The following is a 72,089-nucleotide window of genomic DNA, read 5'->3' on the forward strand; positions in this document are numbered from 1 at the left end:
CTTATATGCCAAAGTGATGATGTTTTGTAGTATGTGATTTGAAATGGTTATAGATGAATATGAACTAAGAAACATGTATTATTGAGTAAGTAGAAGATAGAAAGGGGTTTAAATGGGAGGTTCATTTGATTTATTTTGTCCTTGTATGAAAAGTGGTTCTTGGTTATGGCCGAATGAGTCATCCTAGATTAGTTGAAAAGAATGTTCATGTTATGAGGTAATTTGAATAATTGACCGAAACATGAAAGGAATAATGAAAGTTGTATTAAGTTTAATGTGCATACTTTAGTCTAAGTATTGAGGAGTATTCGGCTAAGATAGTTGAATGTGGGTGTTGCCGATTTTTAAATGTAGATTATGGGAGTGGCTATAATGGGCATTAAGATGTTGAACTTAAGAAATTAGAAGTAAATGAACTTGATAGTATTTAAGAGATAGAGGTGATAGATTAATGTTGTACATTCGGCTATGGTTAGGCATGTTGATGATCTTATCTTGATTTAGATAATTAGGCATAAAAGGGTGGTAAAGGGGATGGAATTGTCGAATGATTGGTTGGGTAACAAAAGAAGCATTCGGCCATCTCTTGAGAGCTTGTGTGATGTTGGGTTTAAAATTAGCAAAGGTAACTTACCTAATGCATGTGCATGTGTGATTAGATTTTTGATGATATGGTAGTTGCATGAGGTTATTAGCCGAATATACTAACATACATATACATGTGAAATTGGATTGTACATATTTAGCAAGGTGGTTAAACTAGTTAAATTATTGATTTAGCTCAAGGAGTTAAAGGAGGTGAATCGAGCAAAGGCAAAGAAAAGGTTATCGAGTAGCCGAGTTGGAACCGTCTTACCCAACACGAGGTAAGTCATTAAGCATGTAGTTGGTATTATTTCAAATGGTCATAATGTGTATGTATTGATGCTGAATGGAATGAATAAATATACATATATATATATGCATGTACGTATGTGATGATGAAATTGTTGAATGAAAGAAAAGAGGTAAGATGTACTGAGTTGTTGATCTCGGCACTAAACGTGCGGGATAACCATTTATGACCATGAGACTGGTGCTAAGTGCGCGGGATTAAATTGTACAGCACTAAGTGTGCGATTCGACTATGTTGCACTAAGTGTGCGAAATGAATATGATGCACTAAGTGTGCGAATTGACCATGCGGCACTAAGTGTGCGAGTCTGACTATGTAGCACTAAGTGTGCGATTTGATTACGTAGCACTAAGTGTGCGAGTTGATTATGTAGCACTGAGTGTGCGGGCTCAATATACATTCGTGAATCATTATGGACACTATGTGTGCGACACTATTGAGTCGATCGCGGACAGCGGATCGGGTAAGTGTCTTGAGTACATGGCTAATATGTGCTATGTTTATACTTGGTGTTGAGCTCGGTAAGTTGAACCTATGTGACAACTATACTTGAAGTCACGTACATAAAAATTTATCGTAGGATGGGTGAAAGGCCGTTTTGTTGTTTGATTGTAACGAAAATAAATTGATTTATGAAAATGCTTCAATGTCCTATTGATGAGTATATGGATTGTGAATGCATGAATTGATATGAAATTGAATCGATAGGTTGGAGGAACTATGGCATGGTTCGGTATGGATGGAGTAAATTGTCTCATTCCATTTTGTTTCCTCTTGTGATAATGTTATTGATGTATAGTAGTGCATTGCTTATGACTTACTGAGTTATAAACTCACCCGGTGTTTCCTTGTCACCCATCATAGGTTGCTTGGACTCATCTATTTTTGCGGGGTCGGGCCGTCATCGAAGTCATCACACCGGATAGCAAGTTTTGGTACTTTCTTCTTAGGGTGCTTAGAAGATCATTTTGGCATGTATAAGCTAGTACGTTGTGTTTGAATTATGGCATGTAAACTTTAAGCCATGCGAAAATGGCACGAATGTTCGATTGAGTTGGATCAAGGGTAGGCATGAAATGGACCTAGTTACTTTCGTAACAGATGCTGGCAGCAGCAGTGTCATGAGATTGAAAAATCACTAAAAATAGTAGGAGTGGAATTAATTGATGAATAAATTATGTAATCGAAGCTCGATGAGTCTGCTTTCATGAGGAAGTAACGAAAAGATCATATGGGCAGTATATTAAGAGATAATCAGATTTTTGTGGGACAGGGCCAGAACGGTTTCTGGATTCCCTGCTCCGACTTTGGAAATTCATTATAAATTAACCAGAGATAATTAGGGGTTGTACCATATATGTACAGATTCCTCTCTGAGTCTAGTTTTCATAGAAACAAACGACATCAGTATTGAAGCCCCGTGCAGGGAGATATCCAAGTCGTAATGGGCAAAGGTCAGTGTAGTCGACCCCTGCAACTTGGGAGACTTTGACTAATAAACTGTACTAATTGGCCCAACCAAAAATTCTAGAAAAAAATACATAGATGGGCACATGAGTCTAGTTTCTGGGAAAAATTACGAAACTGATTTTCGAGTTACGAAACTCAAGATATGATTTTTAAAACGACTAGTACACAGATTGGGCATTGTCTGGAAAATAAATTTTGTAAGGGGTTAAAGTCAGTTAACACCTCGTGTTCGACTCCGGTGTCGGTTTCGGGTTCGGGGTGTTACATTTTATTGGTATCAGAGCTATGGTTTAGTCGGTTCTAGGACTACCATAGCACGTATGAGTCTAGCTATACATGCCTTAATGTTAATGTTTAAAAGGGTGATGACTTCTGACGGTTGAAATGTTTTTGTTTTGATTAGTAAATGGATCCCGGTGAAGAAAGAACCCTAGCGGATGACGTTGAGAGCGTAGCGGCTGCTCCTGCACAAGGGACGCCGCCTGTTGAACCTCAGTCATCTGCGAATAATCAAGGTGAGGGGGCTAAACAAGCCTTCTTTACCATGATGAATGAGTGGGTCGCGCAATATGCCCGAACCAACCCGGCTGTCCAACAATTCCCAAATTTGAATAATCCACCCCAAGAGCCTGTAAGGCCATCAGTCGCTGATCCTGTGAGGCTGAGTAAGCCACCTGTAGACTTGATTAGGAAGCGTGGGGCCGAGGAGTTCAAGGCCATAGCAACTGATGATGCCGAAAGGGCCGAGTTCTGGCTTGATAACACCATTCGGGTGTTCGATGAATTGTCATGCACACCCGATGAATGTCTAAAATGTGCTGTATCTTTGTTGCGAGACTCAGCCTACTATTGGTGGAGGACCTTGATTTCCATAGTCCCGAACGAGCGAGTAACTTGGGACTTCTTTCAAACGGAATTCCGGAAGAAATTTATTAGTCAACGGTTCATTGACCAGAAGCGTAAGGAGTTCTTGGAACTCAAGCAAGGCCGTATGACTGTATCTGAATACGAACATGAATTCGTAAGACTTAGTAGGTATGCCCGGGAGTGTGTAGCTGATGAGGTTGCTATGTGCAAAAGATTCGAGGAAGGATTGAATGAAGATTTAAAGCTACTAATGGGTATTTTGGAAATAAAAGAATTCGTAACACTAGTCGAACGAGCCTGCAAGGCGGAAGAACTTGGAAAGGAGAAGAGGAAGGCTGAATTTGAAGCTAGAGATTATCGTAAAAGATCGACGGGTAAAGCTCCGTTCTCAGCTGTAAAGAAGTTCAGGGAGGACATTAATAAGTCGAGGGCGACTGCGGGAATTTCCATCAGGGCAAGACCATCGATGGGCTCCCGAGCTACTTCGATAGCTAGTGTGGGCAATAATCGTCACGAGAAACCTGAATGTCCCCAATGTGGAAGACGACACCTAGGTGAATGTTGGGGCAAGTCTACTAGCAGGGCCTGTTACGGATGCGGTTCGAAGGACCACCTCATTAGAGATTGCACGGAGCTGGATGAGAAGAATAAGATTCAAGGTGCAAGACCTAGTGGAGTGACATCTAGAGGTAGACCACCGAGAATTTTTGGAGGCAGGGGTGGTAGTCAGAGGGGGGCTTCTGATACGGCCGATCGCGCCGAGAACCGTGCTCCTGCTAGAGCATATGCCATTCGTGCACGAGAGGAGGCATCCTCCCCCGACGTCATCACTGGTACCTTCACTCTCTTTGATACTAATGTGATTGCATTGATTGACCCTGGTTCTACTCATTCATATGTATGCGAAACCTTAGCAACCAGTAAGACTCTACCTGTTGAGTCTACTGAGCTCGTAATTCGAGTATCAAACCCTTTGGGCCAATGCGTACTTGTTGATAAAGTGTGTAAGAGATGCCCTCTAATAATCCGAGAATCCTGTTTTCCGGCCGATTTGATGCTTTTGCCGTTCGACGAGTTTGATGTTATTCTTGGTTTGGATTGGTTAACCGCGCATGATGCGGTTGTGAATTGCAAAAGCAAGACTATCGATTTGAGGTGCGCAAATAACGAAATAATCCGAGTTGAGTCTGCGGACTTAAGGGGGTTGCCAGCTGTAATATCAGTAATGTTGGCCCAGAAATATGTAAGGAAAGGGTGCGAAGCATACCTCGCGTATGTACTTGATGACAAGGAGTTAGAAAAGAAACCCGAATCGGTGCCGGTGGTCTGTGAATACCCGGATGTTTTTCCTGAAGAGTTACCGGGTTTGCCACCTGTTCGGGAGGTAGAGTTTGGTATTGAGCTTGTACCTGGAACTACGCCTATTTCAATCGCTCCGTATCGTATCGCACTAACCGAGTTAAAAGAGTTGAAAGCTCAGTTGCAAGAATTGACGGATAGAGGTTTCGCTCGACCGAGTTTCTCACCTTGGGGTGCCCCAGTATTGTTCGTGAAAAAGAAGGACGGAACCATGAGGTTGTGCATTGATTATCGTCAACTGAATAAAGTGACGATAAAGAATAAGTATCCGTTACCGCGTATTGATGATCTGTTCGATCAATTAAAGGGAGAATCGGTGTTTTCAAAGATAGATTTGAGATCGGGTTATTATCAGTTGCGGATTCGAGATTCGGACGTACCCAAAACTGCTTTCAGAACGAGGTACGGTCACTACGAGTTCTTAGTGATGCCGTTTGGGCTCACTAATGCCCCTGCGGTGTTTATGGATTTGATGAATCGGATCTTCAGGCCGTATTTGGATCGGTTCGTAGTTGTGTTTATTGATGACATCTTGGTCTATTCAAGAGATGAGACCGAACATGCTGAGCATCTGAGGCAAGTGTTGCAAATTTTGCGGGATAAGTAGTTATATGCTAAGTTCAGTAAGTGTGAGTTCTGGTTAAGAGAGGTTAGCTTCTTGGGTCATGTGGTATCCGCATTGGGTATTCGAGTTGACCCGAGCAAAATTTCAGCCATACTTAACTGGAAGCCTCCGAGAAATGTTACCGAAGTCCGGAGCTTTCTAGGGCTCGCCGGTTATTACCGACGATTTGTCAAAGGTTTCTCGATGATAGCCACACCAATGACGAAGCTACTTCAGAAGGATGTTAAGTTCGAATGGACGGAGAAATGTCAGAAAAGCTTCGATCAACTGAAAACTCATCTGACTGAAGCTCCAATTTTGGTGCAACCCGAATCGGGTAAAGAGATTGTCGTTTATAGTGACGCATCCCTACTTGTGTTGGGTTGCGTATTGATGCAGGAAGGTCGAGTTGTGGCCTATGCATCGAGACAATTGAAGCCACACGAGAGAAATTATCCGACCCATGATCTCGAACTAGCCGCCATTGTGTTTGCATTGAAAATATGGCGACATTATTTGTTTGGTGAGAAGTGCCATGTGTTTTCGGATCACAAAAGTCTCAAATATTTGATGACTCAACGAGACTTGAATCTGCGACAAAGACGTTGGCTTGAGTTGTTGAAAGATTACGAGCTTGTCATTGATTACCACCCGGGAAAGGCTAATGTGGTTGCGGACGCCTTAAGCTGGAAATCACTGTTTGCTTTGCGAGCGATGAATGTACACATGTCTGTTCTACCTGACAATGTGTTAGTAGCTGAATTAAAAGCCAAACCAATATTGACTCATCAAATTCGTGAAGCTCAGAAAGTCGATGATGAATTGGTTGCAAAACGAGCTGAGTGTGTTCCGAACAAGGAATCAGAGTTTCAGATTGATGATGATGGTTGTTTGAGGTTTAGAAGTTGTTTGTGTGTTCCAAGGAATTCAGAACTCATTCCGATGATTCTGAACGAAGCCCATTGTAGCCGAATGTCAATTCACCCGGGGAGTACGAAAATGTACAACGACTTGAAACGTCGGTTTTGGTGGCATGGTATGAAACGAGACATCTCCGACTTTGTTTCGAGATGTTTAATATGTCAACAAGTGAAAGCGGAACATCAAGTGCCTTCAGGGTTACTTCAGCCGATCATGATACCCGAGTGGAAATGGGACCGAGTCACAATGGACTTTGTGTCCGGACTGCCATTGTCCTCAAGTAAGAAGGATGCGATTTGGGTTGTTGTTGATAGGCTGACTAAGTCGGCTCACTTTATCCCCGTGCGTACGGATTTTTCATTGGATAAACTAGCCGAATTGTATGTTACTCAGATTGTGAGATTACATGGAGTACCTATTTCTATCGTGTCGGATAGAGATCCGAGATTCACCTCGCGATTTTGGAAGAAATTGCAAGAAGCTTTGGGTACCAAGCTGCATTTTAGCACCGCTTTTCATCCCCAAACCGATGGTCAATCCGAGCGGATAATTCAGATACTCGAGGATATGCTGAGATGCTGCATCCTTGAGTTTAGTGGTTCATGGGAACGGTATGTACCTTTGATTGAATTCGCTTACAACAATAGTTTTCAATCAAGTATTAAGATGGCACCTTACGAGGCTTTGTACGGTCGTAAATGCCGTACACCATTGTTTTGGATCGAGCTCGGTGAAAGTAAAATTTTCGGAGTTGATTTGATTAAAGATGCCGAACAGAAAGTAAAAGTAATCCGTGAAAGTCTGAAGGCAGCCACAGATCGTCAGAAATCGTATGCGGATCTGAAACGGAAGGACATTGAATATCAGGTGGGAGATAAAGTGTTCCTTAAAGTTTCGCCTTGGAAAAAGGTACTTAGGTTTGGCCGTAAGGGCAAGTTGAGCCCGAGATTCATTGGGCCGTACGAAATCTCCGAACGAGTGGGGCCAGTTGCGTATAGATTGATTTTGCCCCCTGAGCTTGAAAAGATTCACGATGTCTTTCATGTTTCGATGCTTCGACGCTATCGATCTGATCCGTCGCATATAATTAGCCCATCAGAGGTTGAAATTCAAGCCGATATGAGTTATGAAGAAGAACCGATACGTATCCTAGCTCGTGAGGTGAAGGAGTTGCGAAACAAAAGGGTTCCGTTAGTGAAGGTGTTATGGCTCAAACATGGGATCGAGGAAGCTACTTGGGAAACCGAGAGTTCGATGAAAGAACGATACCCAAACCTATTTATTGGTAAGCTTTTCGAGGACGAAAATTTCTTAAGTGGGGGAGAGTTGTGACAGCCCTAATGTGACCCTAGTCGGAAAGTGGTTTCGGGACCACAAGACCGAGTCGTAAAAAAATAATTAATTGCTATATTCTGTGCTTATTATGTGTGAACATGAGTATGTGGAAGTTTCATTCCCTAATTTTACCAATTGCATGAGAAAATTGTTAATAGGGATCGATTTGAGACATGGAGAAAATATGATAGTCCAATTTAAAATGGTCTATTAGTGCATGTACCAAAAAGAGTGGACTTGCATGTCAAATAGACCATTTTTGAATGTGAATGGCCGGCCAACACAAGCATGCATTATGGTGTTCCCTTGTCTCCATTTTTTTATATTTGGTGGGAATTATGTATAATAAATTTATATTAGTAAGTGGTGATAAAAACAAAGTTCCTTCATCTTTTCTATCATCTTGCCGAAACCATAAGGAAAAGAAAAGAAAAAAACATGGAAGCTAGGACATTCGGCCAAGTGAGTTTATAGATTAAGGTATGATATCATGTGGTTCTTTTGGCATTTTTTTTGTGAAGTTGAGTTGTTTTGATGCTCATAACATGACCCATGTGTTGATTTTTGAGTTGTGTTGCAAGAAACCTTTGGTTATGTTCTTATATGCCAAAGTGATGATGTTTTGTAGTATGTGATTTGAAATGGTTATAGATGAATATGAACTAAGAAACATGTATTATTGAGTAAGTAGAAGATAGAAAGGGGTTTAAATGGGAGGTTCATTTGATTTATTTTGTCCTTGTATGAAAAGTGGTTCTTGGTTATGGCCGAATGAGTCATCCTAGATTAGTTGAAAAGAATGTTCATGTTATGAGGTAATTTGAATAATTGACCGAAACATGAAAGGAATAATGAAAGTTGTATTAAGTTTAATGTGCATACTTTAGTCTAAGTATTGAGGAGTATTCGGCTAAGATAGTTGAATGTGGGTGTTGCCGATTTTTAAATGTAGATTATGGGAGTGGCTATAATGGGCATTAAGATGTTGAACTTAAGAAATTAGAAGTAAATGAACTTGATAGTATTTAAGAGACAGAGGTGATAGATTAATGTTGTACATTCGGCTATGGTTAGGCATGTTGATGATCTTATCTTGATTTAGATAATTAGGCATAAAAGGGTGGTAAAGGGGATGGAATTGTCGAATGATTGGTTGGGTAACAAAAGAAGCATTCGGCCATCTCTTGAGAGCTTGTGTGATGTTGGGTTTAAAATTAGCAAAGGTAACTTACCTAATGCATGTGCATGTGTGATTAGATTTTTGATGATATGGTAGTTGCATGAGGTTATTAGCCGAATATACTAACATACATATACATGTGAAATTGGATTGTACATATTTAGCAAGGTGGTTAAACTAGTTAAATTATTGATTTAGCTCAAGGAGTTAAAGGAGGTGAATCGAGCAAAGGCAAAGAAAAGGTTATCGAGTAGCCGAGTTGGAATCGTCTTACCCAACACGAGGTAAGTCATTAAGCATGTAGTTGGTATTATTTCAAATGGTCATAATGTGTATGTATTGATGCTGAATGGAATGAATAAATATACATATATATATATGCATGTACGTATGTGATGATGAAATTGTTGAATGAAAGAAAAGAGGTAAGATGTACTGAGTTGTTGATCTCGGCACTAAACGTGCGGGATAACCATTTATGACCATGAGACTGGCGCTAAGTGCGCGGGATTAAATTGTACAGCACTAAGTGTGCGATTCGACTATGTTGCACTAAGTGTGCGAATTGACCATGCGGCACTAAGTGTGCGAGTCTGACTATGTAGCACTAAGTGTGCGATTTGATTACGTAGCACTAAGTGTGCGAGTTGATTATATAGCACTGAGTGTGCGGGCTCAATATACATTCGTGAATCATTATGGACACTATGTGTGCGACACTATTGAGTCGATCGCGGACAGCGGATCGGGTAAGTGTCTTGAGTACATGGCTAATATGTGCTATGTTTATACTTGGTGTTGAGCTCGGTAAGTTGAACCTATGTGACAACTATACTTGAAGTCACGTACATAAAAATTTATCGTAGGATGGGTGAAAGGCCGTTTTGTTGTTTGATTGTAACGAAAATAAATTGATTTATGAAAATGCTTCAATGTCCTATTGATGAGTATATGGATTGTGAATGCATGAATTGATATGAAATTGAATCGATAGGTTGGAGGAACTATGGCATGGTTCGGTATGGATGGAGTAAATTGTCTCATTCCATTTTGTTTCCTCTTGTGATAATGTTATTGATGTATAGTAGTGCATTGCTTATGACTTACTGAGTTATAAACTCACCCGGTGTTTCCTTGTCACCCATCATAGGTTGCTTGGACTCATCTATTTTTGCGGGGTCGGGCCGTCATCGAAGTCATCACACCGGATAGCAAGTTTTGGTACTTTCTTCTTAGGGTGCTTAGAAGATCATTTTGGCATGTATAAGCTAGTACGTTGTGTTTGAATTATGGCATGTAAACTTTAAGCCATGCGAAAATGGCACGAATGTTCGATTGAGTTGGATCAAGGGTAGGCATGAAATGGACCTAGTTACTTTCGTAACAGATGCTGGCAGCAGCAGTGTCATGAGATTGAAAAATCACTAAAAATAGTAGGAGTGGAATTAATTGATGAATAAATTATGTAATCGAAGCTCGATGAGTCTGCTTTCATGAGGAAGTAACGAAAAGATCATATGGGCAGTATATTAAGAGATAATCAGATTTTTGTGGGACAGGGCCAGAACGGTTTCTGGATTCCCTGCTCCGACTTTGGAAATTCATTATAAATTAACCAGAGATAATTAGGGGTTGTACCATATATGTACAGATTCCTCTCTGAGTCTAGTTTTCATAGAAACAAACGGCATCAGTATTGAAGCCCCGTGCAGGGAGATATCCAAGTCGTAATGGGCAAAGGTCAGTGTAGTCGACCCCTGCAACTTGGGAGACTTTGACTAATAAACTGTACTAATTGGCCCAACCAAAAATTCTAGAAAAAAATACATAGATGGGTACATGAGTCTAGTTTCTGGGAAAAATTACGAAACTGATTTTCGAGTTACGAAACTCAAGATATGATTTTTAAAACGACTAGTACACAGATTGGGCATTGTCTGGAAAATAAATTTTGTAAGGGGTTAAAGTCAGTTAACACCTCGTGTTCGACTCCGGTGTCGGTTTCGGGTTCGGGGTGTTACAATGGATTCGGCCATAACGTCTAGGCTAGGTTTGGGGTGTTACATTTAGTGGTATCAAAGCCAGGTTGCAAAACTCAAGTTGTGAATTTTGGGTTCCAAAATTGAGTTTCAAAAAAGAATTGGTTTTCAAATCATTTGGATAATTTGAGAAAGTATGTGGTACACCGAGTCTCTGGCGTCAATCTTGTAAGTATTTCCGAACTTAGATTGAATATTTTGAAAACTTGTAGTTAGTACTTTCTGAAACTGTACTGAGTTAGTTTGAGACTAAAACCTCTGAAAACATTTCTGAACTTCTAATAATTTGTGCATAAAATATCTGCTAATAAATACTGGAACTGATAAATAAAATTTTATAATGTAGACAAATTTGAATTTACGATGAGCGCTCGTGGAACTTGCAGTTGTGGTATCCATGGGCGCGGCAGAGGCCGCAAAGGGACTCGAGTTGAGTCTTCCTCTTTAGGCAGTATGCCAAACTTAGACACGAGTGAGACACTGGTTTCACCTGCTACTGAGACTGGGTCTTAAAGCCGCTCGACTGGGGATGATGCACTATCTCAGGCCATGCTAAGGGTGTTGGAAAGGGTCGTTGGACCCATTCTAGATCTAGGGGCCGTGGGTTGGTAACTGAATGACTACGGTCCAATGGTACTGAGCTGTTTAGGGGTGTCACTGGAGTCAGCGCTACTATGGTCGAGTATTGGTTGGAGGCTACTGAGAGGATCATAAATGACATCGACTGTACTCCTAAGCATAAACTGAAGGGTGTAGTCTCTTTGCTTCGCGACGAGGCATATCAGTGGTGATTATCGGTTGAAGAGGGTACCCAGCCTGATCGTCTGAACTGGGACTTCTTCAAGACTACTTTTTAGGGAAAGTATGTGGGTGCGAGCTATGTAGATGCTCGTAGGCGTGAGTTCATGAATCTCAGGCAAGTTGATAGATTAGTGGCCGAGTATGAGGCTGAGTTTTTGAGGTTGAGCCGCGACGCTCGAGGCATGGTGGAGTCTGAGTATGAGAAGTGCGTCCGTTTTGAGAATGGCTTGAGGGATAATCAGAGGGTATTGATTACTCCACAGAGGGAGCGAGAGTTTGCAATTCTAGTGGATAAGGAAAAGATCGTTGAAGAGGTTAAGCGCGTGGAGCGCTAAAATAGGGACTGAGAGAGAGGGAAGAATAAAAAGGACTCGGAGCCCTCTAGTTCTATTCAGAGGCCTAAGAAACGGGCTAGACTTGATGGGCCTGTTAAAATGGGGGTTCCTGTTGCTCCTACTGGGATTCAGCCATGTGGGGATTGTGGTAGGTGTCATTCGGATGAGTGTTGGAGGAGGTTAGGGGCCTGTCTGAGGTGTGGGTCTTTGGAGCATCGAAATCAAGAGTGTCCTCAATAGGCTGATCAGATGTAAGCTTCAGGATCAGGTTTCGTACAGCATTAGAGGGTAGTTCAACAAGTATCTAGGGGCTGTGGACCAACTAGGGGTGGTAATGGTATAGGCCAAGGATAGAGAGCACCGGGTAGAGGTGCTAATCAGATTGAGGCGAGGCAGCATACACTGGTTTATACTGCTCGACGTCATGAGGATAAAGATGCTCCTAATGTTATCTTGGGTACGTTCTTTATTTTTTATGTACCTTATACCGCTCTGATAGACATAGGTTCTACACACTCCTATGTAGCTAGTACTATTTTTGAAAACTTGGGGATTTCTGTTGAGAGTACCTCTAGTGAGATTACCATATTGAGTCCGTTAGGGAAATCTGTCCGGGTTAATAGACTTTATAGGAGTGTTCCGTTAGAAGTGCAAGAGGTTGTGTTTCTGGCGAATTTTATGGAGCTACCATTTGGGGAGTTCGACTTAATTCTGGGTATGGACTGGTTCATTGAGCACCTAGTTAGCTTGGATTGCGCAACTAAGAGGGTTGTTTTAAGGACCAAGGATGATAAGGAGGTGGTTGTGATTGGTGAGCGTCGAGATTATCTGTCTAATGTGATCTCCGCTCTTGTGGCTGAGAAATTGGTTCGAAAAGGGTGTGAGGCTTATATGGCCTTCGTCAGTGTTTCAATTTCTAGGGACTCTTCTGTCAGGGATATCAGAACAGTTATGGATTATCCAGATGTCTTTCCTGATGACTTATCGATTTTACCTCTAAATTGAGAGGTTGAGTTTGGCATTGAGCTTCTACCGGGTACAGCTCTAGTGTCCATCGCTCCATACCGTATGGCATCGAAGGAGCTTACAGAGCTTCTCAACTTCAAGAGCTTCTGGATCATGGTTTTATCCGTCCAAGTGTGTCTCCGTGGGGGCACCGGTTCTGTTTGTAAAGAAGAAGGATGGTACCATGAGGATGTGCATTGATTATCGGCAGTTGAATAAACCGACTGTAAAGAATAAGTATCCACTTTTGAGGAACGAGAATTTGTTTGATCAGTTTCGAGGAGATTTTGTGTTCTCGAAAATAGATCTCCATTCTGGGTATCATCAGTTTAGAGTCAAGGAAGTGGATGTTCATAAGACTGCATTTAGGACTCGCCATGGGCATTATGAGTTCCTAGTTATGCCCTTTGGTCTGACGAATGCTCTGGCTGCATTCATGGATTTGATGAACCGAGTGTTTCAGCCGTATCAAGATCAGTTTGTCGTGGTCTTCATGGATGATATTCTGGTTTACTCTAAGACTTAGGATGAGCATGACGAGCATCTTAGAGTAGTGCTTCAGATACTCTACGAGAAACAGCTCTACGCTAACTGGAGCAAGTGTGAGTTTTGGTTGCAGGAGGTAACCTTTTCTGGGGCACGTGGTTTCTGCTAAGGGGATTCGAGTTGATCCTAGAAAGATTGAGGCGGTGCTTGATTGGAAACATCCTAAGAATGTATCTAAGATTCGTAGTTTTTTGGGTTTTGCAGGATACTATCGGCATTTTGTTAAGGGGCTCTCTTTAATTATAGCTCCTTTAACTAAGCTTCTACGTAAAGGTGTTCCTTTTGTCTGGACTGATGTGCAATAGTCGAGCTTCGAGTTGCACCATCACTGGCTTTATAGCTTTAGGCATTAGGCCTACTGGTCCAAAAACTCCACGAATTTGAGTTACGTCTTTCTATTTTGACCAATTTATTCTACATCTATATTTCTTAATAGATTTATTCAAGATCTTTCTTTTATTTCATTATTTAAATAATAATATTGCATGCAAAATCATAGTCGACCACTTTTATTATTCAGTTTCACATTTTCTCGAATTGACATAACTTATCGAGATCTATTATTTTCACTATTTTAATCTTCAATTTTAGGTAACTGAATCTCTTCTAGAGTTTTGCTTATTAGTTATGTCTTGGGTCTCTTCTAGAGCACCCACCTCCACTATATGACCATCTAGAAGAATTTTCATCTTCAGAACTGATCAATCTATTATTTATTCTGACTGATTGTCCTACTGGGACTTTGAGTCAAATTAAAATATTAACTTCGTTATTCTCGTTAAGTTTGTAAATACATCTGACATTTAGCTTGTAATGAGTTTTCCTTGTTGAACTTTTGGTTCAAATTATTCTCCCCCTAACTCATTACAAGTTATTATTTCTCTCCCCCTAACGTCGGGAAAACTATCGAATCAAAATTGTAATTACAAAAAAAACTTGTAATTAATACAAAGAAACTTGTAATTAATATATATATTCTCAATTTTCTTTCAGGATTCACTCATCTTTGTGCATTGTGGTTGAGCAATTCGAACATATACGCACATACAGAAATTCAAAGATGAGAAATATTTAGCTCTTAATCAAAAACCAATTGTAATGGGGAGTTTTTATAACTTATTGGTTTGATGCGTACAACACGCAAACCAGCATAATCTCATGTTGAAATAGGAAGTTTAGTTCTCATAAGTAATGGTTCAGACATTAATCAGAGGTGTTCAATAAATACTTTCTCTAAACCATTATGTGCATAAAAAGCAAACTTTTACAAAAAACTTTTACAAAAGTTTTTCAGACTCAATCAGTAAAAGACTGAGATATAAAATCGTCAATATTAGCAAGATGAATTGTCTTAATTGCATGATCTGAAATTAATTATTTAAACAAGAAATCTTGCAAACAACAAGTTGCTAGTTGATAACACATATGTGATTATTTTGTAGATGCATCTACCAAAATCATATAATATCAAAACCATCCAAATGGTGGACGAATGGGCCCATATTCATTTTAGAAATGCAAGACATTAAATCTTAATTTTAGCTAGTGAGTTTCTACTAATCAATTTTCATTGAGAACAAACAACACATGATAATTCTTTTAAATTAAAGAATCTTTTGGTTCTTTAATGAAAATCCGTATAAATTCTCGATTCATTTTTGCATCATATATGATATAGGATGGCCAAACCAGTCATGTCAAGTAGTAAAAGTATGTGGTTATACAAACTTCTGGTTTGTAGTACCATGTGCTTCAATTCACTAATATATAGATATTCAATACTTTTCATTTGTAGTCTCAATATGATATCCATTATAGCGAATATCATAGTAAAAAATTTTCATCTTTTGTCGAAAAATTATCCTGCATAAGTTAGCCAAAGTAATTGTTTCCCTTCTTTTTTTAATGGATGCTTTGATAAAGTTTGTAACACCCCAAACCCGACCTAGACGTTATGGTCGAATATGGCATGTCACATTAAAGTTTCTTTCGAAAATTTAAATTATTGGAAGAACATTAGTTTCTAAGTTTTAAAAACCTCTTCATTATTATTTAACAATCATCTAGCTAAAACATTTGCCTTGTTGTCTGCTTTTGTTATAATAAGTTGATCTAAAATCGCGGAAGCTTTTAAAATTCTGTTGTTTAAAACTCGTGTCTTTGAAAACAATAATTATTTTAAAAATTCATCTTCTCCTAAACTAGCAGTTTAAAATAAGTAAGCAAAAGCCCAATTAAAAATTTAAACAAACTTAAAGCTCTTATTACAAAAACAAACCCAACATATAATTTAAATTTAAATAAAAGCAAGTATAGATCAGTTGCAGTTGTGTGGCCACCTCCGAGTCCCTCGCAGCACCAAATCACCTAAGGCTAAGGATTACCTGCACGGTTCAAAGGAAAGAGTGAGTTTACGAAACTCAGTGTGTAATTCCCTATCAGTCAATTAGTAAACAACAAGCAGTGACAGTCTGGGCCCGAGCCCTATTCAGTAACAGTACAGTGTGGGCCTTAGCCCAAAATAGTATCAATACCATGCAATGATGCAACCCATCCCAATCCAGCCAGCACACCACTCCGTACCACCAGCACACCATGTGGGATAAAATTGACCCACCCAGCCAACACACCAATATCATAGCAAAGCTGCCAGTAATAGTATTATAGCGAAGCTGCCAGTAACAGTAAATGCGACAAAGCCACCAGTACAGTATACTTCCTCTATATCAGTATCCCAACCCCATGCAATATGTCATGTCATAAATCATACGTGTATGCAGAATGTCATACTCAATCATAGTCATACATATCATAGAGCAAATCAGTCATACATAATGCCATAACAGTCATTTCATCTCTTAAGGGTATAATAGTCATTTTACCCTATGGGGGTATTTCGGTCATTTTACCTTATGAGGGTTTTCGGTCATTTCACCCTATGGAGGTATTTCGGTCATTTTACCATATAGGGGTATTTGATCATTTTATCCTAAGAGGGTATTTCGATCATTTATTGACCTCTCGAAAGGTCCACAGTCACCTCGAGCGACTCAGGTAACCTAAATGATCATAACAGCGTAATGGGGCCAAGGCCCAATATTCGGCCCAAGTGGACCCACACGTTTGTGCGGGCCGTTTAGCCCAGATTTCACCTCAACTATGAGATCTACATAGCCCAGTCCAGTATCTACCACAAATTGTTGATTTCATCCATGTGGAGCCCATGAGCCCATTGGCCCACTCAGCCCATCTCGGCCCAACATGGCCCATTACAGCCCAGGCCCATGAAAATGCTCATGGAGGTCTCTACTGTCCATCACCCATGATTTGTAGATTCGGCTTACCACACGAGCGATCGCACGCTTGTGTGGTCTCAAACGCCAAATTTTTGGCTTTTCAGCTTTTTGCCGTTCTATCGTTGCAATGGGGTGATTACAGACTTGATTGTGAGAATGCACAAAGATCCACGAGCACCAAAACCTACATTCGTACAAAACTTCCCATTAGTCGCTAAACAATAGGGTTAATCTCCCCTTTTTACACCCTTAACCAAAACACTTACCTCGATCGTCAAAAGTGGCTTAGCCCACTTATACCACTGATGAATGTTGACTACAATCCCTTTGACGAATATTTGCATCACAAACGGATTTTTACTAAACAGGATCGTATAATCATGTGGTTTAAATCCACACATGGCAACTTACGGACCCATAGAAAGAACTCAGCCTTCACTTCAGAATACTAGACTACATACTTACCTTTGATTGAGTAATGGGAGAAAGGTTTCGACGACTTTAATACCACTTGTTACTCCTTCACTCCTCGAGAAATTTGAACCGTCAGAGAATTGTTGTCAAGCTGAAAACAAACTTGAAGAGATGAAAAGGGAGAAAAGGGCAATATTCGATAAATAGTTTATCAAAAGGAGTAGAGGAAGAAGAGCAATTCGGACAGAGCATGCAATACAAAGCTACTTCAGCTCTGTTCGGTCAAGGTTTGGAAAAGTAGAGAAACGATAAGAAGCAACCAAGAGAAGAAGAGAAAAAAAAAGAGAATTCGGCAGAGGCTAACACCAAAATGCTATTCAGCCAAACAAAATGAATAGAAGGAAAAGGCAGCAAAAGAAAAACCCGATAGGTACTCGAACTCTTAGTAAAATTTGGCACCAAAAAGGATAAAAAAAAACACTACACAAAATAAAATGAAAAGTATACTAGAATGAGCAGTAACCCCTCTGGCCAAATTTTTCCTGAGTATCAAAGTCCACTTTCGGCACACTTCTCCTCTCCCTTCACTTCCCTTGATTTTCTCCTAAAATCTCTTCCCTTATCCCTCCTGAATCACTCCACCTATTTCTCCTCAACTCCCCCAACAACTCCATTCAAATTCCATTCAAACTCCCCCTTAGCTGTGTTTCAGTCCAACTCCACTACCTACACAGCTCAAGCAGCAAAATAAATGCTCCATTGCACAACCCAGGACTTGAACCTCAGACCTCACAGTTACACAACACGCCACCCTGCCACTTGACCACAAGCTCTTTTTGTTTCATAAAACAAGAACTATTATTTATAAGGCCTATACGCCAGTGTCCAGATTCATTTAAGAGCAAAACTAAAAATTCTACAGAAGCCAAGACTTGAATCCAGGCTTCTCAAACACTCCCATACACACCCAAATCACCTAGCTATTAAAGCAAACAAGCAATTTGTGTCATATCATGCAAAAATTAAAGACTTAAATTTTTGGGGCGTTACGAAGTTTTACTAAGTGCTTAAACATATGACAGATACATGACCAATGCATTTTCATACCACATTAGTACCATGAATTGTCAATAACCTTCAAATATTTTTACCACAATTTTTCTTGTTTTTTATTATTATTCTTTTTCTAGTGGTTAGAAGTACCACTATTATAACTACCTTGATAACGGTTATTAGTACGTCTCCAACTACATCCTCAATTATAACAACAACCATGATCTCTATATTTTCATTTTTCATAATTTTATGTACTGCTACATTCACTTCAGGGAATGAAGCAAAACTAGTGGGAAGAATTTCATAGTGTTTCATTAGTAACTTATTACTTTTCCTAGCCACTAAAAGGTATGATATCGTTCGAAAATACTTTTAAAGTCATTTTCACAATATTGCTACTACAAGAGCACATTAGATATTTCAATCATATAGTGTGATGTATTCTTTCGGGGAATATATATAATTCAAATATATGAGTATCTCATGTTATTTCTATAATACAAATATATATAACACATGAAGGTTTTATTCAACATATATTTTCTTGATCTGAAAAACAATATTATATTTTACAAAATTTTGCATCACAATGAGGTAAAATATTAGCTCTTAAAGAGATTTTTATAGTTTGATGCAATATTAGCTCTTCAGGAGCATATAATCATTTTATTAAATAACCTTATTGAATGCTTAATTTATTTTAAATAATATACAGTTTGCAATTCCTTTTAACATGAATGATAAAAAAAAATTTGATCTTCTAAAATTTTATTTATTCATATAAAAATAAAATGAATAGGTATAAATAAAACATATATTAAATATAACAAATAATAAATTCATGTTACTAATAAATCATTGTGGTTAGATAATACTTTTTATATATATCATAACACAACAAAATAGAAAATATTATAATGTCAAATTAAAATAACTTTACAGCTATAAAGGTTTACATAAACATTTTCTAACCTCCACCTCTTATGGGTTAATTTCATTTCAAATTTTACAGAAATTATTACAAACAATGTGAATATCTCAAAGTTTATGACAAGTAAGTATTTTTACTCACATTCCGCAATAATCATATATCTTAATCAAAATCAAAATTATACCAGTCAATTCTATTAAAAATGGAAAAAAGTATATTTATCTTCACATAAAAATCCCAATAACTAAATGTGTGAAGGGTTTTATAAATCCATAGATATGCGAATAGTGAATTATAAAGTTAACTTTTTAATAGAAATCAAATCAAATTTCAAAAGAAGTTGATTAGATTGACTTACATGGATGAGAAGTAGTGATTATAAACATCCTTTGTAATGAAGAGAAAGAGATCATCCCGAAGCAAATATCAAAAAGGAAACTTTGAGAGTGGATCGTATTTCTTGATTTCATATAGATAACGATATCAAATCTTTCACCATCCTTAAGAACAAAAAGTAAAATAAGTTAATCAAAACAATAATAATGTATAGTGAAAGAAGAATGAAAAATAATAATAAGATATGAAACGTTAAATAAAAGAAACTTCTTGTAAAAATTTTGCATCTTGCCGTCAAAGACATTGGAAATCATGAAGGATAAATTTGATCGTCAATAAAAGGAACTATCACTTTTGAGCAAGATCATGCTGATAACGTGTTATAAAATATGGGAGAGCAAAGAAAGATAGCGTATTTTATTGATCAATCAGAATATGATGATTGTCTATATTTATAGCATAAGAAGTATAAATGAAGTAGAGATCTTCTTCTAATCACTATTAGAATTTAAAGTACATCAAAACTTATCTTGATATTGATGGACATCCAATTAATAAGATATTTATAATAAAATCAAAAAATATTTTAAAATTTTTAAATGATAATGGGGATTGTTTTAGAAAAGAAAAGTGGAATTATAAATTTTTTAGGGTAATTTACTATTAGTCATTAAATTATGAATAAATTTTTGTTTTAGTCACTTAATTAAAAAGTTACAATTTGATTATTAAACTATTCAAAAATTTTCATTTAAGTCATTGGACTATTAAAATCAATGTTATATGACTTTTTTCTATTTCACTGCTTACACCAATCAAAAACTTTGGATATCATGAATCTATGAACCAAAATTCAAACAACTTTTTTTCTATCCTTGGCACTAACAGTTAGATTGACTTGGATCTAAGGTATGTTATGTCAATTGGTACTGATCCATTGTATTTGTAACACCCTAAACTCGACCTAGACATTATGGTCGAATTCGGGAGTGTTACGATGAAGGGTTTTGAAATGCATCTTTCATGTTAAAACTTCTCGTTTTATTGGTTACTAAAAGAGTTCACATTTCTGGAAAAACTTATCATCACATTCTTTAATGAAAATGTCATATATCATCCTTTAAAGTAAAACATAAGTTTGTAGCGGAAGTTTGTAAGTCGTTACCTTTTGAAAGCCCAGTTCGTATTTAAAAAAAATATTATTTGTGTGAAACCGTGATTTTGTCAAACATTGCAATATAAAAGTCAAAAACACATCCAAAAAAATTAAAACAAACAGTCCAGAGAGACCTAAAATTACAAAACTCTCAAAAATAACCTAGAATTTAAATAAAAAATCATTAAGCAAAACGGTTCGCAAACTAGTGGTCACCGCTGAGACACCATAGCATCGACCCGCCTATGTCTGAGGATTACTTGAACAGAACAGACAAACAGATGTGAGTTTTCATAAACTCAATGTGTAACCTAATAGAGATAGACATACATATTTACACAGAAATTTCATACGCAGAGCAGATACAGATACAAACACAAGTCCTTAACAGAATCATTCAAAATCAAATAATCAGAACAGATATACAGAATCCTACCCCATATAGGGTATAAAACACCCACCCATCCCTACACACACCATAGTGTCTATACGACACATAACAAAATAGTATGCAGCCAAGCTGCCAGAACATAGGCGAAAAGTCGCCAAACAGAACACTTCCTCCACATGTACAAAACCCACCCCAAATATAGATACAGAATACAGATTACAGATTTAACAGAATTAACATGTCTCGCATGCTCATATACAGATATCATACATGCTTATACAAAATAATCAGACATACAAATCAGTTTTCCTGACTCAGATCAATCTATCAGAATAAGAGATCTCCTGCATTAAGGGTATGGTTAGGCCTTACCGACCCTATGTAGGCCCATAGTCGATTGGAACGACTTAAGTGACCCTAGTTAAAATTTTAGAATTTTGGGCCAACATGCCCGTGTGGCCTACACACCCAAATTGGCCTTGCTCATGTGGTCAACACGGCCTAGCCCATGACCTACACGCCCAAATTGACCTAGCCCGTGTGGCCCACACGGCCACACCCTTACCTGTCACATGGTCGTGTGTCGCACACGGCCAGCTAGATGGTCGGGTACACACCCGTATGGCATTGACAGGCCACTTTTTTGGCTTTCAACAAACCTTGTTTTCCCGTGTTTTCATTACACACCTGATTTGGGTTTGACACACACATTCCCATAAGATAACCAGAACCTTCAATCAACAACGATAGTTCCACGCAACTAAATCACCAACGGAAAATCCCGATCCCTTTCGTCTTCCTCGAATTGAAAAAAATGGATACCACAAACCAAGACACGGTGAATTGTGCGAACGATTTGTGACAAAATCATGAAAAAAGAAGCAAAGAAATATTTTTTATAGTAAACAGAAAGGAGAGAAAGAAACGTCAAAATGAGGAAATTTGGGAAAAAATTAAAAATAAAATAAAATAAAAATTAAACTTAAACTGATCCCCACTCTATCCACTAACCACTTTATCCCATAGAATCCTACCCACTAACCACATCCAACTACCTTAGACTCCCAACTCCACGAAACCTCTTTCAGACAACCGAAACGAAAATTATCACCCACACTCATGCAAGGATTCGAACACAATACCTACAGCAAGCTAACTCCTTACCACTCGAACTAGCAGGCTTATTCTAATGTGAGTTTACCAAAAATATCATGTAAGCCCACCTAATAAGGATAAGGCTAGGATAAAAAATAACAGAATTTTCCAAAAATGGGAGTTGAACCCAAGACCTTATACACACACCAGAATACTTAACCACTGAAGCAGATACATATTTGTGTCAAAATACACAGGAACAAAGTTAAGAAATTTAGGGCGTTACAACTCTACCCCTTAACAGAAATTTAGACCTTAAAATTTACCTGATCTGAACAGATGAGGATACTGCTAATGCATCAAATCCTTAGGTTCCCACGTGGCTTCCTTAGTGCCTTGATTCCACCATAGAACCTTAACTAACGAAATGGACTTCCTCCTCAGAACTTTAACATCTCGATCCAAAATTTGAATTGGCTCCTCCTCAAATGTCAAATCCAGTCTAACTTCGATCTCCTCAACAGAAACAACATGAGATGGATCATACTGATACTGCCTAAACATCAAGACATGAAACACATCATAGATACGGCCCAACTCCGGAGGTAACTCTAACTGATAGGCAACTGGTCTCACACGCTTCAGAATCTAATACGGCCTAATGAACCAAGGGCTCAACTTTCCCTTACGACCGAACCGCAAAAATTTCTTCCACGGAGATACCTTAAGAAACACGAAATCACCTACAAAGTACTCGATATCCCTCATTTTTAAATCTGCATAGGACTTCTGTCTATCTGAAGCCACCTTAAGGCGACCTCAAATCAGTCTAACTTTATCTTCAGTCTTGAAAACCAACTCAGGACCCAAAACCCGTCGTTCACCCAACCCAGTCCAACATAGCAGCGTATGACACTTACGACCATACAAGGCCTCGTAAGGTTCTATCTGAATGCTAGACTAGAAACTATTATTATAAGCGAACTCAACAAATGGCAGAAAATCCTCCCAACTACCTCGAAAATCAATCACACAGCTCCGAAGCATATCCTCTAGTATCTGAATCACCCTTTCAGATTGACCATCGATTTGAGGATGGAATGCACTGAAGTCCAATCTTAAACCCAGAGCTTTATGGAGTTTCTTCCAGAACTGAGAAGTGAAGCGAGAATCCCTATCAAAAATTATCAAAATTGAAACCCCGTGTAGTTTCACAATCTTAGAAATGTAGAGTTTGGCCATCTTCTGCAGAGAATAATCCGTCCAAATCGGAATGAAATGGGCGGACTTGGTCAACCGATCCTTGATGACCCATACAAAATCCTTCTTAGTAGGTGTTAAAGGCAATCCACTAACAAAGTCTATCGTAACACGTTCTCATTTCCATAAAGGAATCGTAACGGGTTGGAGCAAACCCGAAGGTAACTGGTGCTCAGCCTTAACTTGTTGGCACGCCAGACGACGAGAAACGAAGTTTGTTACCTCTTGCTTTAAACCTGGCCACTAATACAGTTCACAGAAATCCCGATACATCTTATTCCCAACAAGATGCATAGCATAAGAGCTACTATGCGCTTCCCTCAGAATCGACTGTCTGAAACAGGAGTCGTTCGGTACATAAACCCGTCCTTGAAAACAAAAAACCCCATCATTATTTAGCCCAAAATTAGATGTACTACCACTCTTAACTTGACGAAACTGCTGAACCAGATAATCATCCTCTAACTGCTTCTCTCGAACCTGATCAATCCAAGTTGGCTTAACTTGCAACTTAGCTAACAGACTCCCATCCTCAAACAAACTGAGACGAGTAAACATCACCCTCAAACCAGACATTGCTCTACAACTGAGAGAATAGGCCACCACATTGGTTTTACCGGGATGATATTCTATAGTGCAATCATAATCTTTGAGCAGCTTAATCCATATACACTGCCTAAAATTCAACTCCTTTTGAATAAGGAGGTACTTGAGGCTCTTGTGATCAGTATAGATGATACTCCTCTCACCATACAAATAATGCCTCCAGATCTTTAACAAAAACACCACGGCAGCTAACTCGAGATTGTGCGTCGAATAATTCCCCTCGTGTGACTTAAGCTGTCAGGACGCATAAGCTACAACTTACCATATTGCATCAGTACACAACCCAAACCGACGTGTGACGCATCACTATTCATCACAAACTCCTTACCAGATTTAGAGATTCAGGCTGTATCAGAACAGGAGCTTGAGTCAGAACAGACTTGAGCTTCTTGAAGCTCGATTGTTGCGCATTAGTCCAGACAAAAGGAACCTTCTTCTGCAGAAGCTTAGTCAGAGGAGCTGCAATCAGCGAGAAACCCTCAACAAACCTCCGATAATAACCCACAAGATCCAGAAAACTGTGGATCTCAAAAACGTTCTTAGGTTGTTTCCAATCAAGCACAGCCTCAACCTTTCTAAGATCCACTTGGATCCCCTCAGCAGAAACCACATGCCCAGAAATGTTATCTCTCGCAACTAGAATTTACACTTGCTCAACTTAGCATAGAGTTGTTTCTCTCGAAGTATCTGAAGCACTACTCTAAGATGCTCATCATGCTCATCCTCGGTCTTAGAATACATCAGAATATTATCGATAAAGACTACGACGAACTAATCCAGATACGGCTGAAAAACTCGATTCATCAGATCCATGAATGCAGTTGGAGCATTCATCAATATAAAGGGCATAGCTAGGAACTTGTAGTGACCATAACAAGTCCTAAAAGTCGTCTTATGAATATCAACCTTTTTAACCCTAAGTTGATGATAGTCAAAACGGAGATCTATATTTGAGAATACCGAAGCTCCATGAAATTGATCAAACAAATCGTCAATCCTCGAAAGTGGGTACTTATTCTTCATAGTTAACTAATTCAACTATCGGTAGTCAATACACGTCCTTATGGTACCACCTTTTTTCTTCACAAAAAAACTAGTGCCCCCCACGGAGACACACTAGGATGGATGAATCCACGATCTAAAAGCTCTTGAAGCTAAACCATAAGCTCTATAAGCTCCTTTAGTGCCATTTGATAAGGAGCGATGGACACCGGAGCTGTACCCGATAGAAGCTCAATGTCGAACTCAACTTCTCGATTCAGAGGTAAACTCAGTAGCTCATTAGGAAATACATCCAAAAATTCTCTCACTATTCTGATGTTCTCAATAGAAGAGTCCCTAAAAAATGAAACACTTACGTAGGCTAAATACACTTCACACTCTTTCCGAACCAGTTTCTCATTCACTAGAGCGGAGATTATGTTAGACAAGTAATCCTAACGCTCGTTGATCACAACCACTTCCTTATCATCCCCAGTCCTCAAGACAACCCTTTTAGTCGTGCAGTCCAAACTAACCCTGTGCTCTATTAACCAATCCATACCTAGAATCAAGTCAAACTCTCTAAATGGTAGCTCCATCAAATTTGCCGAAAATACAACCCCTTGAACTTCCAGCGGTACCTTCCTATACAGTCTATTAACCCGAACAGATTGACCCAATAGACTTAGTATAGAAATTTTACCCAAAGTACTCTCTACCACAATCCCCAAGTTTTTAGAAATGGAACTAGCTACGTATGAGTGTGTTGACCCTATGTCTATCAAAGTAGTATAAAGAACATAAAAAATAAAAAACGTACTCGTAATCACATTAGGGGCGTCTTTGTCTTCACGGCGTCGAGCAGCATAAACCAATACAGGTGACCTTGCCTCAGTCCGATTAACACCTCTACTCGATACTCTTTGTCCTCTGGCGAAACCATTACCACCCCTAGCCGGACCACAACCCTTAAGTGGCTACTGTACAGCCCTTTGAGGCTGAACAAAACCCGAACCAAGAGCTTGCATCTGATTAGAATGTTGTGGACACTCTCTAATCCGATGCTCCAATGATCCACATCGCAGACAAGCCTCTAATCTCCTCCAACACTCGCCTAGATGACGCCTACCATAGTCACTGCATGGCTGAACCCTAGTAGGAGCAATTGGGGCTTCCACTCTAACAAGCCCATCAGGTATAGCTCATTTTTAGGCCTCTTAACAGAACTAGAGGGCTCTGAATCCCTCTTATTCTTGCCTCTCTCTCGGTCTCCATTTTGGTGCTCTACACACTTAACCTTTTCGGCGATTTTCCCCTTATCCACTAGAACAAAAAATTCCCACTCCTTCTGTGGAGCAATCAGAACCCTCAAACTGTCTCTCAGACCATCCTCAAATCGTACACACTTCTCGTACTCAGATGCCACTATGCCTCGAGCATAGTGGCTCAATCTCAGAAATTTTACCTCATACTCGACCACAGTCCTATCACCTTATATGAGATTCATGAACTCACGCCTACGAGCATCCACATAGCTGTCACCCACATAGTTAGCACCCACATTCTTCCCCTAAAAAGCAGTCTTGAAATAGTCTCAATTAAGATGATTTGATTGAGTACCCTCCTCAACCGATAACCACCATTAATATGCCTCGTCGCGAAGTAAAAAAATTGTAGCTTTAGTTTCTGCTCAAGAGTGCAGTCAATTACAATCATTATCCTCTCAGTGGCCTCCAACTAGTATTCAGCCACAGTAGGGCGACTCTAGTGACGCCCTTAAATAGTTTAGCTCTATTGGATCAGAGTCGTTCAATTACAGACCCACGGCCCCTAGATCCAGAATGGGGTCTAGGGACCCTTTCCAACACTCTTAGCATGGCTTGGGACAATGCGTCGTCTCCAGCCAAATGGCTTTGAGACCCAGTCTCAACAGAAAGTGTAGCTAGAGTCTCGCTCATATCCAAATTTTTCATACTACCTAGTGAGGAAGAGTCAGCTCGAGTCCCCCTACAGCTCTCGTCGTACCCACGAATACCTCGACCACATGTTCCACGTGTGCTCATCACTTCAATTGTATCTACATTATGAAATTTTATGCACCAGTTTCAGTGTTTATTAGCAGATGTTTTATGCTTCAGATATCAGAAGTTCAGAAATATTTCAAAAGTTTTGGTGTCTAACTAACTCAGTATAGTTTTAGAAAGTTCTAACTATAGTATTTTCTAAGTTTAGAAGTACTTACAGGATTGGCGCCGAAGACTCGGTGTTCCACATACATGCTAAAAAAGAAGCACATTTTGTTTGCAAACCAATTCTTTTACAAATACCATTTTGGAACCCAAAATTCACAGCTTGAGTTTAACAACCTAGCTCTGATACCACTAAATGTAACACCCCAAACCCGATCTAGACGTTATGGTCGAATCTGAAAGTGTTATGATGAAGGGTTTTAAAACACATCTTTCATGTTAAAACTTCTCGTTTTATTGGTTACTAAAAGAGTTCACATTTTTGGAAAAACTTATTATCATATTCTTTATTGAAAACGTCATATATCATCCTTTAAAGTAAAACATAAGTTTGTAGTGGAAGTTAGTAAGTCATTATATTTTGAAAGCCCAGTTCATATTTTAGAAAACATTTGTTTGTGTAAAACCGTAATTTTATCAAACAACGCAGTATAAAAGTTAAAAGCACATACAAAAAAAATTAAAACAAACAATCTAGAGAGTCCCAAAATTACAAAACTCTCAAAAATAATCTAGAATTTAAATAAAAATCATTAAGCAAAACGATTCACAAACTAGTGGTCACCGCTAAGACTCCGTCGCACCGACCCACCTATGTTTGAGGATACCTAAACAGAACAGACAAACAGATGTGAGTTTTCATAAACTCAGTGTGTAACCCAATAGAGATAGACATACATATTTACACAGAAATCTCATATTCAGAGCAGATACAGATACAGACATAAGTGCTTAATAGAATCAGCCAGAATAAGATAATCAGAATAGATATACAAAATCTAACCCCATTCCTCTACACACCTTCTCCGACCATCCCATCACACCATGTGGGGTATAAAACACCCACCCATCCCTACACACCTCATAGTGTTTATACGACGCATAACAGAATAGTATGCAGCCAAGCTGCTAGAAAATAGGCGAAAGGTCGTCCTACAGAACACTTCCTCCACATATACAAATCCCACCCCAAATATAGATACGGATTATAGATTACAGATTTAACAGAATTAACATGTCTCGCATGCTTATATACATATATCATACATGCTTATACAAAACAATAAGACATACAAATTAGTTTTCCTAACTCATATTAGTCTATCAGAATAACACACCTCCTACATTAAGGGTTTGGTTATTAGCCCTTATCGATCCTATGGTAGGCCCACAGTCGACTGGAACGACTCAAGCAACCCTAGGAAAAATTTCAGAATTTTGGGCCCACATGCCCGTGTGGCTTGCTCGTATGGCCCACATGCCCAAATTGGCTTACCTGTGTGGCCCATACAACCACACCCTTGCTCGTTAAAGTTAACAAGCCACTTTTTCGGCTTTCGCTGAACCTCATTTTCATCTGTTTTCATTACACACCTAGTTCAGATTTGACGCATACGCTCCCACAAGATAACCAGAATATTCAATCGAACAACGGTAGTTCCACACAACTAAATCACCAACGGACAATCCCGAGCCCTTTCGTCTTCCCCAAATTAGAAAAATTTGGATACCACAAACCAAGACACAGTGAATTACGCGAACAATTTGTGACAAAATTAGAAGAGAAGAAGAAAATGAAAGATTTTTTATAGTAAACATAAAGGAGAGAAAGAAACATCAAAATGAGGAAATTTGGGAAAAATAAATGAAAAATAAAATAAAATTAAAATTAAAATTAAAATGATCCCCACTCCATCCACTAACCACCTTATCCCATAGAATCCTACCCACTAACCACATCCAATTAGACTCCTAACTCCATCGAACCCTTTTTAGACAACCAAAATAGAAATTATTACCCACACTCACACAAGAATTCAAACATAAGACCTCCGGCAAGCCAACTTCTTACCACTTGAACCAACAAGCTTATTCTGATATGAATTTACCAAAAATATCATATAAGCCCACCCAACAGGGATAAGGCTAAGATAAAAAAATAATAGAATTTGCCAAAAGTAGAACTTGAACCTAAGACCTCATACACACACTAAAATATTTAACCCTTGAAGAAAATACATATTTGTGTTAGAATTCACAGAAACAAAGTTAAGAAATTTAGGCCGTTACAGTATTGATCACTAAATTGGTGATTGGAGCTTGTAGGCAAAACTTTTTTTTTTAAATTTAACAGTTCGATGACTTAAATAAAACTTTTGAATAGTTTAATGACTTAAATGAAAACTTTTAAATAATTCAACTATCAAATTATAATTTTTTAATTTAAATAATTGAAATAAAAATTACCAATACTTTAGTGATTATTTTATCAAAATTTTAAAGGAGAGAAATGATATTTTCATTCGCAACAAGAATTGACAATTTGCAGGTTAGCATAAAAACTCCGCCTACTAAACGTGATTGCGGCACGATGAGAGAGGTTTCAGCGTTGCAGGCTGGCGTTAGTGATGTTATCCAAACATCATCTTGAGTGAGATTGAAATAAAGAACAATGTTTTAAACATATTAAAGGGTGGAATCAGTTAAATTTAGAGAAATTTAACGTTCTCTTTCATAAATTAAAAATTTAAGTGTTAAAAATTAAGTATTAATTTTTTATTGTTTAATTTTATAAATATTAAATTTATATTAGAAAAATTATTTATTTGATAAATTAGTGAATATAAGTACTAGATATAATTATATTATTTGATAAAAGTAAATAACAATTTTAAAAAAATATTTATTTTTTAAATTTAATCTTATTAATATAATATTTTAGATTATTTTAAATAATTTTAGATAAAATATAAATATTGTAATTTAAATATCTTATTTTCTCAAAAAATAATTTTTTTCAATTGTTTAATAAAATAAAATAAAATATTATTCGACACTTAATTTTTAACATTTTATATTAAATAAAAAATTAAAATAATTATCAAACTCATTTAAAATATTAAATATTTAAAATATTAAATATTTAAAATATTAAATATTTTAAACATTTCTTTTTAAAATGAAATGGAAATTTTCTTTAATTTATCCAACACACATGTGTCTCAAAGCTTAGGCTTCCTTTGGTTTGGCTTTTAATGCTAGTGAGGTGCAGTTGGGGGAAAAATATGATGCCAACTTTACTGGTGTGCTGTTTGGTTCAGCAGGTTAGTCCAGTGAAAAGGCATCTCCACCACGCTGGTCAGCTGAAAATCAGCTGGAGATTTCAGCAGCAATGGAGATTTCAGCTGGAGATTTTCACTGTTGGTATTTTTAACAGACAAAAATACCCTTACTCTTTTGCCTCCAATATTTTACCCTCTTTCCATAGGCTATGCAGCAAAAAAATTATAAGTATTAGGGACACAACCATTTCTCATCATCTCATTTACAATAGCATTTGCTTCAGATAACTTCCCTTTATGACAGTAGCCGTGCAGTAAAGTGCTAAACTCATTCGGCAAGCAACCTTTCTCAGGCATTTTATCAAACAACTCTCGGGCAAACATTTAGAGACTAACAAATACTAACAATATTCAAAAGCACAATAACAAAATGTATTTATCACCCAATGCCAGGGTAGGATCGCATTCACGCACTGCAGCTTTTTCTTCTATCTTCTCTTTTCTACATCCAAAAAATTTTGCAACAAAAATTGACATATATATGCTTCAAATAGGAAATGTCAAAGGAACTGCATGATGTTTCTACATCAGAAATAAGTGGGGTACTTGGCAAAAATTAGTGGTGAGTAATGATAATAAAGTAGGTTGTATACTTTTAAATTTGTAAAATCTAATAAATAAATTAACTATAAAAAATTAAAAAAAATTATCATTTTATCTAATAAATAATTTAAATTGATTATATAACTCATTAAAATATTAGAAGATACATTTTAATATTTTATTAAATGAATTTATAAATTCACATATTTTAATAATTTTAAAAAAGTAAAATAATTTTAAAAAATTCTATTATATATCAATTCTAATCTGATGTCCTTAATAGTTATTTTTTATTCTCACCTCACCGCTACAGCTGCATTTGAATCCAAACACACACTCCACCATTGTTTCTAATCTCACCACTACAATATCCAATCTCACCTTTACAGTAACTAATCTCACTGTCACCGCTATTTTTAACCTCAGGTAAACACACCGCCCATCCAAACTACCCCTAGTTGAGATCTAATATACTAGATTTTGGTTGAGACAGAGAAGTGGGCCGGTTAGTCTCGGCTAAAATACTGGTGCTTGGGCTGACTAGCTCCTTTACTTAATATTTAAACACTCTTCTCTAGTGTCAGCAATCGTCGTTCGCCGGAAAATGTTTTAAGAGTTGAATACCATAATCAAGGGCAGGGCTTTTCAATTTTCGTTTTACAAATAGAAGAAATTGAGCTAGGATCACTGGGTCTGGGAGGGGAACTAAAGATTACAATTAAGCAGAACAAGTAGCAGTCCTTTGAGGACAACAGACCACAGAGTAAGAAAGCTCAATAAACCGATGGTGCGTTTCCAACTCCAAGAAATATATAGAAAACGGCACCGTAAGTGACCTCTGTTTCTCATTTCTGAAACGAGAAACACTGCATTCAGTTTGCTTTCCTCTCTGTTTCCAAATGTCGTTAAGATGCATTTTCCTGGCAAACTGGAAACAGAATGTCAACAAATGTTTCTTCAAGCTATACTCAACTCAGCTACCTCAAACAATTTCTACAAATATTTACATGAATAAGTTGTTTAAGAGCGGCAGGTTAGACATTGCGCGGAATCTGTTTGATGAAATGCCTACGAGAACCGTTGTGTCATGGAACACCGTGATTTCTGGTTACTCAAAGTGGGGGAAATTCAATGAAGCACTTGCTTTACTTTCATCCATGCATCGGAGTGATATAAAGTTTAATGAGTTCACGTTTTCCACTGCATTAAGCTTATGTGGTCGCCTGCTGTCTTTAACTCCTGGAGAACAGATTCATTGTGTGGTTATTAAATCTGGGAGTGAGAGTTTTGAGCTTGTTGGAAGTTCTTTGTTGTATTTTTATGCCAACTGTTCTGGTATCGAAGAAGCGAAGCGGGTTTTCCACGACTTGCATGATAAAAACGAGTTGTTGTGGAATTTGATGATTGTGGGTTATGTGGAGTGTGGTTTGATGAAGGAGGCTCTTGATATGTTTATGAAGATGCCGAAAAGGGATGTCGTGGCTTGGACTACATTGATTTCGGGATACATGAAGAGTGAAGAGGGATGCGATAAGGCTTTGGAGTTGTTTTGGCGGATGAGAGGGAGTAGTGAGGTGGTGCCTAATGAGTTCACTTTGGATTCTGTTATAAGGGCTTGTAGCAGGTTAGCTAATTTACGTGAAGGGAGGCTTGTTCACGGGATTTTGATCAAATATGGATTTGAATTTGATCAATTAATTGGTGGTGCACTCATTGAATTTTATTCTGATTGTGAAGCTATTGCTGATGCTAAGAGAGTCTATGATGGAGTAACAAATCTGTGTTTGAATGCTTCAAACTCACTAATTAGAGGCCTCATATCAATGGGTAGGATTGATGATGCTGAACTGATTTTCAATACACTTGTTGAGGCAAATTCAGTTTCATATAATCTAATGATTAAAGGGTATGCTGCTTGCGGCCGAGTTGAAGATTCAAAAAGATTATTTGAAGAGATGTCTCAAAGAACAATAGTTTCTACCAACACTATGATTTCTGTATATTCCAGGAGTGGGGAGATTGGTAAAGCTTTAAAGCTGTTTGAAGAAACACAAGGGGAAAGAAACCCTGTGACATGGAATTCAATGATGTCTGGTTATATTCGAAATGAGCAATACAAAGAGGCTCTAATGCTGTACCTGAATATGTGCAGATTACAAATAGCCCATACAAGGTCAACATTCTCAGTTCTCTTTCATGCATGTTCATGCCTGAGATCTCTTCAACAAGGACAATTACTTCATGCACACTTGATCAAAACACCATTCCATTCTAACGTTTATGTTGGAACATCCCTTATAGATATGTACTCCAAATGTGGCAGCATCAGTGATGCTCACAAGTCATTTTCCAGCATCTCTTCACCTAATGTGGCAGCATGGACAGCTATTATTAATGGGCATGCACACCATGGGCTTGGCTCTCAAGCTATCTTACTCTTTGAGCATATGTTGCAGAAAGGAGTGGTCCCTAATGGTGCTACTTTTGTTGGAATTCTGTGTGCCTGTGCTCATGCTGGTCTAGTAAATGAAGGAATGAAATTATTCAGGTTGATGGAAAATTGCTATGGTGTGGTCCCAACAGAAGAACACTACGCATGCGTGGTTGATCTTCTTGGTCGGGCAGGTCTTCTGGAAGAAGCTGAAGAGTTCATTAAAAAAATGCCAGTTGAAGCAGATGAGGTTGTTTGGGGAGCTTTACTCCATTCTTGTTGGTACTGGATGGATATGGATGTTGGTGAGAGGGCGGCACAAAAGTTGTTCAGTTTGAATCCAAAGACTATATCTGTTTATGTGATTCTATCTAACATATATGCAATACTTGGGAAATGGGGAGAAAAGTTGGAGGTGAGGCAGAGGTTGAGGGACTTGGAAGTGAAAAAGGATCCAGGTTGTAGTTGGATTGAGCTAGACAACACTCTTTGTGTTTTCTATCGAGGATAGGAACCATCCATATTGTAAGATGATTTATGCCACCTTAGAACACCTAACAATGAATTTAAACTCTTTTCATGTCGCTCCGTTTTGATTGTCTATTTGCTATACTAATGAAAGAGCCTAGCTGTCCTCATGCAGATCGATCAAGGTCTTTTAGTTTGTAGATTCATCATTGGTATTTCCTAAAATATGATTCAAAATGGGCAATCGTGAGCTAAGGTCTGTGTGAGTTTAGATAGTGGATTGACATAATACTTCTATTTTGTAATAATTCTTCTCAGGCTTAAATATTCATTTAGCGTCTAAATTTTTCATTTTGTCAAGTTCGTGTTATGTATTTTTGATTTAAAGTGTAAAAAGCTCTCAAACTTAAAAAAAAAATAATTAAACCCGTAAACTTAAATTTTTTCATTCAATATGTATTTTTTTTTTGCATTCAATCAAACACTTAAGTTTTTAAAATGCATCCAAAAAATCCTCAAACTTTAAAAAAAAAAAGCAATTAAACCCCTGCTTTTTTTTCACTTAATTGGGTACTTAAATTTTCAAAATCCATCAAAAAGACCCTAATTTTTTTTCAAAAAATCAATTAAGCCCCTGCTCTTATTAAAAATTAGAAAAAGTTTATAAAAAATAATAAATAATAAATTTTAGAAAAATTATTAACTTTTAATAAAAAAATTAAAAATTATTAAAAATTAGAATTTTTTATAAAAATCATAAAAAAAATTAGCGACCCTAGTTTTTTTTAAACTGAAATCTTCACGTGTCGCAACACAGCGTGACATATGGTGAAAAATGATAAAAAAAAAAGTAAAAATCAATAGAAGTTATAGAAAAATTATAAAATGCTTCTTTTGGTACGATAATTCTTATAAAAAAAATTTACGAAATTTATATTTATTTACATTTTGTATAATTTTCTTACGACTTTATAAAATTTTATAATTGTTTTAATATTTCTATATATTTTACAATTTTTTATATTTTTTACAATTTTTATATTTCTTCTATTTTTAATATTTTTAATATTTGATTTTTTTTAAAATTTAATAATATTTATAACTTTTATTGATTTTAATTTTTTATAATTTATTTTCTAATTTTTAATAAAAGCATGGGCTTAATTGTTTTTTTTAAGTTTGAGGGTCTTTTTTTATACATTTTGAAAGTTCAAGTACCCAATTGAATGCCAAAAAAAAGTAGGGGGTTAATTGCTTTTTCTGAAAAGGTTTTAGGGTATTTTTTATGCATTTTGAAAGTTTAAGTATTCAAATGATTGAAAAAAAAAGTAATTGTTTAATTGCTTTTCCTAAAAAAGTTTGAGGGCTTTTTGTACCATTAAATTTTTTTTTATCTCAAGTTCGTATCTGAATTTTCATTCTATCTATATTCATATTTTTCTGTAACACTGTCAAGCTTAGGACAGGTGACAGGATAGGATTGTGACCCGTGATATTAATAACATAACGATGATATGATAATCTAAAAAATATATTAAAAATTAATAAAAATATTTTAAAAAATAAAACAAATACAAACAAAAAATATATAATTCAGAAAGAAAATATTTAAAAAATCTTTAAAATACTCTAATTATTTAAAAACAAAAATAAAATATATATTAAATTTTGAAATATTACAAAAATAAAGTAAGTATCTTCGTCATCTCTTCTCAACAAATGCCTGTTCTTTTTATCGTCATTCATCAATTACATTTTCATCTAAAAATCAGGTAATAATTTTTTTTCATTATTTTTCATTCTAAAATTTAATCTTTAAAAAAATCTAACTTCAAATACTATTAACTTCATTATCATGGGTCTCATGATTCTTTTTTTTCTAGGTTTGATTTTTATGAAAACCCACAGCTGCCACCCCTCCACCTCCAAGCTTCTTGCACAACTCTCCCAAACTACTGTTCCAGCACCCATCAATGCCCCCACCAAAACCTTAGTTGATTCAAGATAAAAGAAAGGGAATGTTTTGGGTTTCTCCAGGCAAATAAATCAAAGAGAAAAAAAGAGTAAAATGCAAAAAGTTGCAGTGCCTTTGGTGATGAAGATGAGAAACTTTTTATTTGGGTTTACTTAAAATTTTAAATCCTCGACTTGATTTAATGATGAAGAGAAAACCTAAATGCATGGTTAGAATATGAAGATAAGCCTAAACTAGAGAATGTTAAAAGAAAAGATTAGAAGATGAACAAATTAATTTTTGTCATGGATATCATATTAAGTGAATATCTATCATGATTAAGATAAAGTTTGAATGTATTTTAAATTTTAATAGTTATTAAAATTACATATCTACTTCTTTTATACTTATTATGTCTATAAATAAAGACTCTAATAAATCATTGTAATAATCCTTTTTTATCAATAAAGTACATTCTCTATTGCTTTCATTTTTTCTTTATTTTTTATTCTCTCCATCTCTCTTTATTTTATAACACGTTATTAGTACGATAATTCTCTATTTTTTTTTTCAAAACCTTTCGAAGTCATCCCACAGATCAATTTTTTTTCACCTTAAACTTTAACCTTTACAACTTCATCTTCGGAATGTTGAAAAATTCAATTTCAAAATGGATTATAGTTCTTATTCCAGATTTTTGATTTATTGTACAAGTATGGGTAACGTATAGATTTGGTAAGAAACTTTTAAATTTCGACCATATTTTCTTTTTCAATTAAGGTATGACTATTATTAATTTTTATTTGACATAAATTTCACATTCTGATAATATTTGATTTTTGCCTTTCTAGGTTAATTTTTTTTATGTAAAAGACATAATTGTTGATTAGATATGTTTGCTATTGTTATGGTATATTTTCTCTATTATTTTTTTTGGTAAATCATTCTTTTTGAAGCTTTTTAATTAAGTTATATTATGCATAATATTTAGATGTTTTAATTATTAAATTATTGTTATTAAATATTCATGAAATTTTATTAAATTTATGGTGGAAAGTGTTATTAACCTACCATTTTTTTATTAAAGTAAAATTTGATAGGATCTATTTATTCTTATTAACTTGCTAATGTTGAGATTGTATGATATCTTTTAATTTGAACTTATAAATATTTTATTAGAGCAAGATAAGATTTTATAACATATATGTGGTATTGAAATTCGGTACAATGTGTATCGGATAATTTTCAAGCATCGTATAAAAAAATTTTGATTATTTATTAAATGATTTTTACTATTAGATTATAAATGTTATTACGAAAACAAAGTTGTTTTCACTACACCAAAACAGGCTTTTAGCGGCGCTTTGAGAAGCGCAGGACAAAACGCCGCTAAAGACCGCGTCGCTAAATTTAGCGGCGCTTTTCTCACAAACGCCGCTAAAGACTAGGACCTTTAGCGACGCTTTTCTCACAAACACCGCTAAAGACCAAGACATTTAGCGACAATTTTCCCACAAGTGCCGCTAAAGACCAGGACCTTTAGCAGCGCTTTTTCCACAAACGCCACTATAGCTCAAGACCTTTAGCAACGCTTTGATTACAAACGCCGCTAAAAGTACTATTAAATATTAAAATCAAACATTATTGATATAAAAAATTAATTAGTATTAAATATATACTTTTAGTCAAAAAGATAATATTTAATCATATAACAAATTAATTTTTTTAATCAAAATATTGAAAAATCATGTTAATATTTAAATTGCAAAATTACAAGTTCAAATAGTGCAACTAATTGATTGCAAAAAAAAAATGCACAAGTTCATAATGTACAGTAATCAACTTCAGGGATATGGATCATCTTCATCTTCATCATCTTCTTCTTCACTTTCAACTCGGTGACCATCTTCTTCTCTGCTGCCTATGTGATTCAATGCTCTCCTTTCATCATCTTCATCGTCATTATAAGGCACAAGTGACTCTTCAAGAGGTGAAGATGGTGAATCCACAACTCTCTGCCATTTTAAGTCCCGTTCCCCGTCTACACTATCACCAAGTTCCCTTTTTGCTTTCATCTTCTTTCCCCATCCTTCGCTCTCACAATTTCTGTTGCTATACCACAGTAGCATTCATCAATTAAACTAAGTTCCCATGAGATCTTCTACTACAATCGTTCACTTAAAATAAATGATAAAAAAAAGAACTATACTTTTAGATGCTGAGAAAAAAAAAAGCAGGAAAATTCATAGCCAACTATCTAGGGTTTTTATTGAGTACCAGATAAAACATAGCAGCATAGTAAAGAAACTTAAGTACAAAGGAGATTAGATAAATTTTCAAACGAAATATCAGCGACTAAAATATACTATACATTTATTTTTTAAAGAAATTAGAAGAAGAGTTATAACAATAAAATTATGAAAAACCACAAGCCACAGTACTGCTGGGACATTCAAACTGGCATAAATTAAAGCCAAACTCCGATCAAGAAATGAGTATATAGAAAACAATTGAAGATTCTTCAAATATGAAAAAAAATTAAAATCAAAATAAAGAGGAAAAATACAGGAAAAACAAAATAAAATATCAAAGAAAATGAAGCAAAGAAAATTTTAATAAAGAAAATGAATATGACCACCTGACGTCTATATTAATTTGAACATACTAAGGCCAATTACTAATTAGTAATTTGAACGTCTATAATATTTAAACATACAATAAAGTGCAGATCCGAAAGGACAGTTCACATACAAAGGCCAATTACTAATTAGTAATTTGAACTTCACACAATTTACAATCACCATTTATGATTAACATATTAAGAGATGGGTGTCAAATTAAGAAGAGAATGAAAAAGGTACTTGACTATAACAAGCATGTGAGAATTAACCTGATCCCTTCCAACATGTATAAGGCATTACAAACTTTTATAAACAAGGACAACTACAAAATGCATTTCATCACATCTCTTATATTTTTAAAGTAATAAATCGAATAAAAAATGAGAAAATCCAAGAAGTGGAAGAATAGATACCATCATGCATTTCAAAATCTTTGGATTAGATATTTGTGATCACATGTTAGGCTTCAAAGGCAAAAATAGCATATATCTAACGATATTGCTTCCATTTTTGTCATTACGTATTAGAGAAAGTTACTTGGAAATACATTAGCATATATCTAACTGAAAAATTGTAAAAAATCTACCAACCAAATTTCTACATTATTGAATCGGGTCATACATTTTATACTTTGTATTTACAAAATATTGTTAGAAAACTAAGTTATAATTTTATATTTTGTAAAATTGTAAATATTATTTTGTCATTTTATAGAGCAGTAATGAATCGGGTCATACATTTTTGTCCAATTTTTACTGGAACACATACAAAGGCATAAACTTGCAGCCAGCTTTATATCAAAATGACCAGTTCTTGATGTCACTAAATTTATTCAACATTATCTGGAAGAACTATACAAATACAACAGCCATGAACAGGAAGACAACTAAACATCGTTACTTTGAACATTCAAAGTATGTTAAGGTTAAAGTATTAACTAGCGACCCATAAAAGAACAAATAATCACATTTTGAATTAACCAAGGTATTTCAGCATATTCAGCAGCCTATATGTCTAAACAATATACCTTCAACCCAAACAGAAATTATTCACCATAAATAACATAAACAAGTGCTGGTTGGGATAGACAATGCAAACAAAATGATGAGGGAAAAAAATCAGTCAGAAATAGGATACAAATCGTGCAACCAAACGATATTTATTGTAAATGCAAACTAGACCTAATCATTGTATCGAATCTGAAAACCTTTGCTCAATTTTATCTCAACTGAAGCATTCCTTTATTTGATTGAGGCTGACATAGACTTCCTAATTATCGCATAAGGGGTAGTTTAAAATATCAAGTATATAGTAGGCATGCGACAAAATCCCCATGAACAACCTTGAACTAACTCATCACTGTTAATTAGCATATAAAAACTACAACAAAAGTTACAAATATGATGTCAGAACACTTACAAACAGTGTAGGAATAGTTGCAATGACCAGGCTTGTAAACGCCAAAGAAGCCTGCATGTATCCAAGTGATTGGTGTCAACCAATCCAAAAATATAGAAAATTAAAACACCAAACATAGTACTTAATACCAATGCACAACACTTGAATTTCTACCACTGCCTGCCTATAAAAAGAATCTATTTGATTTGCAGTAACAAGCCAAAGAAAATTGCAAAAAATAAAAATTATCCAACAAATTGTTCAAATGCCATATGCACCCAAAAAAATGCAAAACACCGATTATAACAATGAAACTATAATCAACAAATGCAAAAAGAATTAAATAATGAAAAAAAAAAGCTTATCTAAAAGAACATAAAAATAATGAAAAAAATAAATAACAAAATAGGATAGATGAAAAAACCAAATCATCGAAAATAAGAAACGGGTCACCTTATTATCAATTGGTAGATTTAGATTTGCAGAAAACAAGTAATGATGGAAATCATCGAGGGTCAGTGCGTGTTTTCTGAACTTCGCCATATGGTGTCGTTTCTGCAGACCCTGCAGCAGAATCTCCTCCGCGTCGGAGACCTTCGCACCGCCTTGCCCCTGCACATCCACCAAGAACCTATGCAACTGCTCCGCCGTCATTTGAGGCCCACCTTCGGCGTACTTCTCGAATGCAGCTATAACATCCGGTGGTGGTGCCGCCTCAATGAGTTTTTTTCTTTTTAATGTTATTTTGCATGTAAATAACTTCTTTATATGTGTTATCGAAATTAGCATTAATTACTTTAGTTTCCTTTCTTAAATTTTATTCCATAATCTAGAGGTGATTACTTGAGAGAGAGAGAAATCATGTTTTTCTGAATGTTTAAGTTATTAGTTATTTTAATTTTAATATTTTTTTCTAAGAGAGAAAATTTTAAAATTTGTAATTCACAAAATCATTCATGGTTTTTAAAATTTTGCAAGCGAATATCAAAGAGCTGTTAGGAGTTGAGGAAACTCAAAATGTTATATAGGTATTAGCTACCGCCATCTTGCAATGATTCACAGACATATACTCAAAATGGGCAGTAAGCAATAATTCATAACATGCACAAACTTACCTTTTGAGCAGGCCAATTATATATCATAGACATCATCTCTCCTTTATCCTTTGCACTGAAATACATTCCACGTGGGCGTCTAAATAATCCAGAATAAATTTGGCATACCAGTCCTTATAATCGAGCAATTATAGCAACATGTCCAGGCCTTGACTTCGTTGGAGGCCGAACATGAGATACTCCCCAGCGACCTTGATTGATTCTTAATCACATTTCTTAAAAAGGGTGCTCTGAAATTCCCTTCCAAATCTGGCTCGAAAAATTTATCAGCACGTAAACCATCCACTGCAATGATATGGTTTTACCAAGACGTAGCAATTAGTAATTACACTAAACATTAAAAAATGAGTAATCATTTCAGGAAATGAAATGTTTCAAACATTAAACTGTAGATGCACCACAATAATCATGAACAGCCCATCATTGAGTTCTCCATTTTTCATATAAAAAACTTATCCTTTTAATATAAAGCTAAAACAAGTAAATAACTAACATACCCAAAAGGTTCTTTGTTTCTATTTAGCTGAATCGTCAGATTCGCATCAAACTCAACAAGCCATTTTTCACTATCAATCCTATTCAACAAAATCAAGGGGGTTGAACCCTAAAAAGAGAAGAAAGGTGGGTTTACCAACAAGAAGAACAAGGCGTTTAGCAGAAGGAGAGAAGCGAGGGGAGACAAGATCCATGCCATGAACAATGGGGGTCTTGAAGTAGATGTCGAAAATGCTTAACATGTAAACGGCATGGAGGATGACACCAAGTATAACCAGCCATGTTTCTCTTCTTTTAACCCATTTTCGTCTCCTGGGTATGCTTGGTTTGCCTAGCTTCGAATCTCGGTTACCCAAGATCCCATCTATATCCACCTTTTTCGTTACTTCGGTTTCTCTGTTGTAACACAAAATTACTTGGTCTCACCTCTCTATAAACTCTTGCAAGAAAACCTCAAAGTGAAGAAGAAATTGGGAGAAACGCAGTTTAGGGTTTGGTTGAAAAACTCTTGTAAGGTCTCCATGAATCTGTACCCTTTGAGGAGATGCAGAGGGCTTCCAATTTCGGGAAATTGGGGGGAAAGATAAAGGGAATCGGGGTAGGGGAGAAATTGGGGGGAAAATAAAGGGAATCGATTTTGGGAAAAAGAAGGGGGAAAAATATATTTCATTTGGAATTTTGGGATAAAAAAATATATAAAAAAATATATAAACACAAAACGACGTCATTTTGCAAAAATATTACTGGCGTTTGGAAGAAAAACGTCACTATTGCTCTTTTTTTGTGGCGTTTTTAACAAAAATGCCGCTATTTCCTACTTTTTGCGGCGTTTTTGAAAAAACGCCCCTAACGCTCTATTTCTTACAATTTTTATATTAAATGATTATATCTTTCAAATAAATTTTAAATAAATAATTTTTTAAATTTAAAAGAATTAGATAAAATTATAATTTTTGTTTTTGTATTTCATTTTTATTTGTTCTAATTTGGTCCTATCCAAAATAGATAGTTATTTATCCGTATCCATCTATTACTTTTTTTATCAATTTTTTATAATTTAATATTTAAATATATCAATTAATTGTTTAGATTAAATATTTTTAAATATAAAAGATTGTATAAAATTTTATTATTTAATAAATCTCAAGTAAACCTTAAATCCTAAACCATTTAATATATATAAAGTTTATCTATTATCTATTAAATAATTTAAACTATAATCATAATATTAATCTAAACCCTAAACTCCTAACCCCTATCTCTTAAACCTTAAATCATAAATCATAAAACATAAACCCTAAACCCCTAACCCCTAACCTCTAACTCCTAACCCCTAACCCCTCTTTTACAATTATATAAGAACTTAATTAATATATAAATTAAAAAATAGTAATTAATCTAAACCTTAAACCCTAACCCGACCTCAAATCTTTAAACCTTAAATCACTAACTCTTAGCCTCTAACCCTTAACCCCTAACCCCTAACTACTAACCCCTAAACCTTATTTAATATATAAATTAAAAAAACACTAATTAATCTAAACCCTAAACCCTAACCCAAATCCCTAACCCTTAACCCCTAAACCTTATTTAATATAAATTAAAACACACTAATTAATCTAAACCTTAAACCCTAACCTAACATCGAATTCATAATCCCTAAATCACTAACTCTTAATCTCTAACCCCTAACCACTAACCCCTAAATCACAACCCTTAAACCAAAATCCCTAATCCATAATCCCTAATTTCATAATCTATAAACCTTAAAATTGTAACTCCTAAACCAGCCTTAAATCCTAAATTAACCATATACCTTAAACCATATACCCTAAACCATATATATTAAACCCTAAACTATAATGATAATTAATTAAATATTTTAAAATTAATACTATCGTATCTTTTACAATTATATATGAAATTATTTAATATATAAATTAAAAATTAATCAGTCATGTACCCAAAAATTTTAAACTTATTTTAAATAATAGTATTTTAATTTTTCCATTTTAACAAATATTCAATTAAAATAAATTGAATTTTAATTAATACAATAAACAAATTAAATAGTAAATAGAAAGATAAAATATTTTTGCGGCGCTTTTTTAAAAACGCCGCTAAAAGCCTAAGCATTAGCGGCGCTTTTTCAAAAACGCTGCTATGCTCGGGCTTTTAGCGGCGTTTTTGAAAAAGCGCCGCTAAATATCTGAGCATTAGCGGCGCTTTTTCAAAAACGCCGCTAAAGATCTGAGCATCAGCGACGCTTTTTAAAAAACGCCGCTAAAGCCCCGAAAGGTCAAAAAACGATGCCGTTTGGCTTAGATTTTTAGCGGCGTTTTTTCAAAAAATGCCGCTAATGGTCATTTTTAGCGGCGCTTTTCTGAAAGCGCCGCTAATGCTCAATTTTTAGCGGCGTTTTTGTCCAAACGCCACTAAAAGTGCCGCTAAAAGCCTATTTTGGTGTAGTGTTTACTACTTGTAATAGTGCTCGTGGTAATAGTTAAGGTGATGACGATGATATTAAAAATCTTCAGGTATATTTTACTATGTTTTATTTATTATATTATGTTTATTATAATTAGAGACTAATCATGACAACATGAATAGATAGATTTTGATTTGAAATTCACGCATGTGTTTGCGATGATGATTATGAAATAAAGAATCAATGGAGGCGTTTAGAAGTCTATCTTACTAGATTTATTGCATTCCATAAAGTGAATGCAAACATAAATAAAATAAAAGATATAATCATGGAGCACTAAAAGTGGGAATATAGTAATAAATAGAGAAAAATGAGAGTTCTCAAGATAACTCTTCAAAGGGTAAAGATAACTTATGTTATCAATGTGATATGAAAGATTATGGGTCACATATGTGGCAAATGCCTAAATATTTTGTTTCTGTTAATATGCTTTGAGGAAGTATATGAGAATGTAGTAATAAATTCTATCATTATAGATAGAAAGTATTTATCTTATTTGGTACTAAAACAAACAAATATTATTCCAATATTTGATAGTACAAAATTAGTCGAAAGCTCTAGAAGAGCTAATGTATTAATATTTTGTGATGGTTAATCCATTGGTTTTAAAAGATATTTATAATGGATCTTATATTGAGATTGTGCATGAGGAAAATATTATATTTCATATGAATCACTATTGCTATAAATATCTAAATTTGAAAGAATACAAACGAAAGGATTGAGTTATTAATTTATATTTATTTTATAATATTTTGTGATCTTCTTTTGTCATCATCCCCATTAAGGGGTTGGAAGCAAAATATTTGACTGTGAAAGATCTATTTATGAGCAATAAAATATGATAATTTTATCTAAAGCTCGTTATGGTTAGATGCACCTAAAGTTGTAAAACTTTTTTTTTTGATATTTAAAGATTTTGGCATATTCCCTGAAGCGAATATTGCATATAATTGTTTGGAAATTATATTTATTTTGTCAACTTAGTGGCATTATAGACTTCACATTGATTTAGACATTTCCAGTAGTAAATGTCACAATAGTACTTATATGTGGATACAAATTAAAATAAATAACAATAAAATTATCAATTTGTTACAATTTAGTACAATTGAAACACATGTTAAAGTAAACCAGAAGTTTACTAATACAAATGCATTTACTACTTGGCGTGACCAGTTAGACCATCCTGGATCATATATGATGCGAAAATTAATTGAGAATTCATATAGACATTCATTAAAGAACCAAAAGATTCTTTAATTTAAAGAATTCTCATTTGTTGCTTGTTCTCAATGAAAATTGATTCTTAGAAACTCACTTGATAAAGCTGAGATTTAATGTCTTGCATTTCTGAAATGAATATGGGCCCATTCATCCACCATGTGGATGATTTTGATATTATATGATTTTGGCATATACATCTACAAAATAATCACATATGTGTTATCAATTAGCAACCTGTCGTTTGCAAGATTGCTTGTTTAAATAATTAATTTTAGATCATACAATTAAGACAATTCATCTTGCTAATACTGGTGACTTTATATCTCAATCTTTTATTAATTGAGTTTGAAAAACTTTTGTAAAAGTTTGTGCATAATGATTTAGAGAAATTATTGATTGAACACCTCTGATTAATGTCTAAACCATTACTTATGAGAACTAAACTTCCTATTTCAACATGAGATTATGTTGATTTACGTGTTGTATGCATCAAACCAATAAGTTATAAATACTCCCCATTGCAATTAAATTTTGATCAAGAGCTAAATATTTCTCATCTTTGAATTTTTGTATGTGCGTATATGTTCCAATTGCTCCACCACAACGCACAAAGATGAGTGAATCCTCAAAGAAAGTTGAGAATATATATTAGTTACAAGTCTCTTTATATTATTAGATGTTTTGAATGTATTTGAGATTCAATTATGACATGATTTGTGATTACAATTTTGATTCAATAGTTTTCTCGACATTAGGGGGAGAGAAATAATAACTTGTAATGAGTTAGGGGGAGAGTAATTTGAACCAGAAGTTCAATAAGGATAACTCATTACAAGTTACCTGTTAGATGTACTTACAAACTTAATGAGAATAACCAAGTGTTATATACCATCTAATATTGTAATTTGAATCAAAGTCCTGGTAGGACAATTAGTTAAAATAAATAATAGATTGATCGGTTCCAAAGATGAAAATTCTTCTAGATGGTCATATAGTGAAGGCGGGTGCTCCAGAAGAGACCCAAGACATAACTAAAAAGTAAAACTCCAGAAGAGATTCAGGAACCTGAAACTGAATTTTAAAATAATAAAAATAAAAGATCTCGATAAGTTATGTCAATTCGAGAAAAAGTGGAATCGAATAATAAAAGTGGTCGACAATGATTTTGCATGCAATATTATTATTTAAAAAATGAAATAAAAGGAAGATCTTGAATAAATCTATTGTGAAATATAGATATGGAATAAATTGATCAAAATAGAAAGACACAACACAAGTACAATTAAATTCGTGAAGTTTTTGGACCAGTAGTCTAAATATCTAAAGATATAAACCCAGTGAGGGTGCAATTGAAGTAGTTTTACAGAAGTGGAATAAAAATATGAAGTTTTTCGCTAAGTCCTGGCATTGATTATGAAAAGATATAATATTCTTTTGTGGTGGATGCAATAACCTTTAGATATATTATTAAATTGTCAATTCATAAAAGATTTAACTTGCGTCTAATGGTTATTGTTACAATCTTTTATGAATCACGATATAGTAAAGTTTATATTAAAATCCTTGAAGGATTTAGGATGCTAGAAGCATATTTAAATTCTCGAGAAATTGTTTATTTATATGAATTGAAATAATTTGAACATATGTGGTAAATTCGACTTAGTGAATAGTAGTTGAAGGAGGATTATAAAATGATCCAAAATATCTATTTGTGTTTTTATAAAAGAATCATGATTAAAGTTTGTTATAATTATTGTTAAATCTCCTGAAGAGATCAAAATAAATTTCCCCAAATTTCCATCACTCATGACTTTTAAAAGAATGGTAATATAAATGCTTAACAAATACATCCAAATAGTCATTTGAAAAACTAGTATTCAAGATTGAATACGTAGAATATGAGAAAATATGCGATGTTTTCATGAGAGGGAGTAAATACGCGTTGCACTCTTTTCCCCTTAATCGAGGTTTTGTCCCATTGGATTTTCCTGGTAAGATTTTTAATGAGGCAGCATATTATGCGTATTATAGATTGTGTACTCTTTTTCCTTCATTAGGTTTTTATCCTACAGGGTTTTTCCTAATAAATTTTTAACGAGGCACATTATCTACCAGTGGATGTCCATCATGATCAAGATAAAGTTTGAATGTACTTTAAATTCTAATAGTTATTAGAATTATATCTCTACTTCTTTTATACTTCTTTTAAATTCTAATGAAGCATTGTAATCAACCCCTTTTGATCAATAGAGTACATTTTCTATTGTTTTCATATTTTCTTTGTTCTTTATTCTCTCCATCTCTCTTTATTTTATAACAATTTTGGGTTTGAGAATAAAAGGAAGAACTTAAAGAAATTCCTTCCAAATTTCAAAATGTTTAAACTTAATAATTTATTACCATTTGTGTAAACTAGAACAAATCTTTAACTATCACTGTCAAATAGCCGTCCATGTGGCCTTTTGCAAATTGGTTAGCGTTACCACTATAACATCCTTGTTATGTCTCGGAGTTAGGAACAATATTAAATTAGGTCAAGAATATTAGAGAATTTTAAAAAATAGATAAAATAGGAATTTTGGGTAATAGTATAGAAAGTAGTTAAGAGCTGTAGAAAATTAGAAATACATTTGAGGTGAGAAAAATTAATTCAAAATATTGATTTAATTGTAGAAGAATGGAAAGTGTTGGGTAAAAGTAAGAAAATCAAAATTTTAAAATGATTACATTAAATTAGAGAAAAAATGAGGAAGGACCAGAAGTGAAATTTTACCAAAGTAAAGTATGAATCATGCATGGTATTGTAGAGAAAGTTGAAGGATTAAATGATAATTACTTAAATTAGATAATTATGAAAAACTTAATGGTTAAGGGCTAAATTGTGTGAAAATTTAATTGGTGGATTATTTTGATATTTATCATTTAAAAATTAATAAATTAATTAGATATTTGTTTAGAAAATTTGGGAAAGACAAAGAGATTTCATTTATCTTTCTCTGTAACACCCCAAACCCGGCCTAGACGTTATGGCCGAATCTGGCGATATCACATTGAAGTGTTTTTCGAAAACATAGTTTCAATGAAAAACCTGTTCTATATTAATTCTTGTTTATTGAAAAATCAAGTTATCTTTAGCAGTTGGTTGATAATATTAGTTTGTTACTATATTCAAAACACTATTTTGATGCGGTAGCTTTTATTTTACGGTACAAAAACATGGTGTTTTGGAAAAAAAACATTCATCTTTTGAAAATCTGCGTCCTACTTCTATCAGATACGAATAAAAATAAGTAAAATCCCCAAATTAAAAGTTTAAAAGAAAATTTTAAAAAGGCTTTATTACAGAACAAATACCCAAAATAAATTTATTATATATAAAAAAACAAATGTAAAAGAAGATGCGGTTGTGTGGCCACCTTCGAGTCCCTCGCAACACCGGTCCCTAAGATTGGGGATTACCTGTAAGATAAACAGAGGGGTGAGTTTACGAAAACTCAGTGTGCAACCCTATAAAAGCAAATAGCCAAAGCATTTACAATCTGGGCTTAAGCCTAATTTAATAACAGTTCAGTTCAGTTGGGCCTTAGCCCATTACAGTGACAGTAACGGTTCAGACATACAATAAAAAATCCTACCAATCCAGCCTCTACACTCCACTCCGTCCAGCCTAACACTCCATGTGGGGATAAAATCACCCACCCATCCCTACACTCTAAAATTAGCACCGATTGCGGCATTAAACTGTATTTGCAGTAGAGCTGCCAGTACAGTACACTTCCTCCAATCATAATAATCCCATTCCCATGCAACATATCATACATGTATGCAACATATATAAATCGTGACATGCTCATATACAGTCATACATAACATTAAGCATACAGTCATTTTATAACATAAGAGCATAATAGTCATTTTATAACATAGGGGCATAATAGTCATTTTAGTCATTTTATAACATATGGGCATAACCATTATTTTATAACATAGGGGTATAATAGTCATTTTACCACGTGAGGGCATAACAATCATTTTATAACAGTTTGGGGGTCTAAGCCTACTTATCGACCCATTAGTAGGTCCACAGTCGTCTCGGGCGACCCATGCAACCTTAACAGTCAAATAGTGAAGTTGGGCCCAAGGCCTATATGCGGGCCCATATGGGCCCACTCACTCGTGTGACCCATATAACCTAGAATTGGTCTCGGTCATGAAATTACACAGTTTGGCCCAATTTTCTCCACACGCTCGTATGGTTTACCCGTGTGGGGTCTACAAGCCCGTTGGGCCCACATAGCCTATTTCAGCCCATCATGGCCCAAAACGACCTAAGACCACGAAATCGCTCATGGTGGCCGCAACAGTCTAATGCCCACATTTTATGCATTCGGTTTACTGCACGAGCGTGTGCACGCTCGTGTAACGTAATTTGTCAAAATTTCTGGCTTTTTACCAGTTTATGCTTTGGGCAGTTTGTACACACTTGATTCCGTTAGTAATTAAACCACATTCCGAGCACTCCAAAAACCTAGATTCAACCAAAATGACATTAGTCAACTACTTAATTTGTTATTCAATCAAAGCCTAATGAAGTAAAGAATCGATCAACAATCGAAACCCCCTTACCGAAATCAACCGAAAACATACCCTCAGATTCTTGAAGATGCACCAACCAACCCTTGGTCTCCACCTAAAACAAAAGTCACAAAAACTTTTCGTTAAACCTTCAATCAAAAACTTAACGGGATTTCGCAACTTTTAACCATTAAAAACCCTTACCTTCAATGAAGCGATGGGAATATCGCACACTTACAACCTTGATGGCGAAACTTCAGCCCCTTGTATACTCCCTGACACCAAACAAACCCCTTATTACCCACTTATCCATAAACAACGATAGAATTCCATTAGTACACAATCTTACCGATCACAGGAAAAACAACTGAGGCGCAACGAAGAAGGAATAAGCAAGGAAAACAAAGGAAAGGGATAGGGTAGAAGAGAGACAAATTTCGGCAAAGGAAAAGAGAGGGGGGGACCAATGGAAAAATTCAGTAAGAGGGGAAAAGAAAATGAATACGTTAGAAAGGTAGATAGATAAACAGTTTTGGGAAGAAAACAAAATACAACTCTATCTAATTTTCTGATAACCTCTAAAATTCCTTAATTAACTCTTCCTCCTATCCCTAAATTCGCTCCCACACCCCTCAAACACCTTACTTTTCTCCTCAAATCGAGATAACTTCCCATATCCCATGATTTCCTCCTAAAATCACTCCTACTTTCTCACTACTCAGAATTTTAGTCGACCTCAAACTCTCACACAACGCAAGCAACAAAATAAATCCCTTGTTTGCACAAGGATTCAAACTTAGGACCTCAAACAAAACCAACACTCCACTTAACTACCAGACCAACAGGCCCATTCTGACATATTTTATCAACATTTATTTTTAAGTCTACTGACTAGGGATAGGGGTTTATTCAATTAAAAACAAAAATTTTTCCCAAGCCAAGGCTTGAACCCAAGACTTTTTAGACACTCCCAGAACACATAACCACTGAAACAGATACACAGTTGTGTAACAAACATACAAATATAATTACTTGGATTTTTGGGGCTTTACATTCTCCATTTCAATGCCACCTCCATTTTCTCCGTCATTTCAATTTTTCATTTTATTACAATGAGGTCATTCACATCATTTTCAAGCTTTTCAAGCTTAATGTTTTTCAATTTCTTTCATGAATCCTTAGTGAAATCAATATAGAAGCCTATTAGCCACCTTAATTTCATGAAAAGAGAATAAATAATTATCTTGAAGGAGAGAGAAAATAAAAACTAGGGTTTTATTTCAAGAAATCAAGGTAAGAATGATAAGTTCTTTATGAAAATCATGTTAGTTTAATCAAAATAGCATAAATATGTTATTTGATTATGATTTTAACAAGTAGATGTTATGTGTTTTTATATGAAAATGAAGAAAGGTGAAGAAAGATGAAAGAGTAATTGAAGAAAAAGGGAAAGAATTTGTCAATGAGTAAAAAGAGAAGAAAATACATCATCCAAGCTTTGAGTGTAAGTACTCAATAATTATTCTCTATTTAATTTTAGTTTAGGCATACATTATATTAAATTAGTTAATTTCATTTTGAATATGTTGATATTATGTATGAAATTTAGAAGTGAAAAAAATGATAAGTTGGATTAGATTTTAATTATGTTATGAAATTGAATTAGTGTATTAAAATAGTAATAAAGGATTAATGTAACCTCTCAAACTCGGCCTAGCCGTTAGGCCAAATTCGGAAAGGTACATTGGCCAACAGAATGACCTAGAAAAAAAACTTTTGTAGTTTCTAAACATACTTTTTAAACCATTTGTATGAGTCATTCAAAACTAGTGAAACCGAATATTTAACTTAATCTCGTAGAAACATGAAATTTAAAGAAATCAATGATTTCGATATTTTCTTTGTAAAAGCTTAACTGCTATTCAAAACTTTCATAATTCAAATCACAGTTCAAAATCATTTATCTTTTTCTTCAAAACTAGAGAACTTGATTATTCGTCATTATTCGAGAAAAAAACATGTTAACTTTAGAAATCAAATGTCTTTAGAAATCTCCTTTGTAAACATTAGTAATTTTGAAAATTAACTCTAACTTTATTTAAAACTCATTTCTCAAAATTGTAGCAAAAAATGTAATATTGACAGATTATTATAAAAATCGCAACGAAATTTTTTGCTAAAATCATATCTTGTCAAAAATCATTATTTCATGTAAATTCGATACAATGTTAATAGACTATTTAAAACCTAAAAAAAAGATAAATCGTTTTTTTGACTAAAACTTATTTTATTTTTCATAGCAGAAAAGAGAGATTTTGTCAAGTTTTATTAAAAACCAAGGTTTATGTATAATCTTATCAAAACTAATTTATGCAGTTTTTAAAACTTAATGTCATACAATCAAGTCATGCAAATCAGAATAAAAGTTCCCAAAATAATGTCCCATGCCACAGTTTGAAAATAACAATTAAACAGTCCAGATATCAAATATTAAAGTATAAAATATTTATTTGAAAATCGTCCAAGTAGTCCTCCATCAGTCATGTCCATGTCTTAACATCAGGAGTTATCTAAAATGTCAGAAAATCAAAAGGGTGAGCTATTTAAGTTCAGTGTGAGTTCTAACTCAAGTATTAAACATAAATTTAGTATACAAATCAAAATATTATGGAGAATTTATACAATTTAATTCTACGTAGTCTTAACTTAGGTACAAACATTAATTAAAAACATACATTTCAGAATATAACATAAAATATGTAAGCAATCTAATTTCACATACATCAATATGGATGGTGATGTCATTACAAAGTTTTTAAGAAATCAATGCAGAATTTTTAGAAACCAACTTTACTACACACCATAAAATAGTTCCTCAAAACTTGTCCATCCAATAACACACCAAAATGTGGACAAGCCACCAAATAATGCAGACAAGTTGCTAGATACAGATATTTGTGGACAAGCCACCAGAATTGCAGATAAACTGCTAGAAATTAGGGGTGCAGATCATTAAACTGTCAAAATCTTCCTCCTTTCAATATCATCCTAACCCCATGCATGTGATATGGCATACAGAAACAAAAATTTTCAGTAGTCATGTTTAACATGTGAATCAGATTTATGTTACAAAATAATACAGTGGATATGCTCAACATGCGAATCATATTTTCATTATCAAATATAATGGCATGATTAATTTTTCATACTTATCAGATAATTCCATTAAATTTCATATCATGAGTGTCAGAATATAAACATAATATATCATTTATCAATAAATCATAGAAACACATTCATATCATCACAGATTGATCAGTTCAGAATCACTTACTTGGAAATAATCCTTTTTAACGGATTTAGCATTCCCTTTCAAATACTTAGTTTATTGACATATATTCACATTTCAGAGAACATAAGAAAGTATCAATTATTAATAGATATACATTTTATTGAATAATGAATCATATTTTTATATTTTGTGTTAAGTTAAACCCACACCTTATGTAAGCAAATCCAATGTGAAAAACTCCTAACGCTCACTTCCAAATTTAATTAGATCTATCTTGGATCTAAACACAAAACAAATAATCCATCATTAAATTTTCACTTAATTTATCATTTTAAATAAAAAAATGGTCTAATCTTGATTTTCAATACCACAATTACGCTTATACGACTAAAATCGGAGATGTAATTCACTTTCAAAAGTCAAAGGTGTTCCAAGTTGTTAGAAATCGATCCTTCAACACACAGATAATATATGAGATGTTAATATCAAAGAAAAACGATATCTAACACTACTACTACATTCACCCATTGATAAAAATGAGAAAGAAGTGATGATCTATACCAATATCATCCCACACTTACATTAATACGATTGGACTAGAAGAATAAATAGTTCACTAGAGTCTTGATTCGAAGAAGTAGAGACCATGGAGAAATCAACATAGAAATAAAATAATGAATAAAAGAAGAGGAGTATAATTCATTATGACTAGAGATTTGAAGAGAAAATGGAGAACAGAGAAAACTGATGACTAACGGTGGTGGTGGTGCGACGACAACGGCAATTCAATGGTGGTATGGTGATGGAAGAAGAGAGTGAGAAGAGGAGGATGGGTGATTAAGTGGTGGTGTTTAGTTCGAATGGTGGTGGCTAACAGTGGAAGGAAAGAGGAAAAAAAATCAAAATGATGGTGGTTCAAGGTGGTGCAAAAGGGGAGGAAGAGAGATAAGATAGAAGATGAGAGGAAAAGAATGAAACAAATGAGAGAATAGACTCTTTCTAGGGTGGGGGACGACAATAGCAAGTCAACAAGGGGAAAAATGGAAGGGAGTGAAAGGAGGGGAAGAAAAGGAATGAAGGGGAACATGTGAAGTAAAAAGGGGGCTAAGGGAGGAAGGTTGACTAGCTAATGGAGGAAATAATATTTTTTTCTAATATGGCAATTATAGTGGACGACACAAGGGAATTGATCAAATATTTTTATGCCAAAAATTAAAAGAAAATTATGAAAGAGTGGGGAGTTGAACATAGGACCTAAGGGAAATTAATTAGGTTCTTAACCACTAGGCCAACTTACTTTTTTGTTAACACTTCCAACAACATTTATTTAAAAACATGGTGTGACATTTACTAAGATTTGAAGCAAAATTGCACCAAATAGAATGCGGGGGAAGAGATTCAAACTTAGGTCTTCAAGGACAACTCCACCACTATGAAATCACTAGACTTGATACTTATATATTGTGAAATGTGCCAAGTTCATCATAAAAAAATAAATCGGGCGTGACTGCTCTCAGTTTAATAACCAAAATTTGACTAACCTGATTTTTTGTGATGTGACAATTTAATTGTAAATTTAGCAAAATAAATCATGTGTATTTTCAGTGTTGAAAAGAAGAGTAAATGATTTGTGATGAAGTAGTGATGATGTGAAAAGGATTGTGCGGTGAAATTACTTGTCACACCTAAAAAAAGTTAAAACCTAAGTTGTAATGGTGACTTTGGGTATTAATTTGAAAAGCTTTCTAGTTGGGCGCACTCTTATGTAAATAAGAACAATTTATGGACTGGATGATAAAATATTGGATTTCAACCTTTAGTTTCGTTACTTTTGAACTAGAAATCTTCTTAGTGGGAGGCATGATGATTGGGGGTATCTACAATTTGTTGTTGCAGTGATTTTTGGTGAAGGAAGTGCGAGAGGATTATATAACGGAGAGACATTATTCTCCGGTTCTATTCTTTCATTTTTTTTATTTTTTCTTCATCTTTTTCTCTACTCAGTTCTGAAAGAGAAAAGGGTTAAGGAGAATTATGCCTGGAGGGAAGAGACTGATGTTTGAGTCTAAAAAATTGAAAAATTTTGTAGCTGGTAAGCTTGCTAACCTCTCTATATTGGTGAATTTAAGAAAAGGGAAGAAAGTTAAGCTATAACCTCTGAAACCTAACCTAAGCGTTATGGTCGAATTCAAAAGGCTACATTAACAACCGAAATGACCTAATTAAATCTTCATATTTCAATTGTGCTTTTAAATCATTTTCTTATTCATTCAAAACTAGTGAAAATGAATGTTCACTTGATATTTTCAACATTATGTTAATTTCAGAAATCAATTGATTTCAGTATTGCATTTCAAAATATTAATTATTTTGAAAAACATGTTGAATTTTATTAAAACTTACTTTCAATATTGCAGCAGAAAAGAGTGATATTGACAGATTTTTATTAAATATTGTGTTTCCTGCATAATCATTTCAAATACAAATTTAAGCAGTTTTAAAACTGTAATGTCATGCAATCAAAATAATCCCGAAATAAAACCCATGCCACAGTCTAGATAAAATTAATATAGTCCCAAAAAATAAAATCATAAAAATAAGTTTGAAGTAGTTTTTACTTAAAATTTATCTAAGATGACTCCTCCGAATGTTGAGTCCATGTCCTAACCTCGAGGGTTATCTGTAAAAACAGTAAACTAAGGAGTGATCTATAATGCCTAGTGGGAGTTTTAACACATAAGCAAAACAAATACATTGTAATAGTAATTCAGAATCATAATATCACATATTGCACAAATTATGTTAGAAATGTGCATGCTTATATTTAATAGTGCAATTTTGGAATTTTAGAAATAGTTGCCTACCCATCACCGCTATACACCACAATAAGAGTTTTCCTAGAACTAATCCATCCAAAAACACACAAATTTGTGGACAAGTCACTAGTATTGCAGATAAATTGTCAGTACATCATCCTTTCATAATCGTCCCAAGTCCAATGCAATGTAGTATGACATACATTAACAATAACAGAATGAGTACAGTGGGCATGATTTTAACATACGATCAGTGACAAAAACAATAGACATGAATTATCATGCATTTAGTATTTTAGTATCAGTCAACATGTTTTGAACATGTAATCAATTTTAACAGAATCAGTGGGCATGTTTTATCATCAGAAGACATGTGAAACATTACGTAACCATTTACTATCATTGCAAACATGATTAGCATAACAAATTTCGTAAATCAGGGGCACTTACTCTTTAGCCAATCCTAATAAAGGACTTATTACTCATTGATCACTTCACCAAGAATACTTATGCATTTGGTTAGTCATAAATACGAAAAAGGTTTAAATGAGTATTATTTTTAAATATACACATATATTATTTTTGGACAATACATCCACAAAATTTAATCGGTTAGAGCCTACACCTTCAATTGCAAATATGATGTACACCCTTTGATCCTCAATACTCCTATGATGTAGATCTGGTCAGATTTTGCCAAGATCTGAACTTTAAACAGACAACACATACAAAATCTCTCTATGTTAGTTTCTATTTAACCACTAAAATAGAGTCGATTAAGACAAACTGTATATAATTGGATTCAACCACTTAACACTATGTCAAATTTCGAGTTGAGGATGTGATTAGTCCTATAATCAATGATCAAATGAGCTGACCGAATTTGAACCTTAGACAAAGGAATACACATAATTAGTGTTGCCTTAACAGAATTGAAAAGAGAATATTAAGTTCTATATTGAACAACTTACTCTTCCGTAAATAGATTGGAATAGGACACTCAACAGAGATCTTGAGTTGATGAAAGAATAACAATTATGGAAGAAAAATAATTGAGAAAAGATGAATAGATATGTATAAATATAAAAAAATAATATTAATAGGATATTCAGTTACAGCCAAAAGAAGAAAAGAGGAAGAATGATGGCGGTGCGACAGTGATATAGCGGCGATACGGCGGTGGTGGGGCGGTGATGGTATAAAGAGAATGGCAATAAGGGAAGAGGGAAAAAGCAGAGGATGAGTAGGTGTAGAAAGTGGCAAAAGAGTAAGGGACGGTGGCAATGGTGGTGTAAAGTGGCGACAATAGACAAATATTGTAACAACCCATTTTTTAGTGGTGTCAAAAATAGTAGTTTTGGGGCCACCAAATTCGATGAGTAAGTTTTTTAATATTATTATTTAATATTTATAAGTCAGATGTGGTTTTAAAAAGGTTTTTGTTATTTTGGTGATTAATTAAGATCAAGTGGTAATACCCTAAGGTTAAGTGGTTTTAGAAAATGAGGTATCGAGACCTCGTTTCTATGAATCAAGCTGTAAATATTTTTATAAATATTTACAGAGTGTCATTAAGGTGGTATTAAAGTTTCGTTGAAAAATTTTAACAATTCGATAGTTAATTAAGTGAAAAGGACTAAATTGTAAAAGTTGAAAATGTTAATCACTATTAGTTTAAATGTGTTAATTGATTAAAGAATCATAATTGGATGGCCTTAATGGGTAAATTATCCATTCTTAAGATGGTGGACGGTTTAAGTTTAATTTCTTTTAATTTTATAAGTTTTATAAGTTATTTTATTATTAAAATAAAGAATAAGGGTTCAAAAATAATAATAATAAGAAAACATACAGTTTTCTAATACACCATTATTATGATTCAAGGTTCGACTATGGCTATACCTTTACATGGCAAGCCATTTTTCATCAATTTCTTTTAATTTTTATGTTTTTGAGATCGTTGCAACTAGGTTCAGCTAGCCCGTACCTTCGATTTTGAAACTGTTAAAGATTTTGAATGCTTCCATTGATGAAACTTGTGGCTTTAGATGTTAAATGATGAATTTGAGATATTATTTTTTTAAAGTATTTTAGTAATTAATTATTGATGAATTTTCTAATGAGGGACTAAATTGTTAAAATAGTAAAAGTTTAAGGATTTGATGTGAAATTGTTGCAAATATGGGTTGATATGAGTTCCATGAATATTAGATTTTTATAAATTGGCATTAAAAATGGTTAATTTGCATGTTTTGGGCTCAGGGAATAAATTGAATAAAAGTAAAACTTTAAGGGCAATTTTGTAAAAATGACAAAATGACTAAATTGCATAAAATACATTGTATTACTATCTAAATTAGTACATTGAATGAAATTATTAATTTAGATCAAGATCGAATGGAAAATCAAGGAGAATAGAAAATTACCAAAATACCCCTGTACTTTATCATTTCTACAAGTTAACCAGGTAAGTTCATATGAACTGAATTTTGTATAGTGTTGATTAAATTGAATGTTAGTATGTGATTCTATTGTGATTGAATCATTATATACATGTTATTATGCAATCAAGAAATGATAAAAATTCAACAATGTACGACGATTATCAATCCCCGTTTGAACCTTAGGAATATATAGGATACAAATAACCTGTCGTTAGGGTCACCATGGTTCAGGCACTGGTCTTGGATATCCTACCGGTGACTGAGTTTCAACATGTGTTGCGAATACTTGACAGCTTATGTGAGCAGCATCGTGTAGCTACGTTCTGACCGACAACTTGTGTGAGAAGATCCAGGTTACCATGTTTCAGGTGCTTGTCTTGAATGTCCTACCGATGGCTGAGGTTCGGTAGTAGTTGCAGATACTTGACAACTTGTGTGAGCAGTATCGTGTAGCTTACATTTCGACTGACAGCTTGTGTGAGTAGGACCATTTTACAGCTCGTGTGAGCTACAACTATATGTTTAGCATACTTTGTGTGAGTTTTCTCGCATATTTTGTATTATTCTAAGTGGTTCAACGGGCTTGAAATGTAACAGTCCGTTTTTAGTGAAATTAAAATAGTGGTTTTGGGACCACAAATATGAGGTCAAAAAATGTATTTTATTATTATTTTATAGCTTACAACACGATAGAAATATCCTATAAAAATTTTGTTAAGAAATTTTACCGTTTACATGCTTAATTTGATAAAAGGACTAAATCGCGTAAAGTGTAAAAGTTGAGTTCTAATAGCTAAAGGCATTAAATAGCTTTAGGGTTTTAAAGTGGAAGTCTTTATATGGTAATTAGACCATCTACAAGTTAGTGGAAGATATTGGCTTGGCAATTTTGAAATTTTGTTTAGTTATTAAGGTTAATTTTAGAAATTAGTAATTAAAGATAAAATAAATAAAAAAAATCAAGTCTTCAACTTTTATGTTCTTTCTTGAATGAAAATTAGGGATTTAGAAAGCCATTATTAAGCTTGATATTTGACCAACCTTACAAACTCAATTGGTAAGTGATTTTTGTCCCGTTTTTAATGATTTATACGTTTTTGGGATCGTTGTAGCTTAATCTAGCTAGCCCGAGGACTAATTTGTGCAACCATTAAACTGTTAGGGTTTTACCATTGATGAACATGCATGAGTTTTGAAGTTTGATGATAGAAAATGAATGGTTATTGTTAGATAAACAACTTTTGTAAAGGAATTTTTAGTAAAATTATTAAATAAAGACTCAATTGAAAAATAGGAAATATTACATGGTGAAATTGTGAAAGAATTGAAGTATAGTACATCCTAATGACCTATTTCATATTTGGCCATAGTGGGTTGTGGTGAAATTGTGTAAATTTCTATTTTTATGTACTAGGGACTAAATTGCAAAGAAATTAAAAGTATAAGGGCAAAATGGTAATTTTGTCAAAAATGTATGTTGGACTAAATTGAATGTGAAATATATTGAATTGGGTTAAATTTATCCGTATAGATCCAGTCAGACCTCGTATAGAGTTAGATCAAGTCAAAGAGAAAATCTCAGATTAATCGCCTCCGTATCTACGTATTCTCGTCGAGGTAAGTTCGTGTAATTAAATTGAATATTTATATGTTTTAATTGAATTATATGCGTGTGATTTGTATAATTGCCAGGTATAAATACCGATCGCATTTCCAATGACGTATGTCAATTACCGAGACCCGTTTGAACTGTAACACCCTAAACTCGGCCTAGATGTTATGGTCGAATCTGGCGTGTCACATTGAAGTGTCTTTCGAAAATTTGACTTGTTGGTAAAAATTCGTTTCTAGGTTAAAAAAAACCCTTTATTATTATTTAACAAATCGTCTAGCCAAAACATTTGCCTTGTTATCTACTACTGTTATAATAGGTTGATCTAAAATCGCGGAAGCTTTTGAAACTCTATTGTTTAAATTCATGTCTTTCAAAATAGTAATTTTTTTGAAAATTTGTCTTCTCCTAAACTAGCAGTTTAAAATAAGTAAGCAAAGCCCAATTAAAATTTAAACAAACATAAACGACCTTATTACATAAACAAAACCCAACTCAAACTTTAAATTTAAATAAAAGTAAGTGTAGAATAGGTGCAGTTGTGTGGCAGCACCAAATCGCCTAAGGCTGAGGATTACCTGTATAGTTAAAAGGAAAAAGTGAGTTTATGAAAACTTAGTGTGTAATCCCCTATCAATCAAACAGTATACAACATGCAGTAACAGTCTGGGCCTGAGCCCTATTCAGTAATAGTACAGTTTGGGTCTTACCCCAATACAGTAATAGTACGTGCAATAATGCAACCCATCCTAATCCAGCCAACACACCACTCCGTACCACTAACACACCATGTGGGGATAAAATCGACCCACCCAGCCAACACACTAATATCGCAGCAAACCTGCCAGTAATAGTATCGTAGCGAAGCTACCAGTATTAGTATTGCACCAAAGCTGCCAGTAACAGTATATGTGGCAAAGCCACCAGTACAGTATATTTCCTCCATAAAAGTATCCCAATCCCATGCAATATGTCATGTCATAAATCATAAGTGTATGCAGAATGTCATACTCAGTAACAATCATATACAAATCATGAACACACCATTCAACCTACCTCTAGGGGTATAATGGTCATTCCTATCTATTAGGGGTAAAAGAGTTATTTTTCCTTTTAGGGGTATTTTGGTTATTTTACCTATTTTAGGGTCTCGATGCATATACCAACCTCTCGAGAGGTCCACAGTCACCTCGAGCGACACAAGAATCCTAAATGGTCATAACCGTGTAAATGGACCCAAGGCCTATTACTCGGCCCAAGTGGGCTCACATGCTCGTGCGACACGTTTAGCCCAGATTTCGCCATGGCTATGAGATCTGCATAGCCCAGTCCAATATTTGCCACAAATCGTGGATTTTATCCATGTAGGGCCTACGAGCCAATTGGCCCACACGGCCCATCTTAGCCTAACACGGCCCATCTTAGCCCAACACGGCCCATTACGGCCCAAGCCCATGATTCGCGGATATTTGTAGAAATTGTTTGAGGTAGCTGATTTGAGTATAGCTTGAAGACATTTTTTGACATTCTTTTTCCAGTTTGCCAGGAAAATGCATCTTAACGACATTTGGAAACAGAGAGGAAAGCAAACTGAATGCAGTGTTTCTCGTTTCAGAAATGAGAAACAGAGGTCACTTACGGTGCTGTTTTCTATATATTTCTTGGAGTTGGAAATGCACCATCGGTTTATTGAGCTTTCTTCCTCTGTGGTCTGTTGTACTCAAAGGACTGCTACTTATTCTGCTTAATTGAAATCTTTAGTTCCCCTCCCGGACCCAGTGATCCTAACTCAATTTCTTCTATTTGTAAAATTTAAATTGAAAAGCCCTGCCCTTGATTATGGTATTCAACTCTTAAAACTTTTTTCTGCGAACGACGATTGCTAACACTAGAGAAGAGTTTTTAAATATTAAGTAAAGGAGCTAGTCAGCCCAAGCACCAGTATTTTAGCCGAGACTAACAGGCCCACTTCTCTGTCTCAACCAAGATCTAGTAGATTAGATCTCAACTAAGGGTATTTTTGTCTGCTAAAAATACCAATAGCTAAAATCTCCAGCTGAAATCTCCATTGCTGTTGAAATCTCCAACTGATTTCCAGTTGATTTTCAGTTGACTAGCGTGGTGGAGATGCCTTCTCACTGGACTGACCTGCTGAACCAAACAGCATGCCAGTGAGGTTGGCACCATATTTTCCCCCAACTGCACCTCATTGGCATTAAAAACCAAGCTAAAGGAAGCCTAAGCCTTGAGACACATGTGTGTTGGGTAAATTAAAGAAAATTTCCATTTCATTTTAAAAAGAAATGTTTAAAATATGTAATATTTAATATTTAATGTTTTAAATATTTAATATTTTAAATGAGTTTGATAATTATTTTAATTTTTTATTTAATATAAAATGTTAAAAATTAAGTGTCGAATAATATTTTATTTTATTTTATTAAACAATTGAAATAGTTTATTTTTTTGAGAAAATAAGATATTTAAATTACAATATTTATATTTTATCTAAAATTATTTAAAATAATATAAAATATTATATTAATAAGATTAAATTTAAAAAATAAATATTTTTTAAAATTGATATTTACTTTTATCAAATAATATAATTATATCCAATACTTATATTCACTAATTTATCAAATAAATAATTTTTCTAATATAAATTTAATATTTATAAAATTAAACAGTAAAAATTTAATACTTAATTTTTAACACTTATATTTTTAATTTATGAAAGAGAACGTTAATCTTTCTTTAAATTTAACTGATTTCGCCCTTTAATATGTTTAAAACATTGTTCTTTATTTCAATCTCACTCAAGAAGATGTTTGGATAACATCGTAACGCCAACCTGCAATGCTGAAACCTCTCTCATCGTGCCGCAATCACGTTTAGTAGGTGGAGTTTTTATGCTAACCTGCAAATTGTTAATTCTTGTTGCGAATGAAAATATCATTTCTCTCCTTTAAAATTTTGATAAAATAATCACTAAATTATTGGTAATTTTTATTTTAATTATTTAAATTAAAAAATTATAATTTGATAGTTGAGCTATTTAAAAGTTTTCATTTAAGTCACTAAACTATTCAAAAGTTTTATGTAAGTATCGAACTGTTAAATTTTTTAAAAAAAGTTTCGCCAACAAGCTCCAATCACCAATTTAGTGATCAATACTGTAACAGCCTAAATTTCTTAACTTTGTTTCTTTGAATTCTAACACAAATATGTATTTGCTTCAGTGGTTAAATATTTTAGTGTGTGTATGAGGTCTTAGGTTCAAGTCCTACTTTTGGCAAATTCTATTATTTTTTATCTTAGCCTTATCCCTGTTGGGTGGGCTTATATGATATTTTTGGTAAATTCATATCAGAATAAACTTGTTGGTTCAAGTGGTAAGAAGTTAGCTTGCCGGAGGTCTTATGTTTGAATCCTTGCGTGAGTGTGGGTAATAATTTCTATTTTGGTTGTCTGAAAGGGGTTCGGTGGAGTTAGGAGTCTAATTTGATGTGGTTAGTGGGTAGGATTCTATGGGATAAGGTGGTTAGTGGATGGAGTGGGGATCATTTTAAGTTTAATTTTTATTTTATTTTATTTTTCATTTATTTTTCCCAAATTTCCTCATTTTGATGTTTCTGTCTCTCCTTTATGTTTACTGTAAAAAATCTTTCATTTTCTTCTTCTCTTTCAATTTTGTCACAAATCGTTTGCGTAATTCACTGTGTCTTGGTTTGTGGTATCCAAATTTTTCTAATTTGGGGAAGACGAAAGGGCTCGGGATTATCCGTCGGTGATTTAGTTGTGTGGAACTACTGATGTTCGATTGAATATTCTGGTTATCTTGTGGGAGCGTATGCGTCAAATCTGAACTAGGTGTGTAATGAAAACACATGAAAATGAGGTTCAGCGAAAGCCGAAAAAGTGGCTTGTTGACTTTAACGGGCAAGGGTGTGGTTGTATGGACCACACAGGTAGGCCAATTTGGGCATGTGGGCCACACGAGCAAGCCACACGGGCATGTGGGTCCAAAATTCTGAAATTTTCCCTAGGGTTGCTTAAGTCGTTCCAGTCGACTGTGGGCCTACCATAGGACTAATAAGGGCTAACCAAACCCTTAATATAGGAGATGTGTTATTCTGATAGACTGATATGAGTTAGGAAAACTGATTTGTATGTCTGATTGTTTTGTATAAGCATGTATGACATATGTATATGAGCATGCGAGACATGTTAATTCTGTTACATCTGTAATCTATAATCCGTATCTATATTTGGGATGGGATTTGTATATGTGGAGGAAGTGTTCTGTAGGACGACCTTTCACCTATTTTCTGGCAGCTTGGGTGCATACTATTCTGTTATGTGTCGTATAAACACTATGAGGTGTGTAGGGATGGGTGGTCTCAACCGCCATATTTTTCGGCTTTTTTCCATTCTACAGTTACAATGGGGTGTTTACACACCAGTTACGAGAAGAGCGCAAATCTCCACGTACACCAACCTAGATTCAATCATGACCCAATGTCAGTCCTTTAATCGTTAGGGTAAAACACCCTCTTATTGACACTTAATCCAAAAACACCATCCTTATCTTGCTTGAATGAGGATGACTTAAATCGTCCAAGTCCGCCAAGAAAAAGTGGTCACACGCTTTTATCGATTATCTGTACCACAAACAATGATCTCATTAATTGAGTTAGGTCATATAAGTGGCCTCAAACCGTGAATGATATCCTATAGGAACATAATTAGTATACAGCCTAAACCCTAAAAGTGAGGTAGCATATTACCTTGATTGAACGTAGAGAATAAGGGTTGCGAGTACTTCAAACCACTTACAATCCACCACTCCTCGAAGGAAACCCGAAAATTGCAACGAGTAACAAATTATGAGGAAAGAATCAACAGCCGATAATCAAAGGATAAAAAAAGAGAGTATTAGATTTTAAGAAGAAGAATAGAAAATAACATGTTTAATCAAAAAGTGAGGAGTATAAACACTTTACCGATAGCCAAAAACACTTGAAGCACTGGAACAGGGAGAAGCAGCAAAGAAAAGATCGGCGCAGAGAACGATACAACGAAAGAGTGATATTCAGCTAGGAGGTAGAAGGAGAAATAACTTGACAATGGTAAACCGATTGAAAAACAAAGAGGATATTCAGCCAAGAGAGCACGGATTGAGGAAGAGAAGAAGAAAGAAAAAGGAATGGAGAATCAAAAGCCGAATACTGAAAGAAAGAAATGAGGATTCGACAGAGGAGGGAACCAAAATACTATTTAGCCAAAACCAAAAGAATAAAAGGGAAGAGCAGAAAGGTAATTGAACAAACCCAAGAGATACACGAAAACTTAACAAAAATTAGGCACCAAAAAGCAAAAAGAGGGAAACATTACCCAAAACCGAAATGAGAAGTATACCAAAATGAGTAGAATCACCTTTGGCCAAATTTCTTGAGTATCAAAGTCCACATTCGGCACACTTCTCCTCTCCCCTCACTTCCCTTGATTTTCTCCTAAAATCTCTCCCCTTATCCCTCATCAAATTACTCCACTGATTTCTACTCAACTCCCCCAATAACTCCATTCAAATTCTATTCAAACACCCCTTAGCTGTGTTTCAGTCCAACTCCACTACCTACACAGCTCAAGCAGCAAAATAACTACTTTATTGCGCAACCCAGAACTTGAACCTCAAACCTCACAGTTACACAACATGCCACCTTGCCACTAGACTACAAGCTGTTTTTGTGTCTTAAAACAAGCACTATTATTAATAAGGCCTACATGCCAGTGTCCAGATTCATTTAAGAGCAAAGCTAAAAATTCCGTAAAAGCCAAGACTTGAACCCAGGCTTCTCAAACACTCTCATACACACCCAAATCACTAAGCCATTAAAGCAAACAAGCAATTTGTGTCATATCATGCAAAGTAATTAAAGACTTAAATTTTTGGGGCGTTACATGAACATTAGGAATTCGTAGGATACAAATGACATGTCATTAGGGTTATCGATTTGGTTAAGGTTCTGCATGTGTTGCAGACACACCACAGCTCATATGAGCTTACTAATTTCAGCTCGTGAGAGCTTACCGATTCCCAGCTCTCGTATGAGCTTACCGATTTATAGCTCGTGAGAGCATACCAATTCATAGCTCGTATGAGCATACATGTATAGGAATTGACGGATTACAGTTTAGCACACTATGTGTGTGCTATCTCGCATATCCAACGATATTCTAAATGGTTCAACGGGCAACATTCTGATACGATAAGACATGAGTTCGATATGAACTATTACAGGTATACATATGAATTACATGGAAAATGATATTACATAGTATATATGAATATGAAATGGATGATACATGTATATGGAATTTGATTAATTGTTGAGCTCATCCATAACTTGGTTTATATATGTGTTTACATGACTAACATGGTTGATGTATATGTGCTTAGGCATTTGGCCAATATATGTTGGGATATGCTTTGTTTACTTACCTTATATGTGAATAAATGGTAAGTTAAATTTCCATGTAATACGAACTTACTAAGCTTAAATGCTTACTTTGTGTTATTTTCTGTGTTTTATAGTGAATTGAAAGCTCGTTCGGGTTGGAAACTTGTCAGAGCTATATCACACTATCTATCGGCTCTTTTAGTACTTTCAGTTGTTTTAAGTTTGGTTGTAATGGCATGTGTAGGTTATTTTGGCTAATGTTAGCCTATGTGTTTTGGTTGTGGATATGACCATTTGGTTGGTTTGCATTTTGTCTTTGTGTTGGTGAAATGTAATATTTTGATATGTATATAAGTTGTCTTATATGGTTGAGGTATGGCTTGATATGGTAAAATGATGGAAGATAAAATGGTAGTTTGAATATGCATTTTGTGTAAGCCTTGAATGGTACTTGTTTGAATGACTTATTTGGTGTTTTTAGTGCACAAGTTATATGTGAATTATATGACCATTTGGAGCTAGTTTTGTATGTCATATATGATATATTTTGGTATGTTTTTAAAGGGTAAAGCAAGTGGCATAATATGGCTTAGTTTTGGTCTAGCCTTTGTTGGTTCAATGATCAAATTGTGTTTATAATTGCACATGTTTATGAATTGTCATTTGAGGTGCCTAAGGGCATATTAGTTGTATGTGAATATACTATATGTTTAAGGCTTGATTTATTTTTTTTGGACACATTAATATGGCTTGTTTATATGCACAATGTTTAGTGTAGGTTGATGTAACACCCTAAACCCGGCCTAGACATAATGGTCGAATCTGGCGTGCCACATCAAAGTGTCTTTGAAAATAAGGTCTCGTTGGTGAAAATTAATTTTTAAGTTCACAGTAAAGTTCTTGCTATTAATTAACAATTCATTCAGTCAAAAAACGTTTGTCTTGTTCTTTGATTTGTTTTAATAGGTTGACCTAAAAATCGTGGAAGCTCTTTAAATTCTTATTGTTAAAATCCGTGTTTTGTTTAAAAGCATAAATTAATTTAAAATTTTGTCTTCTCCTAAACTAGTAGTTTAAAATAAATAAGCAAAGCCCAATTAAAAATTTAAAACCAACTTAAAGCTTATTACAAAAACAAAACCCAAAAAATTAATAAAATTAAAATAAAAGCAAATGTAAACATCAACAGTAGTTGTGTGGCCACCTCCGAGCCCTCGCAGCCCTGAATCATCTATGGCTGAGGATTACCTGCACAGTTAAAAGGAGAGAGTGAGTTTTCGAAACTCAGTGCGTAATCCCCTACCAAACAGTCCACATACAACATGTGTAACAGTCTGAGCCTGAGCCCTATTCAGTAATAGTATAGGTGGGCCTTAGCCCAGTACAATATCAATGAGTGGGCCTTAGCCCATTACAATAATCAGTACAATGCAGTAATGCAACCCAACCTAGCCAACACACCACTCCGTACCACCAACACACCATGTGGGGATAAAATCGACCCACCCAGCTGGCACACCAATATCGCAGCAAAGCTGCTAGTAATAATGACACATTAAAGCTGCCAGTAACAGTAACGCAACAAAGCTGCCAGTAACAGAAAAGAAAATCGGTGACAGCAGTGTCTCTCGTGCAGAGAAGAACTCTATTGGAAAATTCCAGAGAACGAAGGGTGGCAGCTAAGAGAGTAGAGCACAGGCATAAAGAAAGGAAAGAGACATTCAAAAATGAAGACTTTTAAAAATAGGAATGGGAGTCGCCATCAATCTTTTATTATGGTGTGACTGAATCACCTTGAAAATAATTTTAGGTCTACGAATTTTGAGAAAACAGGTTCGGGAGTCGGTTACGCATGAGGAAGGGTTAGCACCCTCGTGACGTCCAAAATTGGTACCGAATTGATTGTTTAATGTCTTATTCTTGAATTTTTGAAAATATTTTAAAATACGATCCTTGGAAAAGAAAATTTGAATAAAATAAATTAGATGATAAGACTCACTTATTTCAAAAAATAAATTGACACACTTAGTAAGTTAGAGTGTAACATTTTAAATCCTCGAAATTAAGTTTATCTTTTGATTTTTTTTTAAAAATCTATACATTTGAGAAGGATATCCGACTTGGGTCAAATGAAAAAATCAAAACCCAGTAAGTTAGGGTGCGATTTCACAAGGTTCCTAAATATCGAATATTGCCTTTATTTTTATTTGTTAGAAAAATCATTGTCTCGAAAACAATATGTCATATCCAATACGCTAGGACACAATGCATCAAATTCTCGAGAATGAGTTTTTTATTTTGGAATTTCTATGTTCAAATTGAAAAAAGGGTATTCGGTTATTTAAAATCAAAAAAGAGAATTGAAGCCTAGTAAGTTAGGGCACAATCCTCTCGAGAATTTTGGATATCGAGCATTTTGAAGGTTTATGTGCAAAACGATTTCGATGTTTTCCAAACAAATGTAATGCGATTGAATGGTAGTACATAATTCAAAATGATAATTCATAAATTACGATACATGCTAGTGAACGATAAATTATCAAATAATATGAATAAGTAATGGATAAATTTGAACAAGAATGACAACGATAATCTCGGTCATACGACATTCAAAAATTAAATGAATTATCAATCTATTTTAAGAGATAAAAAAATAACAAGGAAGAAAGAATAATACATATTAGTTTTAAAAATATATAAGTGAAATGAAAGGTTTAATATAAAGAATAATAAACATATAATGATGTATATAGAGGCATAAAATATAATAAAATAGGGTTTCAAAATATAAATTATATATATGTATATGTACAATAAAAATGGTCTAATATAAATTGTATATCTATATCTATATAATAGTATTGCACAAAATATTATAAATCTTTAAAACATAAAGGCATATAAATGGGTTAAAAAAGTATTATAAAATAAGATCACAAAAATACATATATATCATATTAGATTAACATAGAAAATATATAAATGATACATGATAAAAGCATTATATAATAATACATAATAAAAAATAATAATGTAAAATAAAAGTAAATAAATAGATATAAACCAACACAATAACAATACCTATATTAATAGTAATAATAACAACAATAATAATAGCATTATAAATTAAAAGAAGACAGGGACAATTTCGAAAATAAAACAAAATCTCAGGGACGACTTTGAAATAAGTGTGGAGACGACTAAATCGAGAACCCTTGCACATTAGGGGGACCATTGCTGCAATTTAGACGCACAAGACTAGGCCTTCAAACCCAATCAATGAAAACAATTTCGTTTAACCATGGACCTAATTGCAAATGGAACTAAATATGAGAGAACAATTAGAAAACAAATAAAAATTGGATTGAAACGAAAAACAAATGCGGAAGGGCTTGTTGCGCAATAAACCCATCAGACCCAAAACGCGCGGATCCTTCCCTCGGGTCGGGTCATCGTGCGGGTCGAGGGCTATCAAACGACCAAATACGACACCGTTTTATGCACCAAATAAAACCCCTCTTTGAAACCCTAAAAATTTCTGTTAACAAACAGAAATTAGCCTCCACCCCCTCTGCGCCGCTTCAGTGTCGAAACCCCCATTGTTCAATCCTGGCCTGAACGGAAGAGGGATTCGGCAACGCATCGATCCAGGTAAGGTTTCTCAACCCTTTTTCCTTTTATCTTTTCTTTTCTCTATATATAAACTTGTATATATATGAAAAAACAAAACACACAAAAAAGAAAAGCAATCGGAAAACCGAATGAAAAAAGCAACCTTTTTTTTATTGATTTTGGTTTTGATACAATCTGCCTCCCTCTTTTTTTTAGATTCAATTCTCTGCATTTTTTTTTGTATTCATGTGTAACCTCATACAGGGTTTGAATCTTGGCTTATATAACCGAAAATACAGAATAGAAATACAAAAATCCCCCTTCTGCTATTTCATTATTTGCTTTTTATTTTTTTGTTTTCCTTTGCATCGCTGGTTTGTTGCTTCTGTTGTGCAAGTACGATGCTAGCCTGGAGTAGGTACGTATGGACCTAGCATGGAGGCGTTGCACGCGCAGGAGCGCAACACACACAGGAGCGGAACACGCACAGGAGAAGGCCCAGCTCAACTGCGACGGCTAGAGTTTGTAGAAACCCTAGGGTTGCTTGTTCTCTTAGCTTTGGGCTGATTGAGCTTTTTAGCTAGTGGGTTATGCGAGTATTCAGGCTAGTGGGCTTAGGTAAATGGGGCTAAGTACAATTGGGCCATGTTGATTTAGTGTTTGGGTAAGATTGGGTATTTGGCTGATGAAATTTAGGGTCTAATGAGTTTTTGTAATTTTGGACATTAATTTACGGAAATTATATATTTTTATTTATTTTTTCATTTGTGCTTTTGGGCCCGGGCAAATTGGGCCTATTACAGCTGCCCCTCTTTTCTCGTTGTCGTGTAACGGGAACGGAGCAAAAACTAAAGAGGACCAATTTTGCCCGGTCGTGCTTAGACCTTGGTGCTCTTCTTCTTCAAGTGGCTCCATTCCATCCTACTGCATCTTCAGAGGTATAGGAATTAGTGCTTTGATCCACTCCACTGTAACATCAGGGAGATAGGATTCGTAGCTTGTAACTTCTAAAAAGAACAAAATTGCTATCTTTAGTCGGCAAGACTTGATGCGATTTGCTCTACTGCAACTTTAGAGAGATAAGATCTATTACTTTAATCCGCTCCACCAAAATTTCAGGGAGATAGGATTGATTTCTTCTGTCTGCTCCACTACTGCTTAGGGAGATAAGATCTGTGATTTCCAACCTATTCCACAGCTGGTCAGGGACATAGGACTTGTGGGTTAAATTTGTTTCCCTACTTCTGGGGAAGATAAGATTCGCCGTCTTCGATCTGCTCCTCTAGTGCTGAGGAAGGCAAGATCTGCTATCTTTAACCAGCTCCACTGCAACCGATGGAGGCAAGGCTTTGTTTTCGATCTGCTTCGCTGTTAACGCAGGAAGGCAAGATTTGTTATCTTTAACCAGCTCCACTGCAACCGATGGAGGCAAGGCTTTGCTTTCGATCTACTTCGCTGTTAACGCAGGAAGGGAAGATCTGTTATCTTTAACTAGCTCCACTACAACCAATGAGGTGAGGCTTTGTTTTCAATCTGCTTCGCTGTTAACGCAAGAAGGCAAGATCTGCTCCTTTAACCAGCTCCAGCTCCTTTAAGATCTGCTTCGCTGTTAATGCAAGAAGGCAAGGCTTTGTTTTCGATCTACTGATCTGTTCTCTGGGGAACATGACCTGTATAATGAACCTAATTATGCCTAATGATTAGGATGGCATGATCAAAATGAATCAAATGCTCCTAACTAGACATGTGTGAATGGTGTTTGCATGAATGCAGAATTTTATTTTTTCGAGAATGATCCCGTTTAGGTTGTCATTACTCGAAGTTTATTAAGGCTTTGTGACTGACGTGCTACAACGCCTTCTCGCATGACTAGCTTTTCTGAAAAACATTTAGCCAGGTTGCCCCCCACTGTAAACCTTAAAGTTTAATCCACTGGGGCACAAGAATTTGTACCGTCATTCTCCCACTGTAATCCAAGGGTAAAAATATGGCTTTTCCTCAATCCTCTCTTATCCCAGTTCAAGGATACAGGATCTGAATCATTCTGGTTTCTTAAACCATTCTCAGTGTGTCGTACCAAAGACTCTTGTGCAAATGGAGGCTCTCTTCTCCGAGGTAACCTCTTCCTATTGCCTGATGATCATTGCTTGCTTGTTTACTTAAGCTTTATCACCAACATGGAATCTTGTCACTTAATGCATTTGACAATGAAATCCAAAGAGAAAGTCCAAATTTAGACTCTTCTTTCTCAAATTTCCAACCTTTAAATTCGGTGTGTTCTAAA

The 72,089-nt window shown here is 34.9% G+C and overlaps 2 protein-coding genes and 1 pseudogene across 4 annotated transcripts; 2 read left to right on the top strand and 1 right to left on the bottom strand.

Moving 5' to 3' along the window:
* Positions 1–11,033: 11,033 nt before the first annotated feature.
* On the top strand, positions 11,034–11,806 carry LOC107956199 (uncharacterized). Its single transcript, XM_016891924.1, has 3 exons — positions 11,034–11,176; positions 11,320–11,446; positions 11,528–11,806. The coding sequence occupies exons 1-3, from the start codon at positions 11,034–11,036 to the stop codon at positions 11,804–11,806; spliced, it is 549 nt and encodes a 182-aa protein (XP_016747413.1).
* Positions 11,807–31,303: 19,497 nt separating this feature from the next.
* LOC107954790 (putative pentatricopeptide repeat-containing protein At3g25970) lies at positions 31,304–34,046 on the top strand (annotated as a pseudogene).
* A 3,309-nt stretch (positions 34,047–37,355) lies between these two features.
* On the bottom strand, positions 37,356–42,117 carry LOC107954791 (phosphoinositide phospholipase C 5). Of its 3 annotated transcripts, XR_005916263.1 has the most exons (5): positions 41,412–42,117; positions 40,781–41,065; positions 40,119–40,354; positions 39,687–39,737; positions 37,356–37,758 (listed from the first exon to the last, which is right to left on the bottom strand). XR_005916263.1 is itself a non-coding variant. In XM_016890462.2 (4 exons), exons 2-4 carry the CDS (start codon positions 40,452–40,454, stop codon positions 37,744–37,746), a joined length of 402 nt encoding a protein of 133 aa, XP_016745951.2. In that variant the 5' UTR covers positions 40,455–41,065; positions 41,412–41,944; the 3' UTR covers positions 37,356–37,743. The 3 variants fall into 3 exon arrangements, 1 of the variants encoding a protein (XP_016745951.2); XR_005916262.1 differs by having other exon boundaries at positions 39,687–40,354; positions 41,412–41,943; XM_016890462.2 differs by having other exon boundaries at positions 40,119–41,065; positions 41,412–41,944.
* Positions 42,118–72,089: the final 29,972 nt, after the last annotated feature.

The sequence above is a fragment of the Gossypium hirsutum genome, chromosome D07 (genome assembly GCF_007990345.1).
Source record: "Gossypium hirsutum isolate 1008001.06 chromosome D07, Gossypium_hirsutum_v2.1, whole genome shotgun sequence".
In the NCBI taxonomy this organism is placed as follows: Eukaryota; Viridiplantae; Streptophyta; class Magnoliopsida; order Malvales; family Malvaceae; genus Gossypium; species Gossypium hirsutum.

Bases quoted from the DNA above. Each gene is read 5' to 3' on its own strand.
- LOC107956199 (XM_016891924.1), top strand. From the start codon at position 11,034: ATGAGCGCTCGTGGAACTTGCAGTTGTGGTATCCATGGGCGCGGCAGA. The intron at 11,177-11,319 runs GTCTTAAAGCCG...TGAGCTGTTTAG, and splicing joins TCACCTGCTACTGAGACTGG to GGGTGTCACTGGAGTCAGCG. The intron at 11,447-11,527 runs GCATATCAGTGG...ACTACTTTTTAG, and splicing joins TCTCTTTGCTTCGCGACGAG to GGAAAGTATGTGGGTGCGAG.
- LOC107954791 (XM_016890462.2), bottom strand. From the start codon at position 40,454: ATGCTAATTTCGATAACACATATAAAGAAGTTATTTACATGCAAAATA. The intron at 39,738-40,118 runs GTGACCCGTTTC...GGATACATGCAG, and splicing joins ATCTACCAATTGATAATAAG to GCTTCTTTGGCGTTTACAAG.